The 72089-nt window shown below is 38.6% G+C and overlaps 4 protein-coding genes across 4 annotated transcripts; 1 reads left to right on the top strand and 3 right to left on the bottom strand.

Annotated features, from left to right (window-relative positions):
- Positions 1 to 43254: 43254 nt before the first annotated feature.
- Positions 43255 to 43791, bottom strand: LOC133791553 (RING-H2 finger protein ATL57). The gene has a single exon (XM_062229475.1). It carries the CDS (start codon positions 43789 to 43791, stop codon positions 43255 to 43257), a length of 537 nt encoding a protein of 178 aa, XP_062085459.1.
- A 952-nt stretch (positions 43792 to 44743) lies between these two features.
- Positions 44744 to 46218, bottom strand: LOC133791084 (mitochondrial import inner membrane translocase subunit Tim9-like). Its single transcript, XM_062228975.1, has 2 exons — positions 46033 to 46218; positions 44744 to 45078 (listed from the first exon to the last, which is right to left on the bottom strand). Exons 1-2 carry the CDS (start codon positions 46128 to 46130, stop codon positions 44892 to 44894), a joined length of 285 nt encoding a protein of 94 aa, XP_062084959.1. The 5' UTR covers positions 46131 to 46218; the 3' UTR covers positions 44744 to 44891.
- Positions 46219 to 46420: 202 nt separating this feature from the next.
- On the top strand, positions 46421 to 48393 carry LOC133791083 (outer envelope pore protein 16, chloroplastic). The gene is made up of 6 exons (XM_062228973.1): positions 46421 to 46700; positions 46797 to 46848; positions 47093 to 47124; positions 47518 to 47551; positions 47712 to 47779; positions 48096 to 48393. The coding sequence occupies exons 1-6, from the start codon at positions 46587 to 46589 to the stop codon at positions 48234 to 48236; spliced, it is 441 nt and encodes a 146-aa protein (XP_062084957.1). The 5' UTR covers positions 46421 to 46586; the 3' UTR covers positions 48237 to 48393.
- A 646-nt stretch (positions 48394 to 49039) lies between these two features.
- LOC133791082 (pentatricopeptide repeat-containing protein At1g07590, mitochondrial) lies at positions 49040 to 51720 on the bottom strand. Its single transcript, XM_062228972.1, has 2 exons — positions 50848 to 51720; positions 49040 to 50432 (listed from the first exon to the last, which is right to left on the bottom strand). Exons 1-2 carry the CDS (start codon positions 51178 to 51180, stop codon positions 49182 to 49184), a joined length of 1584 nt encoding a protein of 527 aa, XP_062084956.1. The 5' UTR covers positions 51181 to 51720; the 3' UTR covers positions 49040 to 49181.
- Between the last annotated feature and the right edge of the window lie 20369 nt (positions 51721 to 72089).

Genomic DNA, 72089 nt, shown 5'->3' with positions numbered 1-72089 from the left:
GTTTAACATTTTCAGGAAGATCTACAAGAGTCCAGAAGGAATTGGAATACATCGCTTCCATTTCAAAGTTCATGGCATCTTGCCATTTTTCTTTTTCAAAATCTTCCATTGCATCTTTGTATGTCAATGGATCATCTTTGTTTGTGTCAGACACAAGCATCTAAACTTCATGTTCATAGCAAGTTTGCTGCCTAACAAATCTTCCACTACAACGAAGCTCTCTATTGTTCACACTATAACTTGTGGTTTCCTCTTTCCGTTGTTCATTGGAAACATTTAGTGATCTTATTGCTTGATATGAGACTATCTCCTCTAATACAACCTTACTGCGAGGTTTGTGATTTTTAATATAGTCATATTCAAGAAAAGTAGCATTTGTTGATACAAATGTTTTGTTTTCTTTAGGACTATAAAATATACCACCTCTATTCTCTTTGGAATATCCCACAAATATGCATAGTTCAGTGTGAGATCCCAACTTTCCAGTCTTTCCTTTCAGTGCGTGTGTTGGACAACCCTAAATACGAAAATGGTGTAAACTAGGTTTAGTACCATTCCATAATTCCAACGGTGTCATCTTGATAGACTTGGAAGGAATGACATTCAATATGTACATTGCACATTAAATGGCATAGCCCTAGAATGACAGTGGCAATAATGAGTAACCATATCTAAAATAATCATCCTATTCCTTCTTTCACAAACACCATTTCGTTGTGGCATTCCCAGTGCAGTGAGTTGGGATTGAATTCCCTGCTCACACAGGTGGTCCTTGAATTCATAATCCAGGTACATTCCTCCTCGATCAGATCGAAGAACCTTAAGAGATTTGCCTAATTTCTTTTCAAATTCAGCCTGGAACTCTTTAAACTTTCCAAAAGTTTCAGATTTATCTTGCATCAAATATAGGTAATCATATATAGAATAATCGTCATTGAAGGTGACAAAATTAAAACCCTCCTCTAGCTTGCACATTAAGTAATCCACACACATAAGTGTGTATGAGTTGGAGTTGTTCTATGGCTCTTGAACCTTTTGCATAGAAATGTCTTTTGGTCATCTTGCCTTCCAGAAAAAATTCACAGACTGGAAGAGAACCAACAGTTAATTCTCTTAAAGGTCCCTCCTTTGCTAGTCTCTTAATTTTACCCAAACAAATATGCCCCAATCTCAAATGTCATAGATATGTGCTTACCCTGAAAAATACTTACTTTCTGACGTGGCAAAATCAGTGTGCACGTGGGTTGCACGTGACTATTTAATGATTACATTCAGGTCGACCAGTGACCAGAGTATAAGCTACTCGATGAAGTCAAGAAAGATGCTGAATAGTACGATAGAAGATGCGCTGACATGTACGACCAGGTCTGGTCGTAGTAACGATGCCAGAGTTCAAATACGGTTATAAGGCAGATATTTTAAAGATATTTGACCCTATTTATGTGTAAAGATTATGATTTCTGTTATTATTCAAATATGCTTGTAACAAAATTAGACACGGCCCATCAGCCCATATGTGCATCCTTGAGCCTATAAATAAGATTCATGGGACTCATTTATGGAGGGCAATAATTGGTATTCAGAGAAAATGAGTGTTTTTATACATGACTTTTGTATCCTTTTTTGGAGCTTGTGAAACTCAGTGAACTTTAGTTTGCTGATCGCAGGTTTCATAATACATCAATAAAAACACTAAGTGGAAGTAGGTTATTACCAATATCTGGGGCCGAACCACTATAAACCTTTATGTTGTTTAGTTCTTGCATTCAACCTATAAATCTTTATCGTTTTGGTGACTCCGTGTTGTTGGCTAAATCATTAGTCAAAATTTTGGTGCTTTCATTGAGAGTTGAACTCAAGACCTTCAAGAAAATCAATGGAAAAAACCTCCAGGAAAGTGGGTCAGACAGGGCAGTCTTCTGGAAGTATGCCAACCCAACCTCCTCCACAAGATGTAGCGAAGGACGAGTCACAAGTGGAACTGGAAAAGGAGGAGATGGATATTGAAACCTTGCGAACAACTTTGATTTTATTGCAAGAGGAATTAGCTACTCTGAGAGCTAATAAAAAGAATGTGGCTGAGACAATGGTATTGCAGCAAAGGGAGATTGACCGGCAGCGCCAAGAACTGAATGAGAGATAGGATGACATGGATCGCCAGTAGAGAGATGCCACAACAGCTTTAGAAGTAGACATTCAATTAGCACGAGGTCAACCTGCACCTACCTCCTAACCGGATATGCCACCCAGCACTTACCCTTAACAAAATCCATAGTCAGAGCATCCCCAGTACCATCAAGATCCACCACAACCAAGGAATCCTCAAGGACCAGAGCAACCTCCCACTGCTTAATAGGAAAGACCAGTCAAAAATCCCGACAAAAACAACACGCAGCAATCCCCTCTCGAGTTGGTCGAGATAACATTCAGCAGCAAAGGCAGAATAGGGCTGAGCAACATCTTAGAAGCCCTAGACGCCAGATAGCTGGGGAGCAAAACCCTCATAACAGGGGACAACATCCCTCGGGAAACAGAAAACAAGTAGACTGAAGCTCTGCGGTCCGGGATCCCCCACGACATAGTATTTTCAGAGGACCTAACGACCAATGCAGGCCTCCCCCTGTTTATCAAGACATACCAACAGGGAGAGGGGGGAACAGTGCGTATAGTTGGTCGCACATTCATAGGTCACAATTTAGAGATGGCCATGATTATAATGAGGCAGACTCTGGCAGGAGGAATGAGGATCGGCAGCAGGAGGAGAGAGGCAGACAACAAAATCCTCTACCAATGGACAATCGACCAATAAGCCAAAATGTTGGGGGGCAGCCTAAACAACCCAATGTCTTTGACCGACTAGGTGCAAGCAAACAAAGGCATATGGATGAAGACCTGAGGGATGTACTCAATAATCAAAGAGAAAGACACGACGAGTACTTCCCCCCAGCTCTGGTTTCTCTGGCAATACCAAATTATGTACAGGCCCAGATATATGCCTTGAATCAGGCCGTGCAACAACTAGTTGGGAATAAGATGTCCCATATAGAATTTGATCGAAGGAAGGGCACCCTATTTTTTCATAGAATTGTTGTGGCAGAGGTTCCAAGCAAATTCAAGATGCCAATTCTACCCAACTTCACAGGAGGCGAAGATCCAGTATCCCACATGAACAAGTTCGAGATACATATGGACATCCAAAAGGTGTCAGATGATGCTTGGTGTAGGATTTTTCCTGCCACTTTATCTGAATCTTCTCAGGAATGGTATTTCAAGTTCCCTCCGACCAACATAGTTTCCTGGGAGATGTTCGTGAAGGAGTTTTACGGACAGTTCTATGCTGGTCGAATACACCCAACAGAGGCTAATCATCTTGTTGGAATTCGACAGAAGGAGGGAGAAACCCTAAATGAGTATATCCAGTGATTCATGCGAGTAGCTGCTCAGGCCAAAACTGTTGGAGACATTGGAAAGATGATGGCGCTAACATCTGGAGTACGGCGCCATTCTCCCCTCTAGAGTAGTTTGCGAAATAATGGAGTTAAGAGCACTCGAAAATTTCTGGATCGAGCAGACAAGTATATTAAACTCGAGGAGGCCATCACCAATGAATGAAAGTCTCCTAAGGATCTCCAGGGCAAGAAAGAAGAGCCTACCAAAGTCACCAATGGGTCTGGTAAGCCCAACGACAACGACAAAAGTAATAGAAAAATGGGGGAAAAGGGGCGAACAACGAACCGGCAACATCTGATACCAAGTGCCCCAAAAAAAATAGATATGAACCAAGGTTCACCAATTACACTGCCCTGGCCAATAGCCAAACTGAAATATATCAGGCCAGTCATACCACCGTTCTCTTTAGGTGGCCAGCCTCGATTAGAAAAGATATATCCAAAAGGGATACGACCAAGTTTTGTCGTTTTTACAATGACTATGGCCATGACACCAACGAGTGTAACCAGCTCTAGGATGAGATCGAGTTCCTTATTGACAAGGAAATATAAGAAGATATGTATGAGCAAGATAAGGTTCTTAGTAGGAGACCTACAGAAGCAACGAGCAGGCACTTGCACGCCAACACTTGCCTCCACTATAGCCAGCTCCAATCATTGGTATATTGTTGACCATCTGCGAAGGACCGCACATATCTGGTGATAGTGGTAAGGCAAGGGAGAGATGTGTCAGAACCCTACGTCACGATCAAGACATCGAAATGCTGAATGTCGAGGATCGAACTCCCAAAAAAGCTCGAATAGAGGAAGAATTGATAACTTTCTCCGAGCTGGACGCGTAGTATGGCGTGCTGCCCCTTTGGCACACCCACATGGGGCCATTTTGTAATGAGCATGCCTTGGTGCTTGATCATTAGTCAAGTCTTGCACCAAGCAACCTCATGGGATAGGGTAGTGGCAATTTTGTAATATTGCATATGTCTCCCAGACAAAAATCATATATGTTCCTGGGAAGACTTTATTTCCCTAGAAGGCTCCTTAGGGGGAGGTGACCTGGTGACTTAGGGAAGCACCATGGCCATCAGCAGATAGGGGCCAAAGCTGTGTACTCCCTTGCTCTATCAAGGCTATATATATTAATGAAATAACATTTATCCATACTTGCCCCTGTGTACTTCCTTGTTGCTTATGTGTAGCTTGTTTGTTACCTTCGTTGGGCCTTTGTGTGCCACTTGCCTTGTTGTGTGCTTTGTGTTGTGTGGACGTTCCTAGGAATGACTTGCTTTGTGCTTGCTCATACTTCGTTATTGCCCGTTGCATGTCCGAGATGTGTATGTGGCTAACCGCTGAGTTTGTTTGCCTGTAGGTGTGTGTTGTAGGCTGACTTGCTAGCTTGAAGAGTCTGCAAGTGCCGCACGTTCCGTCTAGTTGGAATCCCCAAATAGCCGGCCCGTGACAGTTGGTATCAGAGCCAAGTTAGAAAGCGCTTGGCAAAAACACACTATGGTGAGCAACACTCAGAGGATCGAAGCTCTTGAGAAGCGAGTAGGGGAACTAGATGGCCTGGACGAGAGGGTCAGGGATCTTTCCTCTACAAGTCAGGACTCGGGTTCGTCTGATGCATACAATCGCATAGCTGCGTTGGAGAAGGAGAATGATGTTCTTCTATCCAGAATTATCGCGTTGGAGAAAAGAAACACTCCAACAAGTACTTCTGTTTCCCCTCGGTGGGAAGAGCGCATCGCGGCAGTGGAGCGCATGCTAAAGGAACAAGAAGTTTCAATAAATGACACGACGGAAGATTGCAGGGAGGCAGTCAATGTACTCAGAGAAGAAATGGCTGAGCTGTCTGCCAAGGTAAACCTGACCATGCGAGCGGTTGGGAATGCCCCTGCAACAGGGCCGATAGGTATGGAATATGGCCGAGCCAAAGTAACCGAGCCGAGGCCCTATAATGGGGCCAGAGACGCAAAGGATTTGGAGAATTTCCTCTTTGACATGGAACATTACTTTAGAGTCGTGCGGGCCGATTCGGAAGATGGAAAGGTCGCCATGGCTACCATGTATTTGTCGGGGGATGCCAAAGTGTGGTGGAGGACCAAATATGATCATATAGAGAATGGCAGGTGTACCATCACATCTTGGGCGGACCTAAAGAGGGAATTAAAGACGCAGTTTCTGCCAGAAAATGTAGCTTACATAGCTCGTCGCCAGTTACGAGAGCTTAAACAAGTCGGGACAGTCCGAGAGTATGTAAAGAGATTTTCGGGACTGATGCTCGATATTAAAGACATGTCCGAAGTGGACAGGCTCTTCTGCTTCCTCGAGGGATTGAAACCATGGGCCAAGCAAGAACTTCAAAGACAGCGGGTGACTGATCTAGCCACCGCTCAAGCTGCTGCCGAACGCTTAACAGACTACACTCCGGAGAGTAGCCTGCCGAAAAGGGCTACCCCTCCAGCCAGCTCAAGTAGCGCCGGGAGTAAGAAGTCTGGGAAGTCCTGGCAGGGTAAGAGTGGGGGAGAGAAGAGGACAGCTGAGTCCAATTCTTCTAGTGGGACAGATGCTGCTGTAGGGAAGAAGCCGCTAGCTTGTTGGATTTGTAAAGGCCCACACAAGTCGGCAGTTTGCCAATTCCGGGGCAAGATAAATGCCATCATTGGCCAAGAACAACATGGTGAAGGAGAAGAGGAAGAAGAAGAGTACGCGCACATGGGCGCTGTCCGCCTGTTGAACGCTCTCAAGAAGCATGGCGAAAAAGGGAAGAAAACCCTGGGGAAAGGGCTAATGTTCGTGGATGCCGCTATCAATGGAAAGCCTGCCAAAAGCGTGATGATGGATACTGGCGCCACCCACAACTTCATCTCTGAACTCGAAGCAAAGCGACTGGGACTAAAGCTGGAGAAAGATGCAGGCCGCATGAAGGCGGTCAACTCCAAAGCCTTGGCCACATCTGGCATGGCTAGAGGGGTAAAAGTGAAGATCGACACGTGGGAAGGGCAGACTAATTTGGTAGTCGTCCATATGGACGACTTCGATGTAGTTTTGGGAATGGACTTTCTAACCGAGAAAGGTGCCATTCCAATTCCTGCCACTGGAAGCTTACTCATAATGGGAGAGACTCCTTCAATGGTACCTGCAAAGGTGAAGCCATCCCCTGCTGTGAAGCTTCTATCAGCTTTACAGTTCAAGAAGGGTGTGAGGAAGCAGGAGCCGACTTATGTAGCTGTACCCACCGTGTTCGAAGAAGTAGTGGAAGAAATTGTTCCACTAGAAATTACGAGGGTCTTGAAGGTGTATGGGGATGTGATGCCAGATAAACTCCCCAAAGCCTTGCCACCAAAGAGGGGGATTGATCACCAGATAGAGCTGGTGCCTGGAGCGAAACCTCCAACAAAAGCGCCATACAGAATGGCACCCCCTGAGCTAGAAGAATTAAGGAAGCAATTAAAAGAGCTATTGGAGGCAGGCTTCATCAGACCGTCGAAGGCGCCATATGGTGCACCGGTGCTATTCCAGAAGAAGCACGATGGGAGCTTGAGACTGTGCATCGACTATAGGGCTCTCAATAAGGTGACAGTTCGCAACACATACCCCATTCCTCTAATCGCTGTTTTGTTCGACCAGCTAAGTGGAGCCAAATACTTCACAAAGTTGGACTTAAGATCGGGCTATTATCAGGTGCGGATTGCAGATGGGGATGAACCAAAGACTACGTGTGTTACTCGATACGGAGCATTTGAGTTTCGAGTAATGCCATTTGGGATGACAAATGCACCTGCTACCTTCTGTACACTAATGAACCAAGTATTCCACGAGTATCTAGATAAGTTCGTGGTGGTGTACTTGGATGACATCGTGGTTTATAGCGCCTCGATTGAAGAGCATCAAGAACACTTGGCTCAAGTGTTTCAGAAGTTGAGAGAGAACCAACTATATGTGAAGCGAGAGAAGTGCTCGTTCACACAGGAGAGCATCAAGTTCTTAGGCCACGTGGTGGAACGTGGCCGTATTCGTATGGATCTGGAGAAGGTGAGGGCAATCCAGGAATGGAAAGCCCCCACAAACGTGAAAGAACTCCGCTCCTTCTTGGGTCTAGCCAACTACTACAGACGATTTGTGGACGGCTACTCAAGAAGGGCGACACCCTTGACCGAGCTTCTGAAAAAGGGTGTGATTTGGGCGTGGACTGACAAGTGTGCTGAAGCGTTCAGGAGTTTGAAAGAAGCCATGATGAAGGATCCTGTTCTCGCCTTGCCAACTATTAGCAAGCCCTTCGAAGTACAGACGGATGCATCAGATTATGCTCTGGGAGGGGTACTAGTACAAGAGGACCACCCGGTCGCATACGAAAGTCGCAAGCTGTCTGAAGCTGAGAGGAGGTATACTGCCCAGGAGAAGGAGCTCCTCGCAGTTATACATTGCTTGCGAGTGTGGAGGCATTACTTGCTGGGGTCAAAGTTCGTGGTGAAGACGGATAATGCAGCTGTGAGTCATTTCCTTACTCAGCCGAAGCTGACCCCTAAGCAGGCTCGATGGCAGGAGTTTGTGGTGGAATTCGACTTCCGTTTTGAGCACAGGGCAGGACGCTTGAACCAGGCAGCTGACGCCTTGAGTCGTAAAGCGGAGTTGGCGACTCTAAAGATCATGGCTAGTTTATCGGCTAGCGTGGTGAACACTCCACTCAAGGAACGCATCAAAGAAAACCTGGAGAAAGACCCAGTTGTCAGGACCATCCTGAAGCTCGTAAAAGAAGGCAAGACTCGCCAGTTCTGGGTGGAGGATGATCTTCTGTGGGCTAAAGGGGGGCGCTTGTATGTTCCGAAAGCTGGAGATTTGCGAAGGACATTACTAAGCGAGTGTCATGACACTCTGTGGGCAGGTCATCCAGGGTGGCAGAGAACCCATGCCCTCTTGAAGCAGGGATACTACTGGCCACAAATGCGAGACGATGTAGTGGAGTACACCAAGACCTGTCTGGTCTGCCAGCAAGACAAGGTCGATAGGAACAAGACACCTGGGTTGTTGGAGCCCTTGCGAGTCCCAAGCCGACCATGGGAGAGTGTGTCGCTTGACTTTATCACCAGTCTTCCGAAGACAGGAGATTTAAGTGCGATCTTGGTGGTCGTGGATAGATTCTCGAAGTATGCAACTTTCATCCCAGTGTCGAAGTACTGTTCGGCAGAAGAGACAGCCAGACAATTTTTCAAACACATTGTCAAATATTGGGGAGTGCCCCAGAATATTGTTAGTGACCGAGATGGAAGATTCACTGGGACCTTTTGGTCCGAACTGTTCAATCTCTTGGGGTCACAACTGAACATTTCCTTGAGCTACCATCCGCAGACAGATGGGCAGACAGAAAGATTCAACGAGATGTTGGAGGAGTACTTGCGCCACTTTGTCAATGCCAATCAGAAGAATTGGCCGCAACTACTCGATGTAGCTCAATTTTGTTTCAACTCTCAAAAGAGTTCTTCGTCGAATAAGAGCCCTTTTGAAGTTGTTAATGGACAACAGCCACTGTTACCCCACACAGTGGATGAATATCGCGGTCGAAACCCGCGGGCCTTTCACTTCACAAAATACTGGAAGAAAACGACAGAGATTGCCCGAGCTTATTTAGAAAAAGCATCGAAAAGGATGAAGAAGTGGGCTGATCAGAAGCGCAGACCACTGGAGTTCAAAGCAGGTGACTTAGTGTTAATCAAGCTGAGGCCCGAACAGTTGAGATTCCGAGGGGACAAAGACATCAGACTCGTCCGCAAGTACGAGGGTCCGGTCTCAATCATCTCAAAAGTTGGCCTAACATCATACAAAGTCGAACTACCAGCCTGGATGAAGATACACCCGGTCCTTCATGTCAGCAACTTGAAGCCGTATCACGAAGATCCAGCAAATCCAGCGCGCAACCAGTCAACCAGAGGAGGAGTCATCATTCAGCCAAGGAGCAAGCGTCAACCTGAAGAAATCCTGGTGGAAAGGACGGTCACCACTGACCGTAAAAAGCATAAAGAATATCTGGTAAAATGGAAGGGGCTCGCTGACGACGAGATCAGCTGGGAAAGGGCGGAAGACTTGAAGAAGCTCACGCAGAAGATTGAAGATCTACAAGCTACTTCGTCGAGGGCGCCGAAGGATTGAGTGGGGGAGAGTGTGGCGTGCTGCCCCTTTGGCACACCCACATGGGGCCATTTTGTAATGAGCATGCCTTGGTGCTTGATCATTAGTCAAGTCTTGCACCAAGCAACCTCATGGGATAGGGTAGTGGCAGTTTTGTAATATTGCATATGTCTCCCAGACAAAAATCATATATGTTCCTGGGAAGACTTTATTTCCCTAGAAGGCTCCTTAGGGGGAGGTGACCTGGTGACTTAGGGAAGCACCATGGCCATCAGCAGATAGGGGCCAAAGCTGTGTACTCCCTTGCTCTATCAAGGCTATGTATATTAATGAAATAACATTTATCCATACTTGCCCCTGTGTACTTCCTTGTTGCTTATGTGTAGCTTGTTTGTTACCTTCGTTGGGCCTTTGTGTGCCACTTGCCTTGTTGTGTGCTTTGTGTTGTGTGGACGTTCCTAGGAATGACTTGCTTTGTGCTTGCTCATACTTCGTTATTGCCCGTTGCATGTCCGAGATGTGTATGTGGCTAACCGCTGAGTTTGTTTGCCTGTAGGTGTGTGTTGTAGGCTGACTTGCTAGCTTGAAGAGTCTGCAAGTGCCGCACGTTCCGTCTAGTTGGAATCCCCAAATAGCCGGCCCGTGACACGTAGCATGTCCAATTTCCACACTCAGATCCTCAAGTCGTGGATGTTCCGATCTCCTACAAGATGGTAAAGCAAGTGTTGGTAGATACAGGATGGTCAGTCAATATTTTGTATAAGTCTTCACTGGAAAGAATGAAATTGTCAGTGCAAGATTTAGATCCATGCAACCAAACCATCTACAGTTTCTCCGGCGAAGGGCTAGCACCAACAGGGTTGATCAAACTCCCAGTCACAACAGGTACTGCACCTACAAATAGGACATTACCCATTACTTTCATAGTAATTGATTGTCCGTCTGTGTGATCGGGAGACCCATACTCGTCAACATGCAAGTCGTAACTTCAATCTGGCATTTGGCGATGAAGTTTCCAACTGATGTAGGAGTAGGATGCGTGTTAGGAAACCAGTGAGAAGCTAGAAAATGCTACAATTCCTCGATCTCAAAAGCAAAGAGAGGCAAATCGGGAAATGGAGCTGAAAAAAGGTTATTGGTAGTAAATGAAACGCAAGCCTAATCAGGTGAGCAAGTCACCAAATAGTGTTTTGCCCAAAGTGAGGATAGGGACTTAGATCCTCGCTTTGGGGATTTTGAATAAAACATTGGACCCATGGAGGACCTCAAGGAGGTCCAGTTAGAAGAGAAAGATCCGACCAGGGTTGTGAAAGTCGGTAAAACCTTAAAGACAACAACGAAAAACGAGTTGGTGGAGTTTTTGAAGAAACACGAGGAGGTCTTTGCCTAGTCGCATAAAGATATGATTGGGATAGACCCAGAAGTGATCAGCCATGTCTTGAATATAGACAAAAACTATCCACCTGTACAACAAAAAATAAGGTTGCTCGACAAAGATAGATCTAAGGCTCTAAAAGAAGAAGTCGAGAGGTTGAAGGAAAATGGATTCATTAGGGTAGCGTTTTATCCATCTTGGGTCTCTATTCCCGTACTAGTTCCCAAGCCAAATGGTAAGTGAAGGACATGTGTGGATTTCACAGACCTCAGTAAAGCCTGGCCAAAGGATTGTTTCCCACTTCCAATAATCGACCAGTTGGTCGATGTTACATCAGGACATGAAGTTTTATCATTCATGGACGCATACTCCAACTATAATCAAATTAGTATGCATCCACTTGATGAAGATCACACTAGCTTTCGAAAAAATACAAGACTTTACTGCTATAAAGTAATGCCCTTCGGTTTGAAAAATACTGGTGCAACTTACCAGCAACTAGTCAACCATATGTTCAAAGAACTGATTGGAAATAACATGGAAGTCTACGTCGACGATATGCTGGTAAAGTTGAGAAAGGTCGGTGAACATATCAAGGACCTACAAGAATGCTTCAACATCTTGAACAAATATTAGATGAAGGTGAATCCTCTAAAGTGCTCCCTTTGGTGTTGGATTAGGGAAATTTTTGGGATTATAGTAAACTCACGAGGAATTGAAGCAAATCTTGAAAAAATTCAAGCATTGATCGAGATGGAATCTCCTACCAAAGTTAAAGACGTTCAAAGCCTGACCGGAAGAATTGCTGCCCTAAGTAGATTCATATCCAAGTCAATAGACAAATGTGTCCCATTTTTTAATCTACTCAGAGGAAACAAAAAATTGGGATGAATAGAGGAGTGCCTTTGTACATGTACTTAGCAATAACAGAGTATGTTGCTAGCGTTGTTTTGATCAGAGAGGAAGACAACATTCAAAAGGCAGTATACTATGTAAGCAAAAGGCTAGTGAGAGCAGAACTACGATATCCGCCCATACAGAAATTGGCTTATTGCTTGATACTGGCGTCCAGAAAGTTGCGACCCTACTTTTAGGCTCACCCCATCATAGTGCTTACCAACCAGCCACTACGGCAAGTCTTACAAAAACCAGAAGCCGCTGGTCGGCTACTAAAATGGGTAGTTGAGTTGGGGCAGTTTGAAATTTCCTATGCACCACGAGCAGCTATAAAGGGATAATTCATAGCGGATTTCATTGCAGAATTCATTGGACTCCCTGCCAATGAACCAATGATTGAGACCGATAATCAAAATCAATCCCCTACCTGGAAGCTGTTCGTAGATGGATCTTCAAACGAGCACAACGCAGGGGCAAGGCTGATTTTAATCACTCCTGAGGGACATCAGTTTCACTGTGTGATCAGATTCAACTTTACGACTTATAATAATGAAGTCGAATACAAGGCTCTGCTCGTAGGATTAAGACTAGCCAAGGATATGAACATAAAGTCACTAGAAATATATAGTGACTCCCAGCTAGTAGTTAATTAGATTATTGGAGAATATCAGGCTAGGGGTTTCAAGATGGTTTCTTATTTGAACAAGGCGAGGGATTTACTGACACAACTTGAGAAATATACTCTACAGCAAGTACCTCGCGATCAGAATTCAAATGCTGATGCCTTAGCCAAGTTAGCAAGCGCTAAAGATGCTGATGCTTTGAGCATAGTACTGGTCGAACGTTTTTTGGCATCAAGTATTCAAGTGGACGAATCCTCGCTAATTGTACAAGTGTCAGACACATGGATGACTTCCATCATTAAATATCTCGAAGAAGGATTATTACTAGTAGATAGGAATAAGGCGAGGGCACTTTAAAGACAATTGGCTCGGTTTATTTTGATCGATGGAGTCATGTATAGACGAGGATACTCAATGCCCTTATTACGGTGTGTCTCTAAGGAAAAGGCTAAGGAGTTGATGCAAGAAGTACATGAAGGTTTCTGCGGAGATTATGCTGGGTGGCAGAGTTTGTCAAGGAATATTCTCTGGTAAGGATATTTCTGGCCTACCATGAACGAAGACTCTATAGAATTCATTAAGAAGTGTGATAAGTGCCAACGATTTTCCAAGATACCAAGAGCAGCCCCAAATGAGCTTAAATAGATGCAAAGCCCATGGCAATTTGCAGTTTGGGGAATTGACCTGATCGGATCTTTGCCTACGGGAAAAGAGAATGTCAAGTATGTCGTAGTTATTGTTGACTACTTTACTAAGTGAGCCGAAGCATAGCCACCCGCAACAATCACGACCAAGAAAGTGTTGGATTTCGTTGTCAATTACATTATATGTCGATATGGGTTTTCGAAAAAAACTGTCTCAGATAATGGCACACAATTTGACACCAACCTTTTCACTGATTTCTGCGAACGATAGGGTATTACAAAGAGTTTTTTGTCAGTTTATGATCCATAAGCTAATGGACAGGTTGAAGTCGTTAACAAAACTCTGAAGGATACACTGAAGAAAATGCTCGAAGAAGTGAAGGGGGCGTGGTCAGAACAATTGCTAGAAGTACTCTGGTCGTATAGAACATCTCATCGAACAGCAACAGGCCATACACCATTTTCCTTAGCCAATGGGTATGAAGCCATGTTACCGGTTGAGTTAGATCCACCATCGCACAGAAGGCTGACATACGACCAGAGCATGAATAACTAGTTATTAATGGAGTCTTTGGACTTAGTCAATGAAAGGCGCGAGGAGGCTCAACTCCGAGTTGCAGCTTACCAGCAAAAGGTTGCTCGATATTTTGACTCTAAAGTACATGAAAGAAAGTTTAACGTGGGAGATTTGGTACTTATAAGAGTATTTCTCAACACTCACGACCAAAATAATGGAGTACTCGGACCAAACTAGGAAGGTCCATATCAAATTGTAATGACCCAACTAATTCTAAGACTTTGGACCATTAAAACTACTATACATAGGCGTTATTCTTAAGAAAACATACATATGAAACATTGATAACTTTATTAAAAACTCTAAGGTAAATGTTGAAATACATAAATCGGAGTATGGGATCCCATTGTTTGAAAATAAAACATAACTTTAACTTAATTAAAATTGTTTACAAAACCAAGTGTGGAAAATACATTGAAACATAATTAAAAAGACTGAAAATAACGTCGTCCTCGAATCGTTCACGCAGTCCACCGAATCCATTCTTCCTCAATACACAACCCCAAGCTGCCAAGAATCCTTCCACCGCCTTAACTATTTTCCTGCATACATAAAATAAAGGAATGAGCCTAATGCCCAGCAAGGAAAATCTACTAATAACATAAAACATATACATAAACTATATCATAAACATATACTACAAATATATGTCATATACTACTACAATGACCATTATACTACTTGGGGCTTGTAAACTAAACAAGATAGGGCTTGCTAGCCAAGCAAGTCATATGCCCATAATTTACTGGGGCTTATTAGCTATACAAGTCATATTACCAAGGTCTATAAACATACTACACATAATGTGACATAAGATAACATAACATAAGATAGCATAACATATCATATAAGCATATAAAAGTCTATCCTATTTTCCTTACCAATACCAGGATATGAGAACAAGGACGGGATTTGGAACACTCCTAAAACCAATAATAAGAAGGTGAGTATTTCTAAAAGAAAGAGATGATAAAAAAATGAGCTTAACCATCGAAATGAAACTTACCGAAAAGAAACCTTAAGTTCAAAGAACTTAAATACCTAACCAAGAATAGAAAACAGCGAGTTAGGATTTGAGTAAAGAAAACTAAAAGAAACTAAAGAGACATATAGAAATGAACTAGGAATATGAATACCTTTGGATGTATTAGAATCGAACTACACCTCGATATAGAAAAACACACTATTATCTTACTTCCCGAGTATTTATAAGGCTTAAGATGATAAAGCTTATACCCCAACCCAAGTGTTTATCACTCTAAAGCAAATCTAGTAGCTTGAAGGCTCTGAACACAGCTTGAAGAATGAGATAAATGGCTGGGTACTAAGTCCTATTTATAGAGTTCAAGGTGTGGAAAGATCTTCTTTTAACTTGAATAAAAATAATGGATATAAATTGAAAAATATTTCAATATTCGTTCAACAGAGGCTTAAGACTTGGTCAAAACGTTCAGAGGCTTATCAAGAGGTTGAGTGTTGAATTGAGCTCGGTTTCAAAAACATTTGAAAACATAGCCCTAGAGCCAATATATCGCCCATTGTAGGCTATATATCACCTGGGCTTACATCCCGAGGGTTCGTCGAAGCGTTTGTGCAAAGTTCACGTGTTTTTCGTATTCCCGTGTGGCGATATATCAGCTCCTAGGCTGCGATATATCAGCACGTGAATATTTTAAACACGTAATTGCACATTATCAGCTTAATTTGACATGATAAAATAGGTTTGACTGAGTAATAAGAGATTCCAGCAGGTTTTGGAAGGGTCTAGAGCTTCTTGAAACCTCTACTTTTGAATTAAATGCTTAAATCGTCAAATAAACAAGGTTGTGACAAATATCATGCTCTTAATGGTCTTGGAAGACTCTAGATCTTTGGTGAACTTTATTTTACTTAAACTATAATTAAATCCTTAAATAAACCTGCACACGACAAGTGTCGTGATCTTATTAATTCTATTTAAACCTTATAGTATAATAAATAACATATTTATAATCAACTATATTTATCAAATCTATAAGTGTTTCTACGAGTGTTCAACTAAGTCCCGGCTTGAACCGAAATCCACAGTAATAAACATACTATAACTACTACTAGCTATTACTATTACTACTACTACTATCTAACTAGGTAAGTAAATTTTGGGACTCTACACAAATTGAAGAAATTCTTCAACCACGCACATATAAACTTTCTCGCTTAAATGGAGATCTCGTTCCTTGCTATTGGAATAGAGAACACATGCGCAAGTATTATCAATGAACAATTCTTTTTAAAGAATTAACTTGTATTAATTATACTTTTTACAAGTTTGCGAACAAGGGCTGGCCAGTTAGATGGTTGGTCCCTTATAAGTGTAAGATCAATTTTTGATCACTCCTACAGACACGAACTTTGTCCATTTTATTATGAGAAATAAAAGGAACTGTGCGCAGCCAGTTATTCTTGCCAATTATTGTATTTATTACAAGTATTTTCTCATTACAGGTGTTGTTTTGCTATATTATCATTGATTGTTTATAAGTATAGGAGCAGTGATGTTCGAACAGGTATTGGTCATGGAAAGTGATCGAGAACCTTAAGCTCCTTGATCACTTGGGGGGCATATAAGATCCTAAGCAAGCAAAGCATATCAACATTCATATGTTAACACACGAGCAAAATAAGGGAAAGGATACTATGACACTTAAAGTATTTTTTAAAAAAAATTAGTTAATTTTGTAAAATCTTAATAAAGTGTTATGCTAAGTTCAGTCATACGAGCAGATGTTATAATAGCAATGAGAATATATTATAATATCACAATGAAATTTCTTTACACCATGAGCAATTGTTGATCAGATGTAACTAAAAATATTAAAAGGAAATTAAAGCTGCCTTAAGCAGAAAAAATTTCTTAACATCACGAACTGTTGTTCGTATGTTTTAAGTACATAGATAAAATTATTACTGTTCAATTGGAGGAGGGTCTTGCTGAGACTTCTGGTCGACTGAAGTTCCAGCGTCTTCTTCATCACCATCGATGCCTGTCATCAAATAGATTTCAGGAGAATCCGAGGCATTCTGGGCATTCCTTTCCTCCTCTAGGCGAGCAGTACACTTGGCAAGTTCAGCTTGTCTTACCTTCTCGGGAAGATAGTCGAAGTTTGCTTCTGGATTGTTCTTCCAAAACAAGTAGAAGCAGTTGAAGGTAGCTCCTCGGAACCTTTCCAAGTTTTGGGAATTCGTCTCCTCGAGCAGCTTGGCTCGTTCCTCCATACCAGTGGCCTCCTTCATGCTAGCCTCCAGGTCTTCTTGAAGCTTGGTTGCTTCCTTGTAGTTAGTTTCTGAACCTTCCTTAAACTTCTCCATGGCAGCAACGGCTTTGGCTGGCTCCTCTTCAGCTCCTCGGTTAAATTGGTGAGTTTGTCTTCAGCCACTTTAACCTTCTCCTCGCATGCTTTAATCTCCTTGGCATGTTTTGCATCAACCTCCTCGAACCGACGCCAGCCGTTGTTCGTGGTTAAGATACCCTGCGAACAGTAGAAAATGAAGCTATTACAGCTAATCAAAGGAAATGTTGTTTGACTAAAACACAATACAGAAGGATGAGTGCGAGGAGGAGGAGGAGGCGTAGTTAATTTAGAAGGAGTGGGAGCTGGAGGGTCCTCTGGTCGAGTTTTCTTACTTGAAGGCTCCCCACTGCCTTCTCGAGGGTGTTTTCTGCTCGATTTCTTCCTGCTCGGAGGAGCGTCTGCGGAGGCATAGATATCGAAGGCGTCATCAGATGGCATGACTACAAAACAAGAACAAATGAGCATGTAAGTTAAAAATAGTTTGGCACAACAAATGAATAAAGTAAAGAGAAATTCTAAGTAGTATACTCGAACTATTATTACTGGTCATTATATTATCTAAAATATACTGTTACACGCACTATCTGCCTCAAAGAAGTCCAAGCTAAGACTATTGGTCGTAAATTTAAAGTTTTCATCCCTATTGAATAAATAACAATGGATGGGCAGATCATCTAGGAGTGAGAAATCTGTATCGTTCTCATCTAAAGATTCGAGTATAGGGCCGGTGTATTCCAGTAGATTTTGTTTTCCCCTCCCATGTTGGGTAGGGGTATTAGCAGCTCGAGTGTTAGGGGTTGGTTCTCGAATGGTCACTCCCAACCTTAAATTGCTCTCCGTGACCAGCTCCTTGATGTTTTTTTCTATATTTGTCATGCTGGCCAAAGCTGCGACTTTTATCTCCATTTCTGGAGTAGGGTCTGATCGATACCAAGGACCTAGATGCAGCGTAAAATAACTAAGGACAAGGAAACACAAAAAAAAATGAATAGATAAATGTCGACCAGAGATTGAAAGTTTACCTCCTTGTGTGAAGGCCAGGTTGTCAACAACCAAGTCGGTTGTAAGGAAGTACTCTTGGAAGTATCTTCCTACATTGGACTTGTGGGTAATATCACTCAAGAATGTTCGAGCAGATTCCTGGTGGAAAAAGTAGAATAACCCCGTGTTGTTCTGATTGGGGTTTGATTTGAGATCGAACAGGTAGTTGATCTCATGCGGAGTAGGCACAAGCCATTTTTTATGGTTGTATAGGATATAGAGTGCAAAAAGTACTCTATATCCGTTGGGTGTTATTTGGAAAGGGGTGACCTTGAAATAATTGGCCACCTCTTGGAAAAAGTCAGGCAAGGGCTAGACTGCCCCTCCTTCAATATGATACCTCGACCAGGCACTGTAGGCACCTTTGGGTACGTTTGCCCTCTGGTTGGGTGTTGGTTTGTACATGGTAATCCCAGAAATCCCATACTTCTTGGGGGTATTTTTCCACCATTCTGATTGATATGACGCTAGGTGGGGAAATGTACCAGTCTACCTCTACTCGAGGGTCGTCACGAGGACGAGCTTTGGGCTGAATGTCTGGTGGAGAAACGTTTAAAGGATGAGGATCACTTGAAGGACCCTCGGCGTTGGAAGGTAAATCTGTGGTTTTCTTTTTCCTACGAGCAGTGTATTTTACATGACCCATGTTTGTTTGGCTTTGTGGCGGATTGTGTGGAGGACTGGTCGTAGGGTTTGGGTGTGAAGACGAAGGTTCAGGAAAAGGTAAAGAAGGTTGCTCTTGATCCTCAAAAAGCAAAGCGAGAAGATCGTCGTCTATTGGTATTTCACCACCCTAGGGATCATGCATGAATATCTGAGACGAGCAAAGGGGGAAGTGAGAATCTACGACCAATAGATAGAAGAAAGAGAAAAGCAAGGATAACGTTGCTCGTGTATAAAAGTTAAGCTTTTATACAACCAGTCGCATCCTGGTAAAAACATAATAAATATGCGAGCAGATCGAAAAAGCAAATCAAAAAGTGAATGTGAAAATTTTTTCCAAAAAAACTTTTCAACTTCGAAAACAAGCGGGAAAAACCCAGTTTTTCTGAAATATTCAAAATCAAATTTTCACTTCGATTTTGGGCCTTAAATCAGTGAACCTATACCCCCACATTGCTTTTTGAGCATTGCCTAGTATTTTATATTGCCTAAAAATTCCTATTTTAGCATACTTATTCTATGAATGATCGCCTAAACCTGGTTGCCCAAGAGATTTCTCAAGAACAACAAATACCCAGTTACTGAAGCTCATGAATCAAAACCAGATTACACGAAATTTTTTACAAAAATAAGAGGATGGATTCGAAAACTTACTTGGAGTACGGATTGAAGGAGAGAACAGGAAAGTTGGGCTAGGAGTTGCTCAAAGACGTCTCAAATCACCCTAAAGTCTCTAGGTTTTGTTGAAGGTTTCTCTGACCTTTTGATGAGAGAGAGAAGGTTTGGGTAAAGAAATGAAAAATGTAAAGGGGGTTATATTTATACTGCTCAAGGCGGTAATAAAAGGTAATGATGGGAGTAGGGTTTCGATGTGTGGGGAATCGCAATAACCGTCAAAACATTTATGGGAAACTGTAAAAGTCATAATTACTTGCTTTTTCGAAAAAGTACTGACAGATGTGACAGGTCAGATGGATTGCTGGTCGAGTAAGTTTATTAAATGCTTATCGCATTAAAATAAACTTGGGGCAAATGTTTACCCTGAAAAATACTTACTTGCTGACGTGGAAAAATTAGTGTGCATGTGGGTTGCACGTGACTATTTAATGATTACATTCAGGTCGACCAACGACTAGAGTATAAGCTGCTCGATGAAGTCAAGAAAGATGCTGAACAGTACGGTAGCAGATGTGCTGACATGTACGACCAGGTCTGGTCGTAGTAACGACACCAGAGTTCAAATATAATTATAAGGTAGATATTTTAAAGATATTTGACCCTATTTATGTGTAAAGATTATGATTTATGTTATTATTCAAATATGCTTGTAACAAAATTAGACACGGCCCATCGGCCCATATGTGCATCCTTGAGCCTATAAATAGGATTCATGGGACTCAATTAAGGAGGGCAATAATTGGTATTCAGAGAAAATGAGTGTTTTTATACACGACTTTTGTATCCTTTTTTGGAGCTTGTGAAACTCAGTGAACTCTAGTTTGTTGATCGCCGGTTTCATAATACATCAATAAAAATACTAAGTGGAAGTAGGTTATTACCAATATCTGGGGCCGAGCCACTATAAATATTTGTGTTGTTTAGTTCTTGCATTCAGCCTATAAATCTTTATCGTTTTGGTGACTCCGTGTCATTGGATAAATCATTAGTCAACAATATGTTTCACTGTCGGAATCTGTTTTTAGACGTTTAATAGATCTTGGGTTTGCAACTTTAAACATTTCAGAGTTGTATGTAGATCACTCTTTTGCCTTAAGTTTACACAGGCGATTATTGGATTTTGCATGACATATTTCAATGCCAGACTTGAGATAACAATCGAATTATTATTGAAAGAAATATCAAAACCTTGTTCATGCAACATAGAAATAATAAAGTTCCCAATTAATAATCACATTACTAATCATGAACTAAAATTTTCTAAGACATTAGTTTTCTTATTCTAAATATAGAAATATAAAATTTATAAAAATAAGAACAGATTAAAAAGAATTTAAATTTTTCATAACAAAATTAAAATTCCAAATAAAACTAATGATGGGTCTTTCGCTTGTTCTTTGATGCTGATGTCTTCCCTTTAGAAGTTGACTCTTTTGGAGGAAGAACCATCATTTCTGCAAGAAACAATTTTTTTTTAGAATTATGCATTATAACATTCATAATTTTAATAAAACATCAATCACATAAGTGTAAAAGTAAAGTCAAATCTGAATTTACCTTTTGTGTCCTTTTTCACTAACTCCATATATCTGGAGATCCAACATCTTTATGAATCATATGCCACAATTCATACGATGGTTTGATGTATTCGTACTTGTCTTTGTACTCTTTTGGCATGCTTTTGAGTAAACAAAACCGCCCCATGTGATTATCCTTTAACCATTTGGTATATTTTCATGCATGTTATAGATATGATCTATAGGTGCTCTTCAAGTGGTGGTTGACATACAATATAAGAAATCCCAATTTCACTTAGAATGTACAATATACAGACGTGCCAAATATGAATTCTTTTGGGATCAAAATCACCATTTTCTAGAGTATAGTCAATTTGTCGAGAGAGATAATCAGACATGATTTCTGAAATAAATAAATTATATCACAAAATGATTTTAGCACATATTATGAATATCAACAATTTTTGGATTAGTAAATATGATGCATGAATGCAACATATTTAAATAGCACATAAAAACAATTATTACTAATTCTGTAATAAATTAATTTAAAAATTAATGGACCAGCCTTAGGGTAGGTCAGACTAATATTAAATTAATTTTGAGACACTTCTCAAATTCATAAGTGAAAACTTAAAATAAACTATTTTCTTTTTTGACTTACAAACAACCGGTAGTTTGGTCAAGATTAACTAATCCGCTCGAAAGCCTAGTTAAGGTGTGTGAGTGTAACACATTATTTTAGATTAATGACTTAACTCAAGAGTGTGCCTTAGAATCAGTCGAAATTGAAATACATCACCAATCGTATTCTATATAGAAGTTAACATTGAATAATAACACAATCAGAAACCTTCCTTAGGGGGACGCAAACAAAGGCGCCTCTAGGCCCATTCCATGAAACATCGATGTTAACTAATAATGGAGACCATAGGATTTATTGTTATTACCCTTTCTCCATTCATTATTTTAGAATATGCGTTTTCTCAAAACATCCTATGCTTTTAATTAATTAAATTAATCAAATTAATTTACCAAATGATATTCTAATAATTAAGCATTTAAATCATTAAACAAGATTTAATTATCTTACTAAATAGGCCATTAAATATCTAGTCAATAAATGCTCTACTTATTTAGAATATCATTTGCCTATCTAATCAAATTAATTATCAAATAGGTTTTGAAATTAACACTTAAAATCTATTTACCGCTATGTTCTAGATTATTCTAGATTAATTATATGATTTTGTTGACTACCTTTTTCGCTATCAACCTTAAAAAGAGAGATTAAAGAAACAAGCAATACAAACACAATGATTTTTACGTGGTTCAGGTTATAAAAGGACCATAGTCCACGAATCTCTGGTATTAAGAGGATTGAAAGCTTGTGATGGCAAACTCCAATGGTGTTGTAACGCCTTGGTTACCCCAAGACCGTTACTGTGAAATTTGAACCGTCCTTAAGTCGATAATCGAGTTCTTTGGTTATAAACGTGCATCTAGGTGTTATTAATAGGCTAGGGTGAAAACCAATCAAAAGGAAAGGATATATTTTATTTAAAAAATAAAACTGTTCATGGGCCATAAAAGCGTTTACAAGTTATTTACAATACAAAATGGTCATTACAATGTAAAATTTACAACCCGCCGACCTAAGCGGCAAAAATAGGGTTCACCCCCTAGTTCCTCCAAGAACTCCTTGGCCGTGGTGGTCAAGCGGCCGCATATGTACACATTTCCACCTAAGCTCTCCACTCAAGGTTGGGTGAGCTTTTCTTTCCCTTTACCTGCACCACCACATAGCACCCGTGAGCCAAAGCCCATCAAGAAAACTCATTACTGCATGTATATAATATCAAATGATGATCATGATATTCATCCAGGACTTATAGCCCTAAACAGATGAGTGACAGATGTAAAAGTCACTAATGTGGGTTCCACACCCTTTACAAATGAGTGATCGAGTCACTAGCTTAAACTAGGTGAGTGACTGATGAGCAAGTCACTAATGTAAACCAAATGAGTGATCATGGAATCACTAGCGTGGGTTTCGTACCCTTAGCCATGTGACAATGGAGTCACCTGGGCCTTCTGGCCTTGGCTCTGAGTGACTAGTCATGGAACTAGACAAGCGCTTTTAGTTTTCATCGAAGTTGGGGTCGATCCGGCATTAATGCTCATGATGAGTCATTCAATGTTGATGTTGATTAGATCTAATCTTTTCGGCTCTGCGTTCATGACGCTTATGTCGTTCCAGACTCATAGGTCAATAACATACGACCAGTGCTCAGTATTACTGTCGAACTTGACCAGTAAGTCATAGCTTCATAGTCAATTCTGACACCATTGCCGATTCTGACTAATAAGTCAGTGCCATTCACAATTAAGCAAGATTTGATAAGCATTTGATATGCAGTAAATTTCCACATTTAAACACTCAACATGCCACATTAATAACCATGCATGTCACATATGGGGTGCAGTTTTCTTACCTCTGGTTCGAGCGAGAATTAGTAAAAGAGCGACCCTTGAGAACGATCAACCTTTTAGTTCCTTGACGGTCACCTGGTCATAACCAATTATGGGATTCCATCAATAAAATGAATCACAAAAGGTTCCCGGACCAAAACCTAGCCTCTGGGACATCAAATCCTACTAAACCGGGTAGTAAGAATGATCCCGAGGCCTAAGGTTTGATTCCCCAAGCCAAAAACTCAATTTTGGCCAAAATGCCACTAAGGGTCGCGGCCCTACAACACCATGTCGCGGCCTGCCTCCTTAAACAGAAGCAGCCACCCTTCAATCCCCAACACGTGTCGCGGCCCTCCTTCACCATGTCGCGGCCCAACGACCCTTCAACTCCACCCTTCCTCTTCAATGAGCTTGGGTCGCGGCGCTCTAGAACAGAGTCGCGACCCCACCTAAAACTCATCCAAAAACCCTTGTTTTCCCCTTCGAACTCATTTCAAAACCTTATTAAACCACTCCCAATATAACAAAGCAAAGCCACCAACTATTACCATAACTTATCTACCATATAACCATCAAAACCTAAGCCTTAAACCAATCAAAACTTCATCAAATTCCCATTTCAATGATCAAAACTCCAATCTCAAAACTAACATAAAAACAGAGCAAGGAACCATAAACTTGAACTAAAACCTTACCTTAAGCTTGAATTGAAACCTCTTCAATGGCTGAACACTAGCCTAAAACCTCAAGTTTCAATCTCCAAGTTTGAATCCCCAAACTTGCTCCAAGATTCAAAGGAAAAGAAAAGGGAAAAATGATGATCGTGAGGGAGGAAAGACAAGGCTCTGGTTTTGGCTAACCTTCCACAGCTTTCAACTTATATATAGCCTAGGTCAAATGACCAAAATACCCCCATGCTTAATTCATCTCTTAATAGCCCCCAAGGGCAAAACCGTCCCTTCCCGCTTATCTTGTTTATCATAATTAATGCCATCCAATTCCCGTTACTCTCAAATACTAATAAAATCATATCACGTTACCCTTTAATTCCCAGCAATGCTCTAATCATCAAATCACCCCTAGACTCACCCCGAGCCACGAATTCAACCCAGTTATGACCAAACTGATAACTTGTATTCAAAGACTGTCTCATGCCGAATAGCTCGAACAAATCCACATTATAAAGTGGCCTCAACAATAGTTCACCAACATGCATGAAAGTATACAAATATGCCCTCAACGGGTCAAATTACCAAATGCCCCTATAATGAAATGTGGCCACATGAATGCATTTATCATCATATAATAATATAATTCACATAAACATGCACATAATAGTTTAATGACATAATAAATCAATTATGGCCCTCCCGACCTACTAATAGGATCATTAAACCTCATTAGGGATTTTGGGGCATTACAGGTGTATTCTCGGGTAGCGTTTAGATTGCTCTGAGTACAATGTGCTTTCTCTCTAAAAAATTGAACCCTTTACAATGAGACTCCCAAATCTATTTATAAAGGCTATGGTAATTAATACTAATATTTTGTAATTAATATACATTCTTCCCGTTATTGGGGGATTAATACAAATTCAATGCATTGGGTTGCATTGAATAGAGACCACGACCCAAGAGAGATCTGCGGGGTCCACTGCAAAAAAGGTACCTATTTTATGGGGAACATGCCCATGGTGCTGTCAGGGCATGCTGTACGTATTTCCATGTCAGACGGCGTAGTGGGAATGAGAATTGTCGAATCATACAATCGACAACACTATAAGCGAATCGCCTAAAAGGTTGTCAGGTGCACTTCTGATGCTGTAAACCCACGCTGGCTGACACCTGGCGCCTCATCTTAGGTCCGAGAACCAAATCCTCGGACCTGGGAGACGACTGAGGGGAGGAGAGCCTTCGCTTTAATTGCTACGAGTTTTTAGTTATGACTTTCAGTCTTACCAACGCTCCAGCCGCAGTTATGGATTTAATGAATAGGGTCTTTAGGGACTACTTGGATAAATTCATTGTAGTGTTCATCGACGATATCTTGGTGTACTCAAAGGACGAAGTCGAACACGAGGAACATTTAAGGTTGATCTTATTATTACTAAAGGAGCATCAACTTTACGCTAAGTTCAAGATGTGTGAATTTTGGATTTCACAAGTAGCATTCCTCAGGGAAATTTTTTCCAAAGACGGAGTTGCGGTAGACCCATCTAAGGTAGAGGATGTAAAGGATTGACCAAGATCAAAGAACGCATCAGAGGTAAGAAGCTTTCTGGGATTAGCAGGTTATTATCGAAGGTTTGTAGAGGGCTTTTCTAAGATAGCCACTCCGCTTACCAACCTAATCCGGAAGCAGCAAGGGTTCAACTGGACTGATAAGTGTGAAGAGAGCTTCCAGTTGCTGAAGGATAAGTTGTGCTCAGCTCCAGTACGTTATGTACCGACACCCAACGACAAGTTTATAGTCTACTGTGATGCATCAAAGCAAGTATTGGGTTGCGTGCTGATGCAGAATGACAAGGTGATAGCCTACCCCTCAAGGCAACGGAGGAGTACGAGCACGCTATCCAACTCACGATATGGAGTTGGCAGCGGTGGTATTTGTGTTAAAAATCAGGCGCCATTATCTTTACGGAGAACGGTGTGAGATTTATACGGACCACAAAAGCTTAAAGTACTTCTACACTCAGAAGGAGTTCAACATGAGGCAGCGCAGGTGGTTAGAGCTAGTAAAGGATTATGACTGTGAAATCCTATACCACCCAGGAAAGGCAAACGTAGTTGCTGATGCGCTAAGTAGGAAGATTTATGGAAGTTTAGCAACACTAGCTAGAATAGAAAAGCCGCTACAGCGAGAGCTGATCAGTGCCGGAATAGAAGTAGTCATCGGTAAGCTAGCTAACTTGTCAATCCAATCAAGTCTGTTAGAAGATATACGGATTGGGCAAGGGCATGATGACACATTGGTAGCAAATATGGATGCATTTAGAAAGGGGAAGGCCACAGATTTCTCAATATCAGGTCAAGGGTTATTGAGATATAAGGATCGGGTATGTGTGCCAAATGAACAAAGAATTAAGAGGATGATCTTAGAAGAAGCGCACAGTACCCTATACTCAGTTCACTCGGGGTCAACCAAGATGACTCACGACATCAAGGCAATATATTGGTGGGGAGGAATGAAGAAGGATATAGCGGAGTATGTGTCTAAATGTTTAGTATGGCTGCAAGTGAAAGCAGAACATCAGCGACCTGCAGGCTTATTGCAACCACTTAGCATTCTAGAATGGAAATGGGATGATATAGACATGGATTTCGTGACGGGTTTTCCACAAACAAATAAGTAGCATGATTCGGCTTGGGTAGTAATAGATAGACTAACCAAGCCCGCTCATTTCTTGCCTGTTAAGACTTCATACACAACGGATCAATACGCAGAAATCTATGTCCAAGAAATAGTATTGTTACATGGAATCCTTAAGACAATAGTATCAATTAGAGGATCGATGTTTACATCGAGATTTTGGGGAAGTTTACAGCAAGCTATGGGTACTATGTTAAGTCTTAGTACAGCTTTTCCTCCCCAGACAGACAGTCAGTCCGAGCGTATCAGATAGATTTTAGAAGATATGTTGCGCGCTTATGTACTTGTTTTCTGAGGATCATGGGATAAGTACTTACCGCTGATCAAATTAACCTACAACAATAGATACCAGTCAACGATCGGGATGGCACCTTATGAGTGGCGTTATGGAAAAAGGTGCCGATCGACGTTACATTGGGACGAGGTAGAAGAAAGGCAGCTTCTTGGTCCCGAAGTTGTTAGAAAAGCTCAGGAAGCAGTAGCGCTGATTAGAAAGCGTATGCTCACTGCTCAAAGCCGTCATAAAGTTATGTGTATGCCAAGCGGCGGGATGTGGAATTAAAATTGGAGATCAAGTCTTCCTAAAGATATCTCCTATGAAAAGTTTGAAGCGGTTTGGGAAGAAAGGCAAGCTTAGTCCCCGTTTTATAGTTCCTTTTGAGACATTGGAAAAAGTGGGAGCAGTTGCATATAGATTAGCCCTACCGCTAGCTCTAGCAAATAGCCAAAATATGTTCTACAACTCGATGTTGCGTAGATATGTGTTAGACCCATCTCACGTCCTCTAGTTTGATACGATAGCTCTCCAGAAAGACTTGAGTTATGAGGAACAACCGGTTAGCATCCTAGATAGAGGGATGAAACAGTTACGGTCCACAAGTATTCTGATAGTCAAAGTCCTATGGAGCAATAGTTCTGAACGAGAGGCGACGTGGGAGTTGGAGGAGGACATGAAAGCTCGGTATCCAGAATTGTTTGGTAAGTAAATTTCGGGGATGAAATTCTTTTTAGTAGGGGAGAATTGTAGAGTCTCAGAACTTTACTTAGCTTGTTAGATAGTAGTAGTAGTAGTAATAGTAATAGTAATAGCTAGTAGTAGTTATAGTATGTTTAATACTGTGGATTTTGGTTCAAGCCGGGACTTAGTTGAACACCCGTAGCAACACTTATAGATTTTATAAGTTTAAACTATAGTTTAAGAATATTAATTATAACATAAGGTTTGATTAATATAGCTGATTATAAAGATGTTATTTATTATACTATAAGGTTTAGATAGAACTAATAAGATCATGACACTTTTCGTGTGCATGTTTATTGAGAAATTAAGCATTTTTTATGAATAGTTTTATAAAATAAATATTTGAAAACCCTAGAACCTGCCAGCAGCTTTAAAAACGTTATATGACTCAGTCAAAGTAGTTTAACCAATTCAAAGTAAGTTGAAAAATTGCAATTACGTGTATAATATTTATGCGTATGCCGATATATCGCAGCTATAGGGGCGATATATCGCCACACGGGGAATATGAAAACACGTGAACTTCGCACAAACGCATCAACGAACACTCGGGGTATAAGCTCAGGCAATATATCACCTACAATGGGCGATATAGGCCCTAGGGAAAAATTTTCAAACGTTTTTTAAACCGATCTCATTTTATTCCATAACCTCTTAGCAAGCCTCTGAACGTTTTGACCGATTCTTAAGCCTCTGCTAAACAACTATTCAAATGTTTTTCAAGTAATATTCATTATTTTTATTCAAGCTAAAAGAAGATCTTTTCACTCCTTGAACTCTATAAATAGGATCTAGTACCCAGCCATTTATCTCATTCTTCAAGCTGTGTTCAGAGCCTTCAAGCTGCTAGGATTTCTATAGAGTGATAAACACTTGGGTTGGGTTATAAGCTTTATCAATTTAAGTTTTAGAAACACTTGGGAAGTAAGATATATAGTGTGTTTTTCTATATCGAGGTGTAGTTCTGTTCTACTACATCCAAAGGTATTCCTAATCTTATGTTCATTTCTGTATGACTCTTTAGTTTCCATTAGTTTTCTTTACTCAAATCCTAACTCATTGTTTTCCACTCTTAGGTATTTAAGTTCTTTGAACTTAAGGTTTCCTTTTAGTAAGTTTCATCTTGGTGGTTTAGTTCATTTCTTGATCATCTCTTTCATTAGAAATACCCACATTTTTATTGTTGGTTTTAGGAGTGTTCCAAATCCCATCCTTGTTCTCACATCCCGGTTTTGGTAAGGAAAATAGGATAGAATTTTATATGTTATCTTATGTTATGTTATGTTATGTAATGTTATATTATGTATGTTGATAGACCTTGGGCATATGACTTGTATAGCTAACAAGCCCCAATAATTTATGGGCATATGACTTGCTTAGCTAGCAAGCCCCACCAATCTATTGGGCATATGACTTGTTTAGTTTACAAGCCCCAAGTAGTATAATGGCCATTGTAGTAGTATATGATATATGTTTATAGTATATGTTGATGATATAGTTTATGTGTATTTTTATGCTTTTAGTAGATTTTCCTTGCTTGGCATTAGGCTCATTCCTTTATTTTTATGTATGCAGGAAAATAGTTATGGCGGCGGAAGGATTCATGGCAACTTGGGGTTGTGTATTGAGGAAGAATGGAGTCGATGGACTCCGTGAACGATTCGAGGACGACGTTGTGTTCAGTCTTTTAATTATGTTTTCTATGTATTTTCTGCACTTGGTTTTGTAACAATTTATTTAAGATTAAAGTTATGTTTTATTTTCAAATATTGGGATCCCATACCCCAAATTTATGTATTTCAACATTTCTTGTATAGTTTTTTATAAAGTTATGAATGTTTCGTAGGTATGCTTTCTTAAGCATAGTGTCTATGTATAGTAGTTTTAATGGTCCAAAGTCTTAGAATTAGTTGGGTCATTATAGTTGGTATCAGAGCAATGGTTCATTCGCATGAAGTTCTCCTTGATACACACACTTAAGCTCTGAATCTAACCGCCAAGTAAGTGTTTATGTTATAGTTATTATGTTTATATGTATAGCTAACAATTTTAGCCTTTATGTTTTCTGTTAAAAATGAATGGAGCATTAACTTATGAGGATATCTGAGCCATTAAGGCCTTAAAAATAATTAGAGAACCAAGAAACAACGTAGGATTGCTAGAAAGAATCACTCGAAGACTACTTTTATTCAACAGGGAGATAGGTCACCTCAAAGAAACTAAGCAGATCATGATGAGATCAACGGAGCAATACGTTTTAGTAATTAGACTTTTTAAAGATTATCCCACTATGATTGCAGCCTTAGAAGATATATGGGAGACGATTGATGATGAAGATGAGTTACCAGTAGCTATGAGATATTATTTTCTCATACTTAGGTTCACTTCTAAAATGGAATTTCAATTCACCAATGAGCAAAAACATAGAATTTTTACGAATCTTCCTCGAGGGCATTTTGAGGCTCAAGATAATGATGACTATGAGGAGATAAATGATGATATGTTAGATGAAGGATCAGATGTAGGAGATCCCAATTTTTAGAATAGATTAGTTTCCTTGTTTATTTTATTTATTTGCATTTGTGATTGTAAATAGTGAAAACTTTTTTTCCAAATTAATATCATTGTTATTTTGATGACATGTATGAGTTTGATTTTCTTTTGTAATCATAATAAATAATAAATTTAATGAATAATGACTAAGTTCAGTGAGGGTGGATACAAATCAATGAACCGGGTTCTCTATATTGAGAGTTAGGGGGCCATAGTAGTGGGAACGATTTTACTGATCCCAACCCTCCCTCAATATGGTTAACTTTGGAACAACGATGAGTTTCGAGCCTAAGAATTTAGTCATATAGGATGATTAGAAACACATTTAGAAAATAATAAAGATGGCTCATTTTTCTAAGTATAGAAACCCACTCTAATAATAAAGAAGGCTTATATAACTTTCATAAGAAATCATAATTTATAGGTCCGAGCTATGTTTGTTTAGATTAAGTTTTTGCCTTAGAGGCTATTAGGGTAAAGTTCTAACATGTTTTTCTCAACTGTTAGAACTCTGCTGAAGATGTCGCTCAGAAGGTCCGCTCGCGCCAATGCTAATGCCTCCAACGCCGCTCCTGAGAGCAATGAAGCCCCTCCAGTTCGCAAAAGGGGAGTGCGTGCTACTGCCAACCCAAATGCGCCAACGCCGCCGGTTGACAACACTGTAGAGTCCAAGAATTTTACTTAGCTAGTTAGATAGTAGTATAATAGTAATAGTAGTAGTATTTTTATGACTGTGGACTTTGGTTCAGACCGGGATTTAATTGGACACTCATAGTAACACTTGTAGATTTTCTAAGTTTAACCTATAGTTTAAGAATATTAATTTTAACCTAAGGTTTGATTAATATTACTGATATTGATGGTGATATTTATTATATTATAAGGTTTAGATAGACCCAATAAGAAAGTAACACTTGTCATGTGTATGTTTAATGATAATTAGGTATTTTTGAAGAATAAGTTAATTAAGAGTAATATTTGAATATCCTAGGGTCTGTCAACAGCTTTGAAAACGTTAGAGGACTTAGTCAAGGCTGTTTACTCAATTCAAATTAAGCTGAAATTGTGCAATTTCGTGTTTAAATATTCAGCGTATGCCGATATATCGCAGCTATAGGGGGCGATATATCGCAGTACGGGGATACGAAAAACATGTAACTTCGCACGAACACCTCGATGAGCCTCGAGCATGCTGGCCCAGGCAATATATCGCCTACAAGGGGCGATATATCGGCTCCCTTAGTATATTTTTGAAAACATTCTCATTTTAATCTTTAACCTCTTGATAATTCCACATCTTTCTCACCGAGTCTTCAGCCTCTGCTGAACGATAATTCAAATATTTTTCACTTAAAAAGCCATTATTTTATTCAAGTTAAATGAAGATCTTTTCATTCTTGAACTCTATAAATAGGACCTAGTACCCAGCCATTTATTCATTTATCAAGCTAAGTTCAGAGGCTGCAAGCTGCTAGATTATTTTTTAGAGTGTAAACACTTGGGTTGGGGATTATAAGCTTAATCATTATAAGCTTACCAAACACTTGGGAAGTAAGGTTTATAGCACATTTCGGTTCGAGGTTTAGATCGGTCATAGAAGCATTCAAGGTATTCCAAACTCTAGTTCATTTTGGTATTGTTTTCCTTAAGTTCTTATAGTTTTCTACTCAGCACCCTAACTTTATTCTTTATTCTTGGATAGGAAATCTAAGATCTTGAACATAAGGTTTTTGGTAAGGATGTTCTTGATGGTATAGTTCATCCATTCATTTCATTCCTTTTTCTTCAGTATACTCACCCTTTCATTGATGGTTTTTAGGAGTGTTCCAAAGTCTCAAACCTGTTCTCATATCCCAGTACTTTTGGTAAAGAAAATAGGATAGGATATTATGTGTTATGCCATATGTTATCTTATGATTTATGTGTTATGTTAACTTATGATTTGTGTGTTATGTATGTTTGTAGACTTGGGCATATGACCTGTACAACTAACAAGCCCCAATAAATTTATGGGCATATGACTTGCTTAGCTAGCAAGCCCCACAAATCTAATGGGCATATGACTTGTTTAGTTTATAGGACCCCAAGTAATAATGGTCATTATAGTATGTGTGACATATGTTTATGATATGTTTTATTATATGTTGCGTTATGAATTTTATGTATATGATTTATGTGTTAGATTTTCCTTGCTGGGCATTAGGCTCACTCCTTTATGTTTATATGTGCGGGAAAATAGCTTTGGTCGCGGGAAAGGTTCTTGGAAGCTTTGGGATGTGTATTGAGGCAGAATGGAATTGATGGACCGAACGTTCGATTCGAGGATGAAGTCTCTTTAAATTTTATATGTATTTTCCGCACTTTATTATGTAATCCTCTTTTTAAAATTATGTTATGTTTTTATTATAAAACGATGGGATCCCATATCCTACTTTAAATTTTATGTAGTTTAACACTTGTGTTTTTTTTTTTAAGTTTTAATGAAGTTATGATTATTTCACTTGTAAGTAATTTAAAAATTAGTGTCTATGTATAGTAGTCATTAATGGTCCAAAGTCTAGAGTAGTTGGGTCATTACAAACACTGTGGAAATTGCCAGACTGCGACAGCAAGTTGAGGAATTACTGCAGCAACAGCAACAACAGGCTCAGCCTCAGACTCAGCCTCCGCCTCCGCCACATCCTCAGCAAATGGCTCAAGCACCCCCATCAAGTTGGTCCATATGGGGGATGGCCAGTGGCGAACTATGCGCCATACCCAGCTCAGCACATGGAGCTAGTTTATGAGCAGTTTCGTAAGCAACACGCTCTGAACTTTGAAGGGACAATAAACCCCTTCAAGGTGGAAGAATGGCTCAGAAATGTGGAGCCAATCCTAACGCACATGAATCTCGGCAACGTGGACCGCATATCCTGTGTTTCATCTTTGCTCAAGAAAGATGCTAGAATATGGTGGGACTTAGTTCAGCAGACTCACGATGTCGCCACCATGACTTGGACCAGATTTGTGGAGCTGTTCCACAAAAAGTACTACAATTCGGCATTCATCGCTTTAAGAGTCGAGTAGTTCGCTGGTCTGAAGCAAGGGAGTTTATCAGTGGCAGAATATGCTCGGCAATTTGACTAATTAGCCAAGTTTGCACCGGAAATGGTTCCAACTGACTTTCTGAGGGTGACCGAGTTCGTTAGAGGACTTCGACCGAAGATTGAGCTAGGGGTTAAGCTAGCAAACCCAGGAAATACTACCTATGCCGATGTTTTGGAAATGGCAATAGAAGTAGAAAGGCTTCAGGAAAATGTTAGTAAAGAAGAAGCTAGTAAGCATGAGCCTAAACAGCCAAGTCAACCTCAGACTGGTCGGAACAACAACAACAACAGCAATCAGTCCAACAACAATAATGATCAGAAAAGAAGGCCTCCTGACAATAAGCAGTCCGATAGCGATAAAAGGTCACGGAAGAATAATGGAAGTAATAGGCCGGGTTATGTAGAATTCCGCAATGTGCTAAATGCCAGAAGAAACATCCTGGTGAATGATGGGCAAACACCAAGGGATGCTACAACTGTGGTCAGGAAGGACACCGGAGGAGAGACTGTCCCCAGCTCAAGCCAGAGGGGAAAAAGGAAGACAAGATGGTTCCTACCAGGATATTTGCCTTAACCCAAGGAGAAGCTGATGCTAGCAATAAAGTGGTTACAGGTCAGGTTTCTATCCTCAATAATATATGTTCTGTATTATTTGATTCAGGAGCCACTCATTCGTATATCTCGTTAAGAATGATAGAAAAACTAGACAAACCTTGTGAAAGATTTAGAACTAGGTTTGTAATAGAGTTTCCTTCGGGCAAAGTAGTTCTATCATCACGGATAGTACGAGGCGTACCAATCAAGATTGAGGACATAGAACTAGAAGGAGACCTGATAGAACTAGAGATCAAAGACTTTGACGTGATACTAGGAATGGACTGGCTAGCAAGGCATGGCGCAACCATCAATTGCAAACGCAAGAAGGTGACGTTCGAGACTCCTGACGGCCAGAGACTGTGCTTTATGGGACAAGTTTCAGGACTACACACACCGTTAATATCATCTCTCAAAGATCAAAGAATGATAGAAAAAGGGTGTGAAGCATTCTTAGCCAACATCATAGACGTGGTAAAGGAAACACCATTAAAGGTTGGAGACGTCCACATTGTAAAGGAATTTCCATAAGTATTTCCTGACGACTTACAAGGGTTGCCGCCGACTCGGGAAATTGACTTCACAATCGAATTAGTACCGGGCACCGAGCCTATCTCCAAGGCACCATACTGAATGGCACCTACCGAACTCAAGGATTTAAAGATGTAGCTACAAGAACTCCTAGACTTGGGTATCATTAAACCGAGCCAGTCGCCATAGGGAGCACTGGTGCTATTTGTGAAGAAAAAGGACGAAAGCATAAGGATGTGCATAGATTAGCGCGAGCTGAATAAGGTAACGATTAAGAATAAGTACCCGCTGCCCCAGATTGACGACTTGTTTGATCAACTCCAAGGTGCAACCATGTTCTCAAAGATCGATTTACGGTCCGGGTATCATCAGCTCAAGGTACGGTAAGAGGATATTCCCAATACAGCCTTTAGAACTTGTTATAGGCATTACGAGTTTTTAGTTATGACTTTTGGTCTTACCAACGCTCAAGCCGCATTTATGGATTTAATGAATAAGGTATTTAAGGACTACTTGGATAAATTCGTCATAGTGTTCATCGACGATATCTTGGTGTACTCAAAGGACGAAGTCGAACACGTGGAACATTTAAGGTTGATTTTATTACAACTAAAGGAGCATCAACTTTGCGCTAAGTTCAAGAAGTGTGAATTTTGGCTTTCGCAAGTAGCATTACTTGGGCACATAATATCCAAAGACGGAGTTGCGGTAGACCCATCTAAGGTAGAGGTTGTAAAGGATTGGCCAAGACCAAAGAACGCATCAAAGGTAAGAAGCTTTCTGGGATTAGCAGGTTATTATCGGAGGTTTGTAGAGGGCTTTTCTAAGATAGCCACTCCGCTTACCAACCTAACCCGGAAGCAACAGAGGTTCAACTAGACTGATAAGTGTGAAGAGAGCTTCCAGTTGCTGAAGGATAAGCTGTGCTTAGCACCAATACTCTGTGTACCAACACCCAACGACAAATTTATAGTCTACTGTGATGCATCAAAGCAAGTATTGGGTTGCGTGCTGATGCAGAATGACAAGGTGATAGCCTACGCCTCAAGGCAGCTGAAGGAGTACGAGCAACGCTATCCAACTCACGATATGGAGTAGGCAGCAGTGGTATTTGCGTTAAAAATATGGCGCCATTATCTTTACGGAGAACGGTGTGAGATTTATACGGACCACAAAAGCTTAAAGTACTTCTTCACTCAGAAGGAGGTCAACATGAGGCAGCGCAGGTGGTTAGTGCTAGTAAAGGATTATGACTACAAAATCTTATACCACCCAAGAAAGGCAAACGTAGTTGCTGATGCGCTAAGTAAGAAAAGTTATGGAAGTTTAGCAGCACTAGCTAGAATAGAAAAGCCGTCTGACCAGTGCCGGAATAGAATTAATCATCGGTAAGCTGGCTAACTTGTCAATCCAGTCAAGTCTGTTAGAAGATATACGAATTGGGCAAGGGCATGATGACACATTAGTAGCAAATATGGATGCATTTAGAAAGGGGAAGGCCACAGATTTCTCAATATCAGGTCAAGGGTTATTGAGATATAAGGATCGGGTATGTGTGCCAAATGAACAAAGAATTAAGAGGATGATCTTAGAAGAAGCGCACAGTACCCTATACTTAGTTCACTCGGGGTCAACCAAGATGACTCACGACATCAAGGCAATATATTGGTGGGGAGGAATGAAGAAGGATATAGCGGAGTATGTGTCTAAATGTTTAGTATGCCAGCAAGTGAAAGCACAACATCAGCGGCCTGCAGGCTTATTGCAACCACTTAGCATTCCAGAATGGAAATGGGATGATATAGCCATGGATTTCATGACAGGTTTGCCACGAACGAATAAGCAGCATGATTCGGCTTGGGTAGTAATAGATAGACTAACCAAGTCCGCTCATTTCCTGCCTGTTAAGACTTCATACGCAGCGGATCAATACACAGACATCTATGTTCAAGAAATAGTATGGTTACATGGAATTTCTAAGACAATAGTATCCGATAGAGGATCGGTGTTTACATCGAGATTTTGGGGAAGTTTACAGCAAGCCATGGGTACTAAGTTAAGTCTTAGTATAGCTTTTCATCCTCATACAGAAGGTCATTCCGAGCGTACCATACAGATTTTAGAAGATATGTTGCGCACTTATGTACTTGATTTCGGAGGATCATGGAATAAGTACTTACCGCTGATCAAATTCTCCTACAACAATAGCTACCAATCAACGATCGGGATAGCACCTTATGAGTTGCTTTATGGAAGAAGGTGCCAATCTCCTTTACATTGGGACGAGGTAGGAGAAAGGCAGCTTCTTGGTCCCGAAGCGGTTAGAAAAGCTCAGGAAGCAATAGCGCTGATTAGAAAGTGTATGCTCACTACTCAAAGTCGTCCAAAAAGTTATGCGTATGCCAAGCGGCGGGATGTGGAATTCAAAGTCGGAGATCAAGTCTTCCTAAAGATATCTCCTATGAAAGGTGCGAAGCGGTTTGGGAAGAAAGGCAAGCTTAGTCCTCATTTTATAGGTCCTTTTGAGATATTGGACAAAGTGGGAGCAGTTCCATATAGATTAGCCCTACCGCCAGCTCTAGCAGATAGCCACAATCTGTTCCACATCTCGATGTTGCGTAGATATGTGCCAGACCCATCTCACGTCCTCAAGTACGATACGATAGAACTCTAGAAAGACTTGAGTTATGAAGAACGACCAGTTAGCATCCTAGACAGAGGGATGAAGCAGTTACGGTCCAAAAGTATTCTGATAGTCAAAGTCCTATGGAGCAATAGTTCTAAACGAGAGGCGACGTGGGAGTTGGAAGAGGACATGCAAGCTCGATATCCGGAATTATTTGGTAAGTAAATTTCGGGGACGAAATTCTTTTTAGTATGGGAGAATTGTAGAGTCCCATAATTTTACTTAGCTAGTTAGATAGTAGTAGTAGTAGTTATAGTATGTTTATTATTGTGGATTTTGGTTCAAGTTGGGACTTAGTTGAACACTCGTAGCAACACTTATAGATTTTTCAAGTTTAACCTATAGTTTAAGAATATTAATTATAACATAAGGTTTGATTAATATAGCTGATTATAAAGATGTTATTTATTATACTATAAGGTTTAGATAGAACTAATAAGATCATGACACTTGTCGTGTGCATGTTTATTGAGAAATTAAACATTTTTGATGAATAGTTTTATAAAAGAAATATTTGAAAACCCTAGAACCTACCAGCAGCTTTAAAAACGTTATATGACTCAGTCAAAGTTATTTACCCAATTCAAAGTAAGCTGAAAAAGTGCAATTACGTGTATAATATTTCAGCGTATGCCGATATATCACAGCTATAGGGGCGATATATCGCCACACGGGAAATACGAAAACACGTGAACTTCGCACAAACGCATCGACAAACACTCGGGGCATAAGCCCAGGCAATATATCGCCTACAATGGGCGATATATCGGCCCTAGGGCAAACGTTTTTTAAACCGATCTCATTTATTCCTTAACCTCTTAGCAAGCCTCTGAACATTTTGACCGAGTCTTAAGCCTCTGTTGAACGAATATTCAAATGTTTTTCAAGTAATATTCATTATTTTTATTCAAGCTAAAAGAAGATCTTTTCACTCCTTGAACTCTATAAATAGGACCTAGTACCCTGCCATTTCTCTCATTCTTCAAGTTGTGTTCAGAGCCTTCAAGCTGCTAGGATTGCTATAGAGTGATAAACACTTGGGTTGGGTTATAAGCTTAATCAATTTAAGCTTTATAAACACTTGGGAAGTAAGATAAATAGTGTGTTTTTCTATATCGAGGTGTAGTTCGATTCTAGTACATCCAAAGGTATTCCTAATCTTATGTTCATTTTTGTATGACTCTTTAGTTTCCATTAGTTTTCTTTACTCAAATCCTAACTCGTTGTTTTCCACTCTTGGTTAGGTATTTAAGTTCTTTGAACTTAAGGTTTCTTTTCGGTAAGTTTCATCTTGGTGGTTTAGTTCATTTCTTGATCATCTCTTTCATTAGAAATACTCACATTTTTATTGTTGGTTTTAGGAGTGTTCCAAATCCCGTCCTTGTTCTCACATCTCGGTTTTGGTAAGGAAAATATGATAGAATTTTATATGTTTATATGTTATGTAATTTTATACTATGTATGTTGATAGACCTTGGGCATATGACTTGTATAGCTAACAAGCCCCAATAATTTATGGGTATATGACTTGCTTAGCTAGCAAGCCCCACCAATCTATTGGGCATATGACTTGTTTAGTTTACAAGCCCCACCAATCTATTGGGCATATGACTTGTTTAGTTTACAAGCCCCAAGTAGTATAATGGCCATTGTAGTAGTATATGATATATGTTTATAGTATATGTTGATGATATGGTTTAGTGTATGTTTTATGTTTTTAGTAGATTTTTCTTGCTGGGCATTAGGCTCATTCCTTTATTTTTATGTATGCGGGAAAATAGTTATGGCGGCAGAAGGATTCATGGCAGCTTGGGGTTGTGTTTTGAGGAAGAATGGAGTCGATGGACTGCGTGAATGATTCGAGGACGATGTTGTGTTTAGTCTTTTAATTATGTTTTCTATGTATTTTCCGCACTTGGTTTTGTAACAAATTTATTTAAGATTAAAGTTATGTTTTATTTTCAAACAATGGGATCCCATACCTCGAATTTATGTATTTCAACATTTCCTGTATAGTTTTTTATAAAGTTATGAATGTTTCGTAGTTATGTTTTCTTTAGCATAGTGTCTATGTATAGTAGTTTTAATGGTCCAAAGTCTTAGAATTCGTTGGGTCATTACATATAACGTCTGACACGGAAATACGTACAACATGCCCTGACAACACCATGGGCATAGTCCCCATAAAGTAGGTACCTTTTCTGCAGTGGGTCCCGGGGATCTCGCTTGGGCCGTGGTCTCTATTCAATTCAGCCCAATGCATTGAATTGGTATTAATCCCCCAATAACAGGAAGAATGTATATTAATTACCAATGATTAGTATTAATTACCCCAGCCTCTATAAATAGAGCTGGGAGTCTCATTGTAAATGGTTCTATTTTTTTAGAGAGAAAACACATTGTACTCAGAGCAATCTAAACACTGCCTGAGAATACACCATTAGAGCTTGCCATCACAAGCTTCAAATCCTCTTAATACCAGAGATTCGTGGACTAGGGTTCTTTTATAACCTGAACCACGTAAAAATTCTTGTGTTTGTATTGCTTGTTTCTTTGATCTCTCTTTTTAAGGTTGATATCGAAAACGACAGTCAACAGATTCATTTAATGCATATAATCAAAGAGGACGTTCCTAATTCAAACATGTTTCTACTCGATATGAGATGTATGCTTGAATTAGATATAACGTGTGGGTAATATGAATGGCATGTTATAATGCATCACAATGCTATTAAACATATTTAATACATTCAAACATTTAAAGTAAGTAAGTAAGTAAGTAAATGCGACCCGAGTGTTTTGGGTATTTCTAGAAAAATTACAACACTAGCTATAATTTACAAAATAAATAAAAATAAAACCAAGCTATCTTTTAGGCCTTCTATTATTTTTATGCCATCTAGCTCAAATTTGAATTATAAATGACTTCAATGATTTTAAACAATCTTATTAAATTATTGAACTTGGCTAATAAAACTTGAATTGGTCATTTAGGTCTATTTTGAACTTGGGCCACTTAATTCAAAATTTAATTAGATCCTTGAAATTCCAATTAACAATTTTGGGCCAAGCCCACAAATTCAAGGAAACCATAATCACTTTAGGGCTTGGGTAAGGAGCCAAGTGATGATGATTTGCAATTTTAGGGCTCGACTTGGTGTGGCGGCTCAAAGAGCCACCAACACACCAAGCCGCAAAGGCTCGACCATGCAAGGCAGCAAGGCGACTAGACACGCTAGGCAGCACGACATGCAAGGCTCACTAGGACGCCAGGAGGCCCGGCATGCTTGACTAGGCGCAACAGGGGTGCCAAGCGCATGGGCGTGCGCGCCAGAGGCACTGGGCAGCAGTGGGGCTGGGGGCTCGGGGTGCCGAGAGGGTCTTGACACCCTTGGGGCTTATGGCTCGTGATTTTACACTTTTGCAATTAATCATACTATTGCAGAAAATAGATTACAAAAAAAAAATCTTATGCCCCATATGGCTTACAATTCTGTAGTTCTAGAAAAATAAGAACAATTCCTAAACCAAAAACACCATATAATTAACGACTCTTAAGAACATACATTCATCAAAATAATCATCCATCCATTTATCACATATTACAATAATATAAGAATGCATATTATACCCACACAACAATTAATGTGTGCAAAGATTAATGACCGCTCTGGTACCTTGATGGTAACTGGTTTACCATGTGCGCAGCGGAAAGCACGGGATGTTGGGCCCAAAGATTTCAAAAAAAAAAATTATTTAAAAATACTTTAAATAATCGGATCCACTAACAGGCAAAACATTAATTATAGAGAAATAAAAAGATGGAGATTTACCAGTTGAAGAACTATCAAGAATCCTTGCTATCTTTTTGTATCTCCAACGAACATCCAATCCAAAGTAGTCTTTGAAATATTCAGACCAAGATCTTTCAAGATGTATCTCTACACCGCAAGACGTGTGTGGGCACGTAGAGTAATGATAGGGGAAAAAAATTATGATTCTCAAGATATTCTCAACATATGAGAATCAAGCAATTTTACATATCCACAATTTTACATATCACAACAAGACAATCAAACAACACCACACAACAAATTTCTTCCTTATTTCTCCACAGCACGCAAGTCCCATATCCTAATTCTTCTCTAATAATCATTAATTTTTCTCATAGTATATCAATGTCATAAAATTTTAAACATATCAATTAACAAGGAGTTGAAAATCATCTATCAAGTTAAAAAAAGTTAGTAGAGTTTCTCCTATTTCTACATACCATCCACAATTTTACATATCACAACAAAATAATCAAACAACACCACACAATAAATTGCATCATTATTTCTCTGCAGCACACAAGTCTCAAATCCTAATTCTTCTCTAATAATCATTTATCTTTCTCATAATGTATCAATATGTCATAAAGTTTTATGATAGCATACCTTTCATAGTGTTAAGTCCTTCCAAATCCACATATAATGTTAACAATATTATGAGAAGATATTAACTACACAATAAACAAAAATTAAATTCTAAAATCAAATCTCATTAAACTAATAAACTAAGAAAATACAAATTTTGAAAATGAAAATTATGTCAAAATAACCAATTTAACATATACATTTCTACAATAAGATTTTAATTAGCACAATATACAATTTAAAATATTTAAAAAATTAAAATGATAAATTATAACACTAAGTTTTGGCCAAAATGAAAATAAATATAAAAAAAATTGTTTAAATATAACTCTAAACGAATGCACAACATTGTAGTTATCACTACTACCATTACCCAATATACTTAACTCTATAATATACAAAGAATAATACAAACTAAATATAACATAATGAAATATTCGGCCAAATTATAAAAAATAAAAAAAAAATCACACCTTACCCAAGATAGCTCCAAATCAATGTATCAAGCTCCTAAGATTACCCACTCTATTTTTAACATAAAACATCCATAAAACAACATACATTTCTCAATTTTCTCAAACTTTAAAAAAAATAGAAATTAGGGCAAAATACTTCAAATTACTTACTAATACCAGTACCTAATGTTTATCTTGATGATAGATGAAAATGGTGATGAAGAATAGCCAAAACAAAAATAACTACATGCATTCTGAATGGTTGAATTTTATTGATTTTGTACGTGAATATATACAACTATCTAACACATACTAACAACATATATAACACTGTTTTGGTTCATTCTGTTGTTATGAAAGTAATTGATTTTGAGTGATTAATAACAGAGAGGTTGATATGAAGTTAAGATTTGAAAATTACTTCATAATATTGAAATATTTAAATATGTGAGATCTTAAATGAAACAAGATTTTAAATATGAAAGAAGAATATTTTTGTTGTTTTCTTACTTATTTTATTGGCAAATAATATATAAAATAACTAAAATTTTAAAAATACATCATTATAATTTCTATATAATAATATATTTTTAAATTATATTAAATTAAAATTTTATAAAACCATATAAGTATTATCGGATATTAATTGCTTCAAATTTGAATTCTGATCTAATTTAAATCATTACTGATTTTAAAACGATTTGAAACACATGCAAAATTATATTATGTGGAATATTTTATTTAAAAAAAATGTTAATATCCTTTTGAGTACTAAGAGTAAGATTCCATATATAAATATCTATTTACAAACTATTCACTTTTTTTTTTTAATCAAGTGTCAGCAAAGTTTAAATTTATACAAGTAATTATATAAATAAACAGATAACCTCAGAAAGATAACTACAAGATTTTTCTTTTCAATCAAAGAAACCTATAATCCTTATTTTAGGGTTACGGCGTGGAAGTCGCAGCATTAAGAACCACCTCCTTGACAGCATTATCCAGTGAATATATTTAGCAGAATAAAAAAATCCAAAAAAAAAAGAAAGAGATTAAAAAAAAAAACCATTAAAAGATTAAGAAACGAAATAGTCAAATTGAGTCATATACATAAGAATACTAACACTAATCTAATCTAATTAATTAATTAAACCAGATCAAGATTTGTGTCACGGCCAGTAGTTCTAATGAAACCACGACAAAGCGGACAATGTTTATCACGAGAGAGCCACTTATCAATGCAAACTTTATGAAAGCCATGGTTACAGTGTACAAACATCTTACACTCATCGCCATAATTGAAATCCTCTAAGCAAATAGCGCAGTCGAAGCCACCATCGTCGTTATTAATACTATCATTATTATCCCCACCAGTTATTGGCGACTCTGATTTCTCAACTCTATACATGCAAGTAATCGAAACCACATTGTCTTTCTCTTTCGCCGGAGGCGGGAAAGGGGCCACCGCCCCTGACGGCGGAAGGTGAATATTACTTGTCCTCCTGCTCCTCCTCCTATTATTAGAGCGCCTACTAGTTCTATCGCTGTCATCGGCAAACACCAGCAAGACTACTGCGACGAGAAGGGCCAGTGGAAACCACCGGACGAGCAGTATACGGATGCCGTTTTCGGAATCTAACGACGCATTGGGAGGCGGAACCGGCGAAGGAGAGGGAGACTCCATCGATTGATTCATCTATGGCCTACTTTTTTTGTCGTGTGTGTTAATATATGTTATGACTACTGGTGTATCATCTATAGCTATATATATGTGTGCTTACGTGTAATTAAATTTGTATTATTATTTTTTTTAAATTGACAAATATGTATTATTTCACTATTTAAAAAATAAATATGCTGTTCTCCTATGATTGGTATACTAACTACTCACCGGCTACTGAGGGTATTTTCTTTTAAATGCTCTTCATAGTTTTTAAGAAAATTGCTAATTGTTATAAATTCTGTCGTTTTTAAGAAAAATGTCGTTTTAAAGGTTTTAGAAAACGTTGTCGTTTATGGAAAATTATCGTTTTTTATGAAACCTATCGTTTTTAAAAGTTGTCGTTTTTCAAGAATATGTCGTTGTCATGAAAAATGTCGCTTTTCACGAAAGGGGTTGTTTTAAAAAAATTGTCGTTTTTCGTAAAAAAAGTCGTTTTTGTTAATATCGTCGTTTTTAATATATGTTATCGTTTTTCGTGAAAGTTGTCGTTTATGTAATATTGTCATTTTTCATAAACTACTAGTTTTTGTAAAAATAAATGTCGTTTTTTCAAGACATTGGTTTTTTTTTTGAAAGTTTTCTCAGTGAAATAATAGAGAAAATGTTGTCCTTGATTCATGCTAGGTTCCGAAATGCAGATGCTTTCCCGTTTCAAATGGAGTAACAAATGGGGGAAAACTTTGGAAAATCATCAAATTGAGATTACAGTTATACGTCTACGTGAGACATGTAGTCGATTTCCAAAAAAAAAAAAGGACATTTGTAGTGTTACGAAAACTTGATGCTCCTTTCCCAAAAAAAAAAAAAAAAACTTGAAGCAAATTAAATATTTTACGTCAGTATATAGATACATGAGGTATAAAAATTGATTAAAATTTGAAGAACGTAATGCAAAAAGCAACTGCCATGTATCTACAAATTAAAACATGCATGTTATTTCGCCTCTAGCAAGGCATCAAAAATGGTATGGAGTTTGTTATACAGATACACACAATCAAATCATGGAAGCAATTAAGAACAAAATAAAATTGGTTCCTCCAAATTTATTAAGATTAACTTGTTTAATCTTGTGTGGCTGCACCTTGGTTCAGCTCTGCAAATCTCATGCCAACACGCATCGAATGCTTAAGAAACTTCTCTGCACATCGCCGGACACAGCTTTCCTCTTGCTTCTGCAGGGACTTGTGCTTGAAGGTGTCCACGCAGTCAGTAAAACATCTCTCAACAAGTGAATTGTACATCCTCAAACTGTAAAGTAAGGCGAGTGACATCATCAGAAGATTTACACCAGGTATTTGTGTTTCGAACTAGTTAAATAAGGGCTATTCTCTTTCTTTAAAATGATAAAATTGTGAAGTGATCATTATACAGAAATCTAAAACTATAACAACTAACAAGGTTCTAAATGCAACACAAACTCGGCATTTTTTTTTTCATTCGATGTTTCACATTAAACTGACAACATTAAAGATTTAAGAAACTACACGAGATGCCGTTACCCACTATGATTTACTCTCCAAGTAACTATTTGAAAATTCGCACACATAAAGCAGGCTTCAACATCGATCTAAATCCCACTTATAACTACTCGATTACTGCAATCTCAGTAACCATCATCACATACATTTTGGTCTGGTTTTCAAAAGAACAGTCCTATTGACTCACATATAGAGAGCCATCCCAGAAGAATCATACAACCCTTCATACCGAATTATAAGTAAAGCCATACATTCAAGTCAAATAGATGAACATTAAAAAGCTAAAAATAAAAAGTCCCCACAAACAAATTATGTTCCTTTCGTGGTCATGGGCATGGCCTGGTACTCACAAGTTCGAATCCAATGCCCCAATTTCAAAAAAAAAAAAATTAATTCCTTCGACTTCCACTTCCTAAGATACCTATCTTGATAGTATCTATAACTTAACTGGCAGACTGAGTTGTGCGTTCAACTCAGTGCAGAATTATATCAAACACCAAAGATTCAATCGACAAAAATTGCATTTCTAACTCAAACCTTCAACAATTACACTTAGGTTGTAACTTTTGATTTATTTTAATAAATCAAACGAAAAATCCATCATTCTAGAAAATAAAAACATCATAAAATGGCAAACGAATTCAGCATATACAAATTCAAAACCCACCGAACAAAAATAAAAGGAAATCGTAAGTTAAAATCAATAAATTCATCAAAATCTGACCTATCACGGATTTGGAGCTGGTCAATCATGGTGGACATCCTGACATTATCTTCCTCAGAAAGCTGAGGCATATCTCCTCCGAGCATACTCTTGTCCATGGTCGATGATTTCTTTCTCGCCTTCTCTTCTCTTTTTTCGCTCAAGCCTTTCTCGCCTTCTCACCGATTCAAGAATTCAACTCCAAAACCCCAAAGCTTTACACTTATATAACAAGGGCTAAAAAGTTAAAACCCTAGAAAGGCTGGAGACCAGATCCAAAAGTGAGCCCAGTTCATTCCAGCCCAGTTGAGCCCATTAGGCCCAATACTAAACTGTAGCGGTGGGCCCACGTCGAGTCACATGCAACCAAGGTGTCATATTCAAGAGTTTGGCGTTTTCGTCGGCAACTTTTCAGTAAGCAGCAAAGTACAGTTGAGTCCCACTGATTTTTATTTAAGGGCTTTTAGATTGGTAAAGAAAGGAATAGAAGAGAAGAGCTGAAGCAAAAGCTAAGCCATACACCACCATTACAGAAACATTTGTCAGCCAAGCCATTGTCACCAGAGCTTAAGAAGATGCCAAACAGTAGGTTTTCCGGTTCTCTTTCGGGCCCTGATGTGTCTGTTTCCATCGACATGGGACACCCTTTCCTTAATCACACTGTTGATGGATTTTTGAAGATCGGAGCTGTATGTATATGTCGTTTTGATTTTAGTTTTTGAGAATAATGCTTTTTGATTATTTGATGTTTGGGTTTGATTGGTGTTTTTTGTGTTGTGCTTTAGATTGCAGCTACGAGAGCTTTAGCTGAGGATGTTTTCCACATCGTCAAGAAAGGTATATTTCTATGCTATCTTTTTCAGTTTTTATTGTCTTACTTTTTTTCAATTTTGATGATTTTCATGATAAAATGTGAGCAAAATTACAATCTTTGTAATAATAATTAAGAAAAAGAACTGATATTTTTTGGGTTCGAAGCTCCCATCGCCAGTGGCCTAGTATGTTAATTATTTTATCTCTACAGATTTTTTTTTCTTTTTTGATTTTGGAATTACTGATAACAATTCGAGCTTTTGTGCAGGGAGTATTTCTAGTGGCAATGTTGAGCACACTGTAAGTATTTTTTTTTTTTTAATTTTTATGAACATTATCCTGGTCATAAATATAACTTTCTATATATGGGTTCTCCTAGGATTTTTATTTATTTTCAAATCTAGTTGCCAAAAAAAGCATTTTTGGGATATGATTTGTGAGATAGCATGTTTTCAACCATTTAAGTTTGTTGCTTTTCTATCTTTTTCTTCCAAATCAATAACGGCTTGTCTAGATTCGAGTGAGGACTTTCAATAATGCCGAATAGTTTTTACTTAAAGAACAGATCAATTATTTAAAACATGTTAACTTTTAAAGTATATTTGTATGTCAGTTGACAAATAGTTTTATTGGTCAAACATACTTGTACAATATTCTCTTCTTCAATTAATAATACTAGTACTGTGGTTGCAGTTGAAGAAAATGTGTAAAGAAGGTGCATATTGGGGTAAGTAAAATTGTTTTATTACACAACTAATTATAGTTTCCGTTAAAGATTATATTTGAGACTCTACTAATTCAAGGGTGTGTGATTGTGAATGCTTTGAATTATACTGTTTTGAACTATTAAAGAAGTTGATTAACATTTTCTTTCACCATACTCACAGGAACTGTTGCTGGAGTTTATGTGGGAATGGATTATGGTATTGAGAGAGTCCGTGGCACTAGAGACTGGGTACTTATCTTTATGGATAGCTATTTTCTTACCTTTGTCAAAATTCATTCTTATTGTTCTGAAACTATGTATCTTCCACTCTTATTATCTTTTGCTGGATAAGAGAAGTAGTCTCTTTACTTGGCTGCAAACTCTTCAGTTCATAATTCTACTTATATCTAAATCATTGCTAATGATAAGTCATGACAAAGGCTTAGATAAGAGATAAGAACGAGATAAGAACAAACTTTCAGATTATGTCATCCAGGAGTTTAATTTCAATTTTCGGCTATAAAATATCGTCCTCATCAGTGTTTTTCTCCTCTGGATATTGCAGAAGAATGCCATGATGGCAGGGGCACTAACAGGAGCTGTAGCATCCTTAGCCAACAATCAAGACAAGGACAAAATTTTTATCAATGCCATAACAGGAGGTGCTATAGCAACTGCTTCAGAATTTATTAACTATCTCACCTGAAGCTTGGAAGTCTTTGTTTAGATTCTGAAGAGCAATGTTGTTATTCTGTTTAATTTTCCAGGTTGCAGCAAATAAGTAGTGTGTTGAATTGTGGATATTGAATGTAAACATTGTCGTATCTGACCCAATTTGATATCTACAAGTTATTCCCTGCAAAGAGCTATTTTATGGTATGAAAATCTCTATTCAGATGCTTATATATGATTCCTAGAGTGAAGATTTTATCCACCAAGGTAAACAATTGAAACCAAACCAGAGCGCAAGTGAAAGAACAGAAACGAAGAAAAGAATGTCAAATGCAAGGTTGAAAATATCAGTACTGATAGAATTATCTCTACTTAGATTTTATAAAAATATCAAACGGAAATTTCAAGAAAATCTTGATATCACGTATATTTGCCTAAACACAGAAAATTCTTTAAAAAAAACTTGAAAAATACAAAAACAATCAATACATTCTTATAGATAATTTATGAATTAGTAATTTAATTTATATAATAAAAAATATCTTTAAAAAGGAGTTATTTATCTATTATTTCTGAGATTTTTAATTGATTCCAACCGTTATAGTAAAGATGTCGATATTTGAGATTTTTTTTTAAATAAAAACAATTCGACATTTTGGTTGAAAGGATATCTTTTCTTTATATGCGTCGACTTTTCTGGATATTTTAGAGAAATTTTGACAGATATAATTTTTACACAAAATATATTTATATATACAGGAATATTTTTTTATATATATATTTATAAAACAATAGAATCTTTTCGATACATCGTTATTTTAGTCCTTGGTTATATGATTATCAGGCAAAGATGTAATTATATTATTCGTTAAGTTTATTCAATCCTCTCTTCCGTATGCAACAACACAAATATTTTTGTACATAAAAGAAGAATGAAAATGAATACAAGCTCTTTAAGGTCATTTCAAAAAAACTAAACTCAGTTTCGATACTGCTCAGCAAGTTTCACTAGGCTATATGTCTCAGCATCTGGCCTAGCTCCTCCCAAAATCATCCGTTTCAAAAAATCTGGACTATAAATTTTAGCCTTCACATAAGCCTTAATTAGAGTGTTGTACACAAAAGTATGCCTGCTATACTTAGCTTTTATCAATTCTTCAAATAACTTCTCAGCATTCCCAACATCACCCTTGTCTGCAAAACTCTCAATTATTAATAGAGTTGTCTCCAACCATGGGGTTGAATTCCTCACCACGTTGCTTGTCGTCAAATCCATCCCCATCTCAAGAGTCTTCACAGCTTCATCCACCAAGCTCACTTTCAAGCAACCCAAAGTAAGATGCCTATAAGTTATTGCATTTGGTTTGCACTCGCGTTTTCCAATTTCCCTGTAAATTCCTGAAGCTTTTTTAATAAGTCCATGCCTGCAATACACGGATAATATAGAATTGAACTGCTCAGTAGTATTCAGCCCTTTTCTTGACTTCATCTCGAGCCAAAGTTCCTCAGCTCGATCAAGCTTGCCAACTCTACCGAAAGCTTCAATTGCCAGCACATAACTTTTAGACCGAACATAAGGTAAATCTTGCACAGCTTGCCAAGTTCTCTCTAGTTCCTTTTCCTTCCATAAAAAGCTATACAGCATTATAAGAACGTCTAATGTTGACCAGTTATTACCTGTCATTGATTTCTCTACAGCTTCAACATAGACTTCTGCAACAGTATACAACCTTGCAACAGCATGCGCGGTAGCGACAATGCAGTAAGATATTTCATTTGGTTCAACATTTGCTCGCTTCATGTCACTAAACACTTTCATTAGCCCTTCAATATTGTGCTCACTGGCCTCTATTTTCATAAGAATGTTATATGTGGAGACATGTCGGGGCACTTTATCAGCTTTCATTTGAGACAGAATTTTCGGGATGAACTTTCTACGCCTGGGAGAGGAATGGAGGATTATGAGGCGGTTGAAAACCAAGTGTGACATGGGATGATTCAATTCCCTCATTTTTTTCATATATGCTAGTGAAAGTGTTACTGCACCTTTGTCCAAGCATGCGATTACTAAATTGGTATAAAGGAGCTCATTTTGAAACTCTGCAGGAAGGCAAGAAAAGAGCTTTTCACCTTGTGAAATCCCATGAATCTTAATTGTGAATTCCAACAGAAACGAGTAATCCAATTCCTTTAGCCTGTACGGCCTTTCCCTGATCACCCACTCCATTACCTGTCAAAAGACATAGCTCACCTTTAAATACATAAATTCCTACTACTGATTTCCCCTAAATACTCTGAAGGGGCGTAGATAAGAGTAGTAAGAATGCAAACTAGCCCATCTGAGGGAATGCATACATAATGCACAAAGGAAATTCACAATTCCAAAAAACAATTGCTACTTCGTCACTTCGATAACTAAACACTTCAGCATTATACAAACTTTTAAGAATGATAATCATGTAAGAGAAGTACAAATAGTTCCAACAATTTAAGAAATTGAATTGAAAGTGCTGATTCCAGCATTTGATAATGTAACAATCAAAGTTGTGCAATGCATATTAAAAAAAGTATTTAGCAAGAGAGATTATCTTGACGAGATAACATATTTCCACTACTTAGGAAAAACAGAAGATTGAGAATCTTACCTCAAGAGCGCGTTTGTTCATTTTGAGCTTTCTGAGACGGTTAATGGTGTGAAAAACGTCACCCCTGTGAACAGGATTGCCATCTCTCATCCAGCTCTGAAAAGCAGACAGAACACCTTCGCCTCCAGGCAGTTTCTCAATTCTATAAGATAAGCAGGGCCTGGTTTCTTCCTGTTTCGAATCTAAAGTTTCATCTGGAAGATTGCTAGGCGTTTGGCTGCAGAGGAAAGCGAAACTACAAGAGAGTTTACTGGCAGGTGAATATGGGGCGAGAACTGTTCGACGTATTGACTGAGTGAGTCTACGTTGTAACATAAGTGATATTGTTTGCATGCTTCTTCAAATTGTGGAAATGGGTCGTCAAAACAAATCAAAAGGTTTGCTTTAGACAGTCAAAGTAAGAATTTTTTCCATTCAAATAATAAATTGTACTAAAATTTGATAAAACGTTACACAACAGCAGTGGCAAAAATAAGCAGGAAAAGAAGAAGAGGAGCTGGAACGTTGTAGCCATTTCGTTGGCCATGGGTGAAGAGAAAGAAACTGACAGAATGATATTGAAGGTTCCTAGACTCACTACCATGGAGTTTGCAGGGTGCAGCCAGACATGGCTGTGTAGAGAGAAACCTCGAGATAGAAGAAGTTAGTCAAACAAGAAGAAAAATAACAAAAGAAGGTAAATGGAAACGAGAGAGGCGGTGGCGGCTGGTGGCTGCGCTGATCTTCGTTTGTAGATCAATGTAAGGGCACGTGATCACCCACCGCCGGCAGCCCTTTGCTGAGCTTTCTCTCTCAGTCTCTCCCGTGCAGTCGTGCCCAAGAAAGAGAATTCGGCGCTAAGATATACAATACAAAAATAAACATGAGACAAAAATAAATATTGTATGTATACAACTTCATATATTTTATATGTTTATAATAAATGTAACATAAAATAATTACAAAACTCTCGCTAATAAAATTTTATTTATAAAAATATCATGCGCCGCCTTTTTTTTTTCTATGTTTTAAAAAGTAACATTTATATTACTTAAAATGTCAATAAGTTACTAATTAGTTATTTTTTCTTAAAAAGTTTATTTTTAGAGCATATTATTATATATACATTTTAGTTACCTCTAAAACTTATGTAACGCCCTGGATAACCAAGACAGTTACACTGTGTGTTTAAAATAGTGCAAGACTTGCTAATCAAGTCATTCAGACAAAGTGTAAGCTCTTTACCATTATCAGAGTAGGAATAAAAAGATTTTGGTTACAAACAGGCTATTTTCATTAAAAATGACGATTTAGTACATGGAGACTCGAAACAGAGTTTAGATGTCTTAGTTACAACAAATTCTAGAAGTTACAAATAGTTCAAGCCACTCTAATGGAAAAATATACATTTTAGGTTTCCGTCCTGCCCAATTTGTCGACCGTGGCGGCCGAGCAGCTGACAATGTACACCTCGCCCCCAGAGCTCTCCAACTCATGGCTGATTCAGCCTACCCTTGCCTTTACCTGCACCACGTAGCACCCGTGAGCCAGGGCCCAGTAAGAAAGCATAATAACATAGCAAGATTAACATCGATAATCAAATATTCCACAGTGCATAATCAAAAATTCATCAGTTCATAACACCTATCCACGTAGTGATAACAATTGTCATCCAGATAGTCAATCAACTATATTCATAGCACAATATTCACGTTCATAACTAATAGATTGTCATATCCATCAAATAACATTCAGGGTTGGCGCCCTTAGTCGCACCCTCTATTTAACACACTGTCTTCGGCTCAATAGGGCCGCCCCCAGTGTAATACTCACTGACTCCGGCCAGCTTAACCGAGCTCAGTGATAAATAAGATGCCTCAGCTCCCAGTGGCTGAGCCGCGCCCCAGTGCGCAAATAATGATTCCGGCACCCTTAGGCCAGTAATCGCATGTCCCATGGCGTAATAACACCATCTCACGACATGATATACAAATATTGGGAACTCTTAGTCCCATCGTGACCACATGGCTAATCACATTTACATAACAATGCATTCAAACATAGGGAACACTTAGTCCCGGCCTAACCACATACCCAGGTGCAGCTTTCTTACCTGTATCCCGAGCTTCCGATGCCCCAAAGCCGCGAGCACGGTCCTCTATCCCGAGCCTCACCAAAGACCTAGTCACAACACAAACAAAACATTCTTTATTACTAACCAATCCAAAACTACTTCCCGGAGCCAATCCCACACTCTCGGAATCCCCAAGACCTTAAAACAATACCCCGGAGACATCCCCCGAACCCCCGGAGCAAAGGCCCAAAAATTGCCAAAAGTGACACCCTGAAGTTAGCCTTGTGCCGCGGCACCACTTTCTTGTGCCGCGGCACCCAACAGTCAGAGACTCCAAGCCGCGGCACACAAAACCCGTGCCGCGGCACGCCTTCGCAGCCCAGAATTCTGGGTTTTTCCTTCGCATTTTCCCGAGCTCCAACCTCTCCAAATCACCCCAAACTTCATCCTAAGTCCCAAAACCAACTCTAAACCCTTAATAAACCTCACAACAACCCAAAAACATCATGCCCAAGCTCACTCACACCTTCAATCCTAAAATTCACTCTTGAATTTCACACTTAGCAACTCAAACCAGAAAATTAAGAACAACTTGAACTCAAACACAAACCACACTCCAAACTCCCTAAACCTTAATAGAAACAAGCCTAATAGTCACACAGAAACCTTACCTTGAGTGGTGAGTCCAACCTCTAGCTTTAAACCTCATTCCCCTTTGATTACCCAATTCTGAGTTCATACAAAACCAGCCACCAATATGTTTCAATTCACACTTATCAACCAAAAATCAGACTTGAAACTTACACAAATTATAGACAAACCCTTACCTCTGAGTAACCTTGATTTATGCTCAATTTAGTTGCCCAGAACCATCAAAGCTCCCCTCCTAGGTCTCCCAACTTCAGCTTTCCTCTTCTTCTCTTTTCTTCTATCTTTTCCTCACATTTCAGCATAAATCAATTCCCCACTAAGTGTTATACGTGACCCCCATTTCCTTCAGCTGAAGTAATCCAATTCCTTGCCTAATGACCACTTTACCCTTCCATCTATTTCCCATTCCAACTAAACCTCAAGGCCCTTTTTGTCATTCCTACTTCCTTACAATTCTACCACTTCCTTTAACCAATCTTGTTACTCTCTATGGTTACTAACAGCTACACAAGTTACCAAACCACCGGTTACCAATATCTCACAAGAACTAAATTACAAAATCCCCAAAATACCCCTAGGCTCCTCCCGAGCCGAGTATAAAATCCCGTTGTGACTTTTGAGTTATCTAGCTCTCTAGGACCGTCTCGGCACGTGCATCGCATTAATATCACCACACCCCGTGGTACAAATCACATCACATAATTATCACACGCATGCCCTCAACGGGCTAGAATTATCACATACCATAATACACATAATCATGCATCTCAGATACTCAAATAGTCATATGACATGCTTAAAATCATAATCATGCGTCTTAATCATTAAATTCACGCATACTTCCCATTATGCCCTCCAGGCACGCTAATCAAGGCCCTTAAGCCTTATTAGCAAATTTGGGTCGTTACAACTTATGTGTTGAAATTTTTTTATCTTAAGATATCGATTAATCATTTTTAGGTTATATTATGATGTATTATTATTAAGATACTTTTACGTTGTCGATTACTAATTTTTTAAAAACTAATAAATTACAATAAAATATAACAAATTACTATATAGTTTATTATTAAAATTTACTTTTAATATACTATACAGCTCAAAGTTTTAATTCACTTTTAGTCACTATTGTAATTTATATGAGAATAATAGTATTTTTTTTATTAATAAAACAAAAAAGAAATTTAAAAATTACTTTCGAATTATAATAATAAATACATTTTATTATTAATTTTTGTTTGATCAAATTAAAAAGCAACTACATAGCTAAAAAAGAAATTACTTATTACGATTATCAAAAAATCTTTCCGTTTTTTTACAAACAAAACTAAAAAAGAAACTTAAATGTTACTTTTCAAACATATCACAAAAACTAGCACATCTCATCATCTTCTTCGACAACGTCAAGAAACTCATGTCTGTCATAAACCAAAATGATCACCTTCAAGGGTAGGTCGCGATGGTACCACTCTTGAGCCCAACACAACCAGCGATGTGGTCGAAAAAAGCTTCTAAAGTCGCAAAATACTCACAAACTTGCTGGAAAACAGCTAACATATAGCCGAAGTGAATGGATGGATTATGTTCCTCTCGAAGAGCTAGTTCCAATGGTACCACCCTCAAGACTCGGGGTGGTCGGAGTTGGCCAGAAAATGCAGTCAAAGTCGCACCTCTAGCGACTTTGATCGACGCGTGTAGTCTTCTCTGGCATCAAATCGATGGCGGCAAGATTTGGATCGTGAGATTGTCAGCACAGTGTCTTCCCTCCCGTTCAGTGCGTGTAGAAGTATAGTGGCCGGAATATGACAACTTACTTGAAGAGTGAAAGGGTTTTCAAAGTTTCTAAAAAAACAGTATAAAAATATTATTTTTTATAATAAATTTTAACACGTTATTTTTTAAATTAAAATTAAAAAATGTATCACAATATAATTTTTACTAAAATATATTGATATATTTAACTTTTTTTATAAATAATTTACAAAATTAATTAACAAAATTTAACATAAATAAAATGAAAAAAAAAAAACATGCTCCTAATTAACAAAATTTAGTCTTCTAAAAAAATTAACAAAATTTAAAATACCGAAATGACCTGGCCCAATAGGGAAATCTCAATTCATTGGGGTTTTCTATTTGATTGTATCGAAAGCCCCAAGGGCGCCATATTCTAGGAGCCCAAACTATGTGATTGAATAAATCCTCCTCTATCCGTTGCGGGTCGAGGACTCCTTCTCCTTTCCCTTCTTCAAACTCTGATTTGTATTGTTCATAGAGAAATCTCTGATCAACGATAGAACAAAAATAACAAACTTTCACATATGCTCCTAATTAATTTTTTTTACAATACAATATCATTTGGTCACTATTTCGAAAATTTTGATATGTGAAACTTTTCAATTTAATAATAAAATCTAAAATTATAAATAAATAAAAACATATAAAATTTATTAATAAGTTGTTTTAACTCTTTAAAATAAAGTGGGATTATTATTTTTCTTTTCAGAAGCTCACAATTAAAAGTCGGATAGAGACCTTGTATATTTTTGCAAAAAGTGTTGGATTATGACCTTATCCAAAACCTTATTTTAGAGAGGAGAATATAATCATCACTCAAAAATTATCCAAAATTTGATCATTATTTCAAAAACATTGATAAAGTATAGTACAATTGCTCCAGAGAATTTCTTGTTTTAAATGCATTTTATAATGGTTTCAGTTTTAAACAAAAATTTATGAACGTTGCCTTCTAATTTTGCTGTCTTTTTTTTTTTTTTACTTGGCTTACTATGATATAATTCATGGTTACAAATTCTTAATATGATATAGATGGAAATATGCTACCAATAATTGCCAAGTCAAGTATGAGATGATTTTCCTCTAAAAAGAACTTGTTCGTAGGGTTGTGACAAACACTAATTATTATACATTCAGTAAAATGTTAATAAGACCTAATACACTCCCTTTGTTATATTTTATAACATTTTTAAAATCATAATAAATATTTTATTTATATAAAACATAAATATTTTTAAAACTTTTAAAGAAATTAATTATTTTTTAAATTAAAAAATATTTTAAAATAATAAAATAAGCTCAAAGAAGTATTTTGTACTATTAATAAAATACATCGTTATTGCTAATATAAGGCGATGTTTAGTTGGGGGAAATAAAATGTAAATGAATCAATTCTCATTCCATTAATTTGTTTGGTTGCATTTTATGGTATGTTTACTTATGAGATTAAAAAATGAGAATAAGGAATAGGTTTATTTGGGATTAAAGAATAGGATTGGCAATCTCATGAGGTTCGAGGGATTGTCATTCTCATTCCTACTCAAATTATAAAATATCATTTTTGTCATTATTTAATTAAAATTGAATAAATTTTTTGGGATTGGTTTGGATTATTTGGGATCGAAGAGTGAATGAACTTTAGTTTGGATTAAGTTCATAGCATCCTGAAGGCAATTTGGTCATTACATGTCTCGAACTGGATTATTGTCCTGAGAGTCGCTCTGGAGATTATCTGCATGTTGCACTGCTAAGTCATAACTCGAGCTTCTCACATCAACGTTAGTTAGATGTTCTACTCGCATGATTTTTCCATGTGTTTATCTAACAGCTGTACCCCTAGCTGAATGATTGAATCCACACTTATTTTGGGGTGCAACATTTGCCCTCCAACCTCCTGCTCGTGCATGACGTCATTTCCTGACACCCACAGTAGGGGCTTTTAGGCTTCTGTTGTAACGCCCTGGTTACCCCAGGACAGTTACTGTGAACAATGAACCGTGAATTTAACTCGCTACCCGAGTCCTTTGGTTAAAAACGTGATTCTACATGTTATTAACATGTTAAGGTGGAAAACCAATCAAAAGGAAATGCTATATTTTATTTAAAACATAAAATTGTTCATGGGCCCATAAAAAAACATTTACAAGTTATTTACAACTCAAAATGGTCATTACTGTTTAAATTTACCACTCGCCGACCTAAGCGGCAAAAATAGGGTAAACCCCCTAGTTCCTCTGAGAACTCCTTGGCTGTGGTGGTCAAGCAGCCGCATATGTACACATCACCACCTAAGCTCTCCACTCAAGGTTGTGTGAGCTTTTCTTTCCCTTTACCTGCACCACATAGCACCCATGAACCAAAGCCCAGCAAGAAAACACAGTAATGCATATAAATATTAACAAATGATTATTATTATAATCACACAAAGCTTATAGCTCTGAACAGATGAGTGCATATCACTTGAGGTTACAATAACCATGAAAGAGCTTATAGCTCTTAATCAAATGAGTGATTCAACACTTGAGGTTCTGGTAAACCATACTGAGTGACTGACAAGCAAGTCACTAACTTAAACAGATGAGTGACTGCTGGGTAAGTCACTAGCTTAAACAAATGAGTGACTGATTGGTAGTCACTAGCTTAAACAGATGAGTGACTGCTGGGTAAGTCACTAGCTTAAATAGATGAGTGACTGCTGGGTAAGTCACTAGCTTAAACAGATGAGTGACTGATGGGTAAGTCACACAAGCGCTTTTAGTTTTCATTGAACTTGAGGTCGGTCCGGAATTAACACTCTTCTGAGTCATTTAATGCATATGTCTATTAGATCTAATCTTTATTGACTTGCGTTGAACACGCTAAAGTCGTTCCTGACTTATGAGTCAGCAGTATGTGAACAGTGCCCAGTATCACTGCCGAACTTGACTAATAAGTCCCAATTTCACAGTTGATACTGACACATTTGCCAATTCTGACTAATTAGTCTGTGCCATGCACAAGTGAGCAAGCTTTGCTAAGCATTCAATAATCAATCCATGTCCACATTTACACATTCAACATGCCTCATGAATAACCATGCATGTCATATATAGGGTGCAGTTTTCTTACCTCTGGTTCGAGCGAGAATTAATATAAGAACAACCCTTGAGAATGATCAACCTTTAGATTCCTTAGCGGTTACCTAATCATAACCAATTATAATCCATTAATAAAGTAAATCAATAAATGGTTCACAATCTAAAACCACACTCCCGGGATCAATTCCACACTTTCGGGACTCTCAATCTACTCAAACAGGGTAAAGGAACCAACCCCCGAGCCTTAAAAACCATCCCGAGCCCTAAAAATGACATCCCCTGAAATTGGCCTAGCACTAGGGTGCTGCCCATTGGTGCTGGGGCGCTGACCCAAGGCAGAGAGGCCCTAGCCTCTGCCCTGCATAGCGCTGGGGTGCCAGGACTGGCGTTGGGGCGCCAGCTTCAAACCAGAAAAGTTTCTAGTTTTCCCTCCTTGTGACTTCCTTTGAAACCAACCTTCAAAATCAATCCCAAACCATACCAAAACATCCAATTCAACCCCTAAACTTCATCTACATCACACCCTCATCAAAACCCAAGCAATCTTACTAAAAAACCTCCACTAATTCCTAACTATCCACATCAAAATCCATAGGCTGAAAACTATAAGAAAAACATAGCAAAGCTTAAATTTCATGGATGATTTCTTACCTCAAGCTGGTTTTGAGTCCTCTTTAATGGATGAACTAAGTTTATAAACTCCAATCCTTGATTTTCTAGCTTGATTCTTCAATTTGGGCGAAAAAAACTCCAAAGGAGAAAGAGGGAAGATGATGAACGGGAGGAAGGATGAAGCAGCTCTGTTTTTGGTTCTATTTTCTACAGGTTACCAAAGTCATATATATCCTAGGGGTGAAATGACTATTTTGCCCCTAGGTCATTTAAAAGTTTCTAAAGACTCCCAAGGGTAAAATCGTCATTTCCAACCTATTTCGTCAATCATAATTAACACCCTCCAATTCCCGTTATTCTCGATATTCTCAAATACCAATAATTCATATCCTGTTACCCTTTTATTCCCGGCAACGCTCTAATCATTAAAACATCCCGAGACTCATCCCGAGCCTCGAACTTAGTCCCGTTATGACTAAACTGCTACTTAATATTCAAAGATCGTCTCATGCCGATTAGCTCGAAAAAATCCATATTATAATGTGGCCTCAATAATATATCACCGACATGCATACAAATATACAATTACGCCCCCAACGGGCCAAATTATCAAAATATCCCTGTCATGAAATGCGGACCCACATGCATGCATTTAACATCATATTATAATATAATTCACATAAACATGCATATAACAGTTTAATAGCATAATAAATCAATTATGGCCCCCCCGGCCTACTAATCCAACCATTAAACCACATTAGGGATTTCGGAGCATTACATCTGTCGTGTGAAATCGTGTCCATCCACTTATCGAGTGTTTAACACATGCGATGGACCCAAAATGAGTATGTTTTAAAAATTTATACTCACAAGTGCACAAATCGTGTATGAAATATAATGTTCGTGTAAGCACAAGATCGAACCCAAAGGAGTTGTCTAAAATAAAAAAGAAAACTATTTTAAACCAAAATTAATAAATTCTAACCTAGCTCCAAGGATTGATGAGATATAATGTCATGAACATAAAATAAAAGATTTAAAATAAAACTATTTAAGAGAATAAAAGTAAATCAATTATGATTTGAAAATAAGTTATAAAAGAAAGATTATTAAGATACTAGAATCCACAAAATGTAAATTCAATAATATTTATAAGTATATTGATTCCCAAGTTTTAGTGATAGTTAAAATAAGTTACATTATCATTTTCCAAATAGATTTATAGTTTTAAGCACACATTACTTCTAGAAAGATAGGATTTTTCTTCACTTTTCAAAAAAGTATAATTTCAAAGTATTTAATGTGAATCAACCTAATGAAACAATAAAAAATCAAATAACATTATTTATAAGGCAAAACATAATATTTTTGTTCTAAGCATTGGATGTGTACAATTTAATGACACATCTTACACAAAGAATATTATGTTTTGAAAAATGAAGAACAAAGTGCATATTATCTAACAATCCAAAATATGGGATATTGAAGATGAAAGACATATATGAAGAAGAAAAATCCATAAACTTTGTTGCATTACAAGGGAAATCAACATACAACATATATATTATCTAGTTACAAGTTGCTTCATCATGATCTTAATAATGCTATGAAAAAGATTAGAAGCACATAACTAGAATAGAAATTACAAAATAAATTAAATACATACTTGAAAATGCTCTTGAAAAACCCAAAATGGAAGAGAGAATGGTAGAGAGGAAATGGTAGAAAGAAGATGATAACCCTAAAAATTAAGCACACAAAAATGGTCTTGAAAACTCTTTTTTATAGACAAAATGAGATTATTAAAATAATTAATTTTAAATTAATTAAACAAATAATAATATGGAAAATAGGGGTAAATTATAGGGTGTAATGATAATTTTGGGGTAAAATGTGTAGAGAAGTTGGGTAAAAATGTAGCATTTTTAGACCAAAGTACAAAGGGACCATTTGCATTTTATGGGCTCAAGAAAAATAATAGCTATGAAGGTGGCTGTTGGAAGTGCTCGGTTGGAACAGTTGGGCCGAATTGGGCCAGGCGGATTGGGCTTCTGTGTTGGGCCGAAGGGAAGCTGGCTGGGCATTGACTGCTTTGGTGGTGCAACTGGGAAGGAAGTTCGGCTAGAACAGCTAGGGCGAATGGAGTGCAAAGGGCTGGGCGTGTGGCCTGGAAGGTGCTGGAGTGGACAGTTGGCGGGCCTGGGCCGAACTAAAGGGGCAGCTGGGCCATGTGGGGAAAATGTCAACTTCCCTATTCTTTTCCTTTAAAAGGTCATTCATTTTTTTCTTCATTTTACTTGTTTTTCAAGAGAAAAAATCCAACAAATTCTCTACAAAAAATAAACATAAATTAAGTTAAAACTAAATATTTTCAACTATAAAATAAATCAAGTTAATTCTTTGAAAATATTAATTATAACTTAATGTATATTTAACATTTAAGTTCCACATTTGCATCTTTTTACTCCTAACTTAACAATATTACTTTCAAATAATTAAACTACAACATATTATAATAAAACATCTATAAAAACATAAAAAAATCTAAAAAATTACAATAAGACTAATAAATTAAAAATTACTTAAAAACTTAAAAACTCAAAGACTAAGCAACAATTAGTATAAAAAAAATGTGGTAAAATAACTCTATTTTGTAGAGTTATCAACGTGGTCGTCTATAACTGGCATATGTTCAGGTTTCGAGGACTGTGACAACTATCCTATCAACTTTTTGTCTCCGCATGGGTCATTTAATTTTGACCTTTGGATCCCAAGTTGACTCAATCGGATGGCCTAGATTAATTCACAAAGATTACATATAAATAGGAAGATCAGGTCTGAACTTCACCACCTTCGCATTCAAAAAATTTCCTTTTAGAAACAAACTTCCTTTTTTTTTTTAGACCTTGTTGAAAAAAAATATATATAAAATAAAAATATAATAATATATATTATTATAAAAAGTGGTATCAATGAAATTAGTGGATATGAATATCTCCACTTTTTTCTCCACCTTCCCATGTTCTACTCTCACCACTCTTCACATAATGTAAAATAGAGTCTATAAAAGGGAAAATAAATCAGACACAAAAAAGAAAGGGGAAGAGAAGAGAAAACACTGTCAAAATTCTAAGAGAAATTACGATAAAAAAAATACAAGAGAGAAATATACAGAGAGTTAAGATTTTCTTCATCAGGGAATTCTACAAAAGTAAGTACTAGAGCTTACCCCTATTTTTCTTCTCATCTTTGTAAGGATCCTTTCTTCTCCAACGATTCTCTTCTTTTGTCTTTGATCCACTTTGACCTAGGCTTTTTAAGCCACAAAAGGTCTCCAAAAGTGAGATATAGCCAAAGGAGAAAGAAGAAAATATAATTTTTCTATATAATTATGCTGCTCAAATTCTCTTAAAATTAAAATGGATTTTTCATGGTACACTTTGACCTAGGCTTCATTAGCCACAAAATGTCTCCAAAAGTGAGATATAGCCATGGAAGATATGATAAATCATAAAATTCATATACTGTTATGTTATCAAATTTCTTAGAATGTAAATTTTGATTAATTAGTAAAATAAGGCAACAAAATTTCCCAATATCCAACACTGCATTGGAATTCAATTAGTCTCTATGTTAGGCAAAGGCAAAATAAAAATATTGGGAAAATTCTTCAATAGGACTAAAAACAAAGAGAGAGTTTTGAAATCGGCATATATATATATAAAAAAAATATACATATGTATATATATATTAATATGTGCGACAAAAAAAAATCTCAGACTCAAAATGCATATCATATATGCGTGGACTTCAAAAAAATAAAATCTATATACAATTATATTCAATACAAGAATCATTCAAAATTATATATATATATATATCAAACAAAGGTCATATTCATGACTCCAAGCCCAGTAGCCAAAGCTAAAGTCCAAAAAAAATGAGTCTTTATTTCTTTTGGTTATTTGAAAAGTCAATGGCTATTAATATATATTTATCATCTTTATTATGCAAATATATATATATATATATATATGCATTCGTTTGATGTTGTTATAAATAAAGAAAGAGATGTATGAGGATGAATATATGTATGTAGAGAAACTAAAAAAAATCGAGGTCATACGTGATATAGTGTGTAGAAAGATATATAAACATAGGTGTGGTATGATATTAAAAAAAATGAGAGAAAAAAAGATCATATTGATATGCGTATATGTTATATATGTAACCAAAATTTTTGTTTACCAAAATTAAATTAGCAAACTTTGTTAAGGATGACTCGTTAAATCAAGAAATAAATGGCAGTCGAAGATAGATAATTACTGCAAATAAATTTTAAACTTTCGTTGTCTCCTGAAAAATAAATATATATAAGAGATTAAAACTATATATTTATATAATTGTTTATGATATAAACAATCAATGAGAACAAATATACATACCCAAATATATGATTCACTTTCTTTCTCAAAGTTAAAACATGTCTCCCAAATTTGGAGAACTTTCAAGAATGCATTATGTTGAGTATGGTAGAAGGTTTAAATAAACAAAATATGATATCTTAATTCTATTTCAAATTCAAATTGAATTTTAGAATATAAAATAATAATACTATCTTATAAATATCTATATCAGATTTTATCACAAATTCTAATTCAAATCTCTAAAATTAAATTTGAATTTTAGTTTATAGATATTATCTGATATGAAATTTAATTATTTACTACCAAATTTTAGAATAATTAAATTAACAGATTGTAGAATCTGCCAAAATTAGTTTTGACCTCTTTATTTTATAAAAATAATTTTCTATAAATAAAGAGATTTCAACATAAAACAAAAGTCTAAAATATGATGAAAAGAATTTTAAACAAGAGGTCTTTCACCTAAATTTTTTCAAAACATCACAAAAAAATATCTATTTTGAACTACGTTTGACTTAATTCCTCTAAAGGATACGTAGGCAACTTAGTCACTAAAACTAAGTGCAGTCACATGCACCACAAATTCCCAAAATTCTCAAATATCAAACACAACTCTCAAAATTCCATAAAATGTCATTCACCTTGGAATTTTTCATAACTTCCAAAGCATTAAATGATTCCATGATATAGTCATCTACCGAAATTTCATAAATTTCTAAAAATACCACAAATTCCTATGAATGGTCATCTACTGGAATTCCTCCACTCATTTCCCAAAATATCTATCTAGAACTACAAGTGACTTGATTCTTCATAAAGAAGGTATGTAGGCAGCTTAGTCAGTCAAATTTACTGAGTGCAGTCACAATTCCAAATTCCTCAAAATTTTCCCAAAATTACACAAGTAATTAATATCATCATAATTTGAATCAAAATATTTTCCTTTAAATAAAAAGGGTAGTAATTAAGATATTATTCTTATAATCTTGGATGGGTCGAGCTCAAATTAATAAACTCTTATGCTATAAAATCGGCATAGGTGAAATCGTGTTTGGCAATAATTTTAATATATTAAATTTAAAATTTTGGTCTAACAGGCCTCTTTCAAAACCCTTCATCATTCATCCGTTTTTCAGAAGCTCTCAAGCTCCTACACTTGGAACCAACAGCATCCTCGTCGAGCAAAAATATAAAGTGTAAGTTTCATCTGGTTTCAATCTTTCATTATTTATTTTCCAATAAGTTTCTTTTATTTCAAAATTTTTCCAGTACTGTCTCGTACTTTAACCATATCTGAGCTCCATATGGGTTTGCTTAGGCTAAAAGAAAAATATTAGGCTTGTTTAGAAATGATGTGCGTGAAAAATGGGCAATTTTCTGGGTTTCGAAAAGATGTAATTGTTGATGAATTGATTAAGTTACCTATTTTGGCGTAGAAGTTGAGAGGTTTTAGGTTTGGCTCTAGGTAGCTTAAGGGTCACGATTCCTTAAGCGATTTTGCATTAGATCGCTTTCAAAAAGGTAATGGGTCTGACACATGAATCCCAAAGTATCAAGGATTTTTCCCAGTCTATGGCGCGTGGCCAAGGACTGCACGTGGAAACACGTGTTGATACTAGGGTATATCTTAGCTAGCGTATATTCTAGGCTAAATAAACTGAATTCAAACCCTTAGGTCATGGTACCTTTGTTGCCGTAGCTAGATTTTATTTTAGGTCGCTACTAATAGGCCGCTTTGTCGTCAGGCGAGCTAGATCATGGCCCATCAACAGAAAAGCGTCATGAGCTCCTCTTCCCAAAACAAGAGTAAGGGCAAGCAGGTTACGCCTAATGTAACGTGCCGGCCTTGATGGCACGTTACAAGCTAGGATGACGCTCGGTCAGATGCGCACGCGAGGGTGCAGGCTGGTGAGCATGCTGATGCCTAGTTTGTACGGCAGTGGCATTTTCGTAAATATCTTCAATATTGCCCAGAAATGGACGAGACTTGGTAGGTTCCATATTGAAGGGTCAATGAACGCAATGGTATGATCAGATTTGGGAGATTCGGAGAATTGGCGAGCTGGAAGCCAAATATGTCTCCCAAGCGAAAATCATAAATGTTCCTAGTAGAAGGCTAAAAGCTCAGAAGGCTCTTTGTAGGGGGAGCACCTGGTGTCAGCTCTCCACCACCCCCTGGCGCAGGTGCGTCAAGTGAGCTACTACTAGTTGGGAGGACTAGTAGGGCGGGCATATGAGGACCACGAGGGGACTCATATGTCTCCATGAGTAGGAGTACTCATGGACATTACCGGGCCGCCCCGGTAGTGCGTCGAAGTGTGCTGCCAGAGGTTTAAGGGTACGATTCCCTTGGCTTGCCGGGATGCCGCTTGCATGGAACGTGGCCCAAACCTTTGAGAGATGTCGTGGTGCGCCATGGCCACGAATCTCGACACGAGATGGCACGGGAAGCCATTCGTGGGACTTGTTAGCATGCAAGCATTGGAGGGTGCACTATGCTTGAGTAGGACAGAGGTCCAGTGTATGCTACTAGTCTGGCAGCCAGTCTCGAGGGCCTGCCAACATGCATGATGGTATGGTGCCTTGAGGATTGGACCATGGACGTATGGGAGTCCTTGGTCTGTGACGTGAGCTAATCGGATAGTATCGAATGGGACATGATGGGAGGTGTTGGCACGTCAGCTTGGTGTTGGCTCTTAGCCACACATGCTACCTTGACTTGCGAATGTCTAGGTGAGCATTGGTGTTGGGATTTGCCTTGCCATAGTGAGAACCTATGGACAGTGTGAGTGTCTTGGCTAGATAGCCTTGATGCATGGTTGCACTCATAGATGCTTGAGAGCATGACTCAGCGAGAGTTGTTCGAGAGACGGAAGTGTGTAGAGGCACACGGTCGCGCAAAAAATGTGCCCATTGTTATTCGAATGGTTGGAAGGCTGACCTTGGCTCAGAGGAGTCAAGGTGCCGCACGGGCATTTCCGCTGTCAAAATGTCAGCCCGTGACAGTTGGTATCAGAGCCAGGTTCATCTCAAGTTGGGGTGAACCTGGTTGGCCCATCCTAGAAAGGATGTAGGCGTGCTGAAGGGCCATAAGGGTCTGGATGCTTGGACAGATGTCGTTGGGCCTTCTAGTCACCTAGAAAGGATCAGTAGGCTGAGACGGGATGAGACTTGGTTGCTCTTCTTCGCGGGAATACTGGACATCCTAGAGAGGGGACAAGTTATGGCTGCTTCGAATCAAAGTTCAGAGATGCTAGAAAGACAACAACCACGTGCAATTGTGGAGAGGTGCTACAAAAGAGTTGGAACTCATTGACATGAGACAAGGTTTGATCGAGAGGTCAAGGTTTTATGCTTGGTTCATTAGTTCAGGTTCGCCTGAGTGACAGTGTAAGTCGTGTGAAGCGCTATTGTTGAAAAGGGAACTTGTGCGCAAGAGTGAGTGAGCATAATAGTGGCCGTCAGACGCTTGTCAGTCACGACAGTAGTCGAGAGTGGACAGCTTTGGGGAACTAGATAAAGTTGAGCATGGAATGCTTTAGTTTCTACTTGTGTGCCAAATGGCATCACGGGGAGACCAAGGTGGCCGTGGCCGCGATCGTCAGAGGGCAGTCGTACTTGGAAGTGTTTGCATGTTTACTTGTTCTGGTCCGGAGGGGAGATGCCGAGACAATTGAGTGGGACGTGTTGGCTCACAGAGATGTTAGCTTGTGTGAGCAACACTAAAGCATTGTAAGATATGCTATGTTGTGGAATATATGCATCAAAGGCCAGCAGGGCCGAGTAGACCGCGCGCAGTGGTCAGAATAGTACTAGGGTTTCGAGAGCACTGGAGGGCTGCGTCAGGGAAACTTAGTACTGCAAGAAGGCTTAAGGAGGCAGAGATGGTGCTTGAGTTTAAATGTGGGCCGGAGGGCCTTGCTATTGGGACTTAGTGACCATAGAAGCCGAGAGAAGCTGCCCGGAGGGGCGAGATGCTAGTATAGAGCAGATGGATAGCTATGTGGACAGTGCATGCATAAGGGAATCGACAGTGGTGCTACACGAAGTAGTTGACTCGAGAGTCACATCCTACGGGGGGCACTTCTAGATTTGTTGTGTGCATGAAAACTTGGGGCGGTCAGACGTTCTTGCGTGTGGGCAAGTTGTCGAGGACGCCAACAGTTGAAGTGGGGGAGAGACCTTCACGGTTCAAACATCCAAATAGCAGACCGATGTTCCATTACAAAAGCATCAAGATGAGTTATCGTGGAGATCGTTAGTTGTTCAGAATGTAAAGTCAAGGAGACTCAGAGACAGAGACAGAGCCAGTTACCTAGGGTGAAAGTCGTCAGGACTCAGGTACTAAGGTAACATCAGTGCAACGTTCGTCTAAGGTGAAAGTCAACAGGACTCAGGTACTAAGGCAACGTAGAGATGTCGAGGGGCGAAGAGTCAGAATGGCTGACACATTAGTTCAACATCATCTTCAAAAGTGATAAATGGAACGAGGGACCGCACGAGAAAAGCGGTTAGCTTGCGAACTATACCTTGAGAGGTACACCTCGAGAAGAGAAGTTATTCCCAAGTTGAAGTGGGGAAGCCCACTAATTCATATGTTCGAAGGGTCAGGGTTCTTGTTCAGTTTTGGTGTGTGAATCTAGAGAGAAACACAACAACAGATGGGTTGTACAGTGCGAAGACATGCATGACTGATGCGAGTAGGTCCGATGACCAATTGAAACTGCAGATAGACAGTATGCATGAGCGTAGGCTGAGACCAAGATTGGGCAGGTTTTGCAGCATGTTATGGGACATGCTTAGTGTTGTATGGAGACACGTGTTTATGGGAACACAAGCCGAATGATTCAGAGAACATATGCCGAAGGGAGATAGCGGATTGGGACAACTTCAGACCTCAAGGGTGAGGTAGAGTGCAGTCAAGTTGGTCAAGATTCAACATGCCGTCTAGAGTTAGGCAAGGTTGATTTGGGGGCAGAACTTGAGGCACGATGCTGAGAGTCAGCATGAGCACGAGCCAGAAGGCAGTGTAGTGGTTTCGAATGATGTCAGATCATTGACCACGTTGTAGAAGCTCAGAGGAGCAGTGATGCTTATGGTTAGAATTGGCCATTTTGCATCAAGCCATGGGTATGCAGTAAGGCCGGAAGGCCAAAAGTCTGAGAGACTACTTCGCGAAGTCTATGTGCAAGGATGCACTAGATACTGCATAAGGCTATAGTTGGCATGAGTGCCACGTTGAAGAGAGACATGCCTTCAATGGAAGGATGTTTCGTAGGTGCCGTTGGGAACGGTTGGTTTGCGAACCTCACCTTGAAGGGTGCACCTTAATTTCGTCCTTGTCAATAAGAGAGTAGGCATTGGAAAATTGGCGGGAAAGAAACAATCAAAAGATGTGTTGGCTTTGGGGTCAGTGTTCCAAGGGCTGCTTGGTTGACTGGAGGGACATCGTGATGGACTCGGAGGAGTTCATGTATGCAAGGAGTATTCGAGTGCAGCGGTACTACTTCATGGGAGCATTATGAATAGCGAAGGTGGCATGGGGTCCGTGATCGAGTCCAAGGGTGGACGTGGGAGATCATCACCAAGTTGGTGGTTCTACAGTGGTAGAGGGACTAGTGCAGACTCAAGATTTAGAAGAAGCATGGAGTGAGCTTAGGAGTCGAGGCAGGAAGATTGGCCAGCGGTCTGTCGATGAGGGCATCGACAATTGAAGTGTGGGAGAGTGTAACGTGCCGGCCTTGATGGCACGTTACAAGCTAGGATGGCGCTCGGTCAGATGCGCACGCGAGGGTGCAGGCTGGTGAGCATGCTGATGCCTAGTTTGTACGGCAGTGGCATTTTCGTAAATATCTTCAATATTGCCCGGAAATAGACGAGACTTGGTAGGTTCCATATTGAAGGGTCAATGAACGCAATGGTATGATCGGATTTGGGAGATTCGGATAATTGGCGAGCTGGAAGCCAAATATGTCTCCCAAGCGAAAATCATATATGTTCCTGGTAGAAGGCTAAAAGCTCAGAAGGCTCTTTGTAGGGGGAGCACCTGGTGTCAGCTCTCCACCACCCCCTGGCGCAGGTGCGTCAAGTGAGCTACTACTAGCTGGGAGGACTAGTAGGGCGGGCATATGAGGACCACGAGGGGACTCATATGTCTCCATGAGTAGGAGTACTCATGGACATTACCGGGCCGCCCCGATAATGCGTCGAAGTGTGCTGCCAGAGGTTTAAGGGTACGATTCCCTTGGCTTGCCGGGATGCCGCTTGCATGGAACGTGGCCCAAACCTTCGAGAGATGTCGTGGTGCGCCATGGCCACGAATCTCGACACGAGATGGCACGGGAAGCCATTCGTGGGACTTGTTAGCATGCAAGCATTGGAGGGTGCACTATGCTTGAGTAGGACAGAGGTCCAGTGTATGCTACTAGTCTGGCAGCCAGTCTCGAGGGCCTGCCAACATGCATGATGGTATGGTGCCTTGAGGATTGGACCATGGACGTATGGGAGTCCTTGGTCTGTGACGTGAGCTAATCGGATAGTATCGAATGGGACATGATGGGAGGTGTTGGCACGTCAGCTTGGTGTTGGCTCTTAGCCACACATGCTACCTTGACTTGCGAATGTCTAGGTGAGCATTGGTGTTGGGATTTGCCTTGCCATAGTGAGAACCTATGGATAGTGTGAGTGTCTTGGCTAGATAGCCTTGATGCATGGTTGCACTCATAGATGCTTGAGAGCATGACTCAGCGAGAGTTGTTCGAGAGACGGAAGTGTGTAGAGGCACACGGTCGCGCAAAAAATGTGCCCATTGTTATTCGAATGGTTGGAAGGCTGACCTTGGCTCAGAGGAGTCAAGGTGCCGCACGGGCATTTCCGCTGTCAAAATGTCAGCCCGTGACACCTAACATCCCCATTCCCCACTTCGACCTCGTGGTTGACAGGGAGATTGTAGTTGGCCCTGGAGCCTTTTTTGAGGCTGAGCACATCATGTCTCGAATAACGACTCAAGGTAGAGTGAATAAGATCTTATTGAGCCACGGGATTGAAATGGGGACCGATGGCCTTATTTCCTGACCTCCACTGGAAGTAGAGCGGAGCTGCGTGCCCTTCAAGATGACTTCGGCCCCTGGAGTGATGAGCATCTGAAGGCAGGTGCTTTCCTCCCTTTGGACTAGTACTTCATAGACTTTTTAAATTACGTCGAATTGGCTCCATTCCAGCTCCCCCCCAAACTCATACCGACTTTTGGCAGGGCTTAAATACTTATTTTTAAAGCACGAGTAGGAGGTCCCCACACCGACCAACATTATGTATTTCTTTTGCTTCAAAGCTAATCCTAAGCAGAAAGGATGAGGTGACAGTTTCTACTACTGATAACTCTACGAAATAGAGTTATTTTACCACTTTTTATGTGCTAATTGTTGCTTAATTCTTGAGTTTTTAATTGATTTATTAAGTTTTTAAGTAATTTTGAATTTATTAGGTTTTTTTTTTTTTTTTTAGATTTTTATATGTTTTTATAGATATTTTATTGTTTTATGTTGTAATTTAATTATTTAAAATTAGTGTTGTTAGTTTGAATACTAAAAATATGATTTTCTTGAACTTAAATGTTATGTAAATTAAATTTTAATTAATATTTTCATGGAAGTTATATGGTATATTTTATTAGTGAAAATATTTAATTTTAATTTAGTTTATGATTATTTTGTAGGAAACAATGTTGTTTTTGGGCTCTTGAAAAGCAAGGAAAATGATGAAAAAAAGTGGCATTTTTGTGAAAAATAACTAAGGAAAGTGGCATCTCCCAACAACCAGGCCCAAGCTTCACTCGAGCCTCCTCCTTGCTGCTTTTGGCCTATCCTTCCAGCCCAGCCTTCCTGGCACTCCAACGGGCCAGCTGCACCCATTCGGCCCAACAAACAGAAGCTTCCCTCAACCCCCCCAGGCCCAGCCGAAGTCACCTGCCAGCAGCCCAAAGTTGTGCCTTCACAACCCTTCGCCTGATGCACCCAGCTGCCCCTTCCCACGCCCTTGCACTCGAAGCCCAGCAGCAAGCCTTCGGTCCAGCAGTCTGCCTGCTCAGCCAAGCCCCAACACCTCTAGTCCCCTGCCACCAGCCACCACAGCCCCTTCTTGAGCCCAACATAGCTCATTTGTCCCCTTGTCCCTTTTGCCCAAAAATGCCAACTTTTACCCAAACTTTTCTACAAATTTTACCCCAAAATCATCATTACACCCTATAATTTACCCCTATTTGCTATATTATTATCAATTTAATTAATTTAATCAATTTAATTAATTCAAATTGATTATTTTAATGCTCTCATTTTGGCTATAAATAGGGAATTTTCAAGACCATTAGGGGGTGCTTATTTTAGAGGAGGCCATACCACAAAATTCCTACACTTGGAAGACCACTCCATTCTCTTCATCTTTTTCTTCTTTTTGATCATTTTTTCTATGAGTTTTTAGAGGAAAATTTTGGGGGTTCCTCCTCCAAATTTTCCTATTTATGTTTGTAATTTTTTGGTTTATAATTTGCTATTCTAGTTATGAGTTTCTAATCTTCTTAAGATTATTAAGGTGATGATGAAACAATTTGTAACTAAATAATATTTA

This window comes from Humulus lupulus, chromosome 7 (assembly GCF_963169125.1).
Source record: "Humulus lupulus chromosome 7, drHumLupu1.1, whole genome shotgun sequence".
NCBI lineage: Eukaryota > Viridiplantae > Streptophyta > Magnoliopsida > Rosales > Cannabaceae > Humulus > Humulus lupulus.
This window is presented reverse-complemented; position numbering and strand designations above follow the sequence as displayed.

Bases quoted from the DNA above. Each gene is read 5' to 3' on its own strand.
- LOC133791553 (XM_062229475.1), bottom strand. From the start codon at position 43,791: ATGGAGTCTCCCTCTCCTTCGCCGGTTCCGCCTCCCAATGCGTCGTTA.
- LOC133791083 (XM_062228973.1), top strand. From the start codon at position 46,587: ATGCCAAACAGTAGGTTTTCCGGTTCTCTTTCGGGCCCTGATGTGTCT. The intron at 47,552-47,711 runs GTAAGTAAAATT...CCATACTCACAG, and splicing joins TAAAGAAGGTGCATATTGGG to GAACTGTTGCTGGAGTTTAT. The intron at 47,780-48,095 runs GTACTTATCTTT...TGGATATTGCAG, and splicing joins TCCGTGGCACTAGAGACTGG to AAGAATGCCATGATGGCAGG.
- LOC133791082 (XM_062228972.1), bottom strand. From the start codon at position 51,180: ATGCAAACAATATCACTTATGTTACAACGTAGACTCACTCAGTCAATA. The intron at 50,433-50,847 runs GTAAGATTCTCA...GTCTTTTGACAG, and splicing joins TGAACAAACGCGCTCTTGAG to GTAATGGAGTGGGTGATCAG.
- LOC133791084 (XM_062228975.1), bottom strand. From the start codon at position 46,130: ATGGACAAGAGTATGCTCGGAGGAGATATGCCTCAGCTTTCTGAGGAA. The intron at 45,079-46,032 runs GTCAGATTTTGA...CTTACTTTACAG, and splicing joins CAGCTCCAAATCCGTGATAG to TTTGAGGATGTACAATTCAC.